The following is a 52345-nucleotide window of genomic DNA, read 5'->3' as shown; positions in this document are numbered from 1 at the left end:
AGTGCTGTCCAGAGTGGTCACAATGGAGCACTCTGGGATAGCTCCCGGAGGCCAATACCGTCTAATTGCGTCCACAGTACCCCAAATTCCACCCAGCAAGGCCGATTTCAGCGCTAATCCCCTTGTCGGGGGTGGAGTAAGGAAATCGATTTTAAGAGCCCTTGAAGTCGAAAAAAAGGGCTTCGTCGTGTGGACGGGTGCAGGGTTAAATCGATTTAATGCTGCTAAATTTGACCTCAACTCCTAGTGTAGACCAGGGCTATGTAAGAAATGACTGTAGTTTCCATAGTGATGACGTGACCATAAATAGGAGGGGAGTTGGGCCATGTGACTATGAGTGAGAGGAGTGATGTTTCATGAGACACTCTATTATGATAATTAATAACATATATTTGAGAATTCCTAATCTAGCTAATTATCACTCTAGTCTGATACAGGGAAGATGGTGTAAAAGAGGAGGAATCCCTGACTGGAAAGGATGATAGCAGGAGAAGAAATTCGGTCTCACTGGAAGCATGATTGTTCTAATTTAGGCCCTAATCCTGCAAATACTTATACACATTTTTAACTTTAACTTTGACTTCAGTGAGACTATTCATGTCCTTAAATTTAAGGATTTGCTCAAATTTGCAGGGCTGAGCCCTTACTGTTTAGATACAAACTTCAACTTAACTATCTTTCTTAACCAGCCTGCCTTAGTCCCCCTGCTGCGACGCTGATCGGGAGCTGCCCGAGATAAGCCTGCGCCCCAACCCCGAACCCAGTGAAAGTGAGTGAGGGTGGAGGAGGGTGAGCGATGGAGGGAGGGAGGCTGGAGGGAGTGGGGGGCTGGGCCTCAGGGAAGGGGCGGGGTAGGGGCAGGGCAAGAGTGTTCAGTTTTGTGCAATTAGAAAGTTGGCAACCCTATGTCCTGCCAGGATGATATTAAATGGATGGTGGTGTGATATATCTTTTTGCAGCTCTGTAAGAAAATCAAGCCAAATATAGGAGAGAGCAGAGATGTGCTTAAAGTGGCTCTTTCCTGCCTCAGTGCCATATACATTAATGGGAATTTTCCATTGATGTGGGACCAGGATTTGGCCTGTAATCTAGTAGAGGGGTTTGCAACCTTTTTCTTTCTGAGGGCCACCCCCCCGACATGCTATAAAAATGTCATGGCCCACCTGTGCCACAACAACTGGTTTTTTGCATATAAAATCCAGGGTTGGCATGAGGGGCAGCAAGCCGGGCAATTGCCTGGGGCCCCATGCCACAGGGGGCACCGCAAAGCTAAGTTGCTCAGGCTTCAGCTTCACTTCAGGGTGGCGGGGTGCAGATCCCTGGCTAAGTTCCCTCTAAGTTGCGCGGCCATGTAGCTGCCTATTAAGCCCCGTGCTGGGGCTTAGGGTTGTGGCCGGGAGAGACACCTCTCCCAGCCTGCTTCAGCATGGACCTGCCGTGGCGGGGAGAGACACCCCTCCCCCGGTGCCAGCCCCAGCATGGAGCTGCCGCGGCTGGGAGAGAGGTGCCCCCCTCACCCCGCTCACCCCAGCACGGAGCTGCCTGCCCTGGACTTGCCGTGGCCGGAGGAGAGGAGCCCCTCCTTTGGCCCAGTCTCACTGGAGCTGCCGCAGCCAGGGAGATGCGCCTCTCCTCCAGCCCCGAGCTCCTATGGTGACAGAGGGCTGGGGAGGAGTCCTCTCTCCCCACTGTAGCCCCTGGGCAGCCTGCACCCCAAACCCCTCATACCCGGCCCCACCCTAGAGCCCACACCCCAACACTCTGCCCCAGCCCTGAGCCCCCTCCTGCACCCCAAACTCCTCATCCCCAGCCCACACACCCATGCACCCCAACCCTCTGCCCCAGTCCTGAGCCCCTCATCCCGCCCCTTCCCACACCTTGAACCTCTCATTCCCACCCCAGAGCCTCCACCCCGAGCCAGAGCCCTCACCCCCACCCCAGCCCTGAGCCACCTCCCGCACCCCGAACTCCTCATCCCCAGACCCACCCCAGAGCCCTCACCCCCCCACTCTCTGCCCCAGCTCCGAGCCCTCTCCCACACACCCAGGGCCGGCCCACAACATTTTGGCACCTGAGGCGGGGAGCTCAAATGACGCCCCCCATGACCCCTCACTTGGGCCAAAACTTTGAAAGGTCTCAATTCTGCGTTCTTCCTGTTCTACTCCTCTCATGGTACTGCTCTGCTACCTACCCCAATAAAGGGGAACTAACAACTTAAAATGCGTTGTTCAAAAATTTTAAGTAACACTTGACTTTCAAACGCCTGAACAGGAAATGTAAATTTTCTTGCCTGCATAGTAAACACTGGCATTTTTATCTGTTTGAATAATCAAAGTGATGCTTTCCTTGCCTTCTTGGTTGCAAAGATTTGAACTGCTTCCTGAACGTCCACAGTCTGGGCCAGCTCATGCTCTATTGAGATGGTTGCAAGGCCGACCAGCCTCTCCTGTGTCATTGTGGAGCGTAGATGTGTTTTTATTAACTTCAGCTTGGAGAAGCTGCGTTCTCCACTGGCAAATGTTACAGGAAGTGTTAGAAGTATGCGTAGAGCAACAAAAGCATTTGGAAAGAGGGCGGTCATCTTATTTGTGCACAGATGCTTATATTCCAGAACAGCCTTGGGAGCTGATCCTGCTGAAATGTATCTTGAAAGGGCTTTCAGTTCATCACCTAAATCACTCGCATCAATATCGCGCATGTCATCATGTGTCAACACTGTCTCTAGTGCCCTGCATTGCTGGTGTAGGTCTTCTTCGGATATAGTGAGGAGTTTTGGAACATCCCAAATATACCCCTGTGTTCCTTAAGCTGCATGAAACATTCTTCAACTGACTGTATTGCACAATCTAGCACCTGGTTAAAGAATTCAACTTTGAATTGTTGTTTGGGGTCTCTCATGGGATTATCCTGTGCCTCTTAATCAAAATGTCTTCTTCGGTGACTCTTTTATTCTTGAATGGGTGGGAAAATTGCTTCAGTGTGAAGTTCCTCTGCCAACTTCTGTGCACTCTTCAGAACGTTTTGAAATCCCTCATCAGACTGGTAAGACTGTAGGTATGACTTTGCTTTGTCCAGTTGTTCCATTGCTCCAGATATATCAAGGTCAACACCTTGGAGTCTCTTGCTTACAACATTTATTTCAAACAGTATGTCATGCCACAACACTAAGCCACACAGAAATTTCAAGTTACGTATGTTTCTGATGATTCCATTTCCCTCTGCCACTGTTCTCCCACGAACAGTTCCTGTCATAGCATTATCCTCCATAATGGCAACTATGGCATCATCTGTCTTCCCAATTTGGTGTTTGATCGGCTTAATCACCTCCACTCAACTTTCCCATCGTGTGGCACTCAGTGGTTTCAGTGTCAGAGAGGATGTTCCCAGATGTTACTTCAAAATTTGCCATCGATGAGTTGATGCAGGGAAAAATACATAGATGCTTTGAATTACATTAAAAAATTCAGCAGCCTCACTCGAAGCTGATGCTGCATCACTGGCCACCAAGTTCAATAAATGAGAACTGCATGGGACAAAAAAAGCTCGAGGGTTTAACTCTCAGACCCGTGTCTGCACTTCTCTGTTCTGTCCTCTCATGTTGGCACCATTATCATAGCCCTGACCTCTTTCATGTCAGCTATCGCAATTCCCGTATCTTCCAGCTTTTTAAGAAGCACATTTGTCATACCAGCTCCTGTACTATCATCAATGTCAATTGTGAAGGGGCAAGGCCAGATGGCTATAGAAAAGTAGTGGGAGATAGATATATTAGCTCCAGGCTAAACAAATCCCTGGTACCAGGATAAGTTAAATGGCAGCTGCTCCAGGTCAATTAAGACACCTGGGGCCAATTAAGAACTTTCCAGAAGGCAGGGAGAACACTAAGTTGATTGGGACACCTGAAGCCAATCAGGGGCTGGCTGAAACTAGTTAAAAGCCTCCCAGTTAGTCAGGTGGGGGTGGATGTCAGGAGCTGTGGGAGGAAGTTGCACTGTTGGAGAGGCTGAGTAGTACACACCATATCAGGCACAAGGAGGGAGGCCCTGAGGTAAGGGTGAAGTGGAGCCTGAGGAAGTGGGAGCTGCTGTGGGGAAATAGCCCAGGGAATTGTATGTGTCATGTTTCTAAAAGGTCAGCTACCATAGCTGATACTATTATGGTCCCTGGGCTGGAGCCCGGAGTAGAGGGCGGGCCCGGGCTCCCTCCTTTGCCCCCCCACAATCAATCACTGAGACTGGGAGACAACAGAGACTGTGCAAGGGAGGGTAGCTTCTTCTCACCTCCCTCGCTGGCTTATGATGAAAATGGCTCAGTAGACTGTGACCCTTGTCTCTAGAGAGAGAAGGGTTACGTGGAGGGTCACAGTGAGCCTCTGAGGCTAGCGAAATCCGCCAGGAAACACGGGACCCACGGAGACAAGGACAGAGCTTTTTCACACAATAAATTCTAGAAAATGCTCTCTGACAGTCACCATTGCAGGGACATGTTCACTAGGTTCTGTTGTTGTTACAAAACACACCATTAAAGTCATTTGTTCCATATGGCTGATGTCAGGTGTGCAGTCCAGAATAACAGAATAATATCTTGCTGACTTCAGATCTGCCACAATCTTCTGTTTGACTTTTGTTGCCAGTAACTGTATGATCTCATTTTGAATTGTTTTTCCAAGGTAATGGTGTGTGTACATTTCTTGGGTGGTGACTCTTCTTAGATGCTTCTGGAGTACAGCATCAAACTCAGCCGTCAGCGCCACAATTTGAAGGAAGTTTCCATTGTCTGGCACATACAGTTGATCTGAAGTGCCACGCAGTGCTAGATTTTGGGTAGCAAGCATTCTCACAATGGCAATGAGCCTTTTCAAAACATTTTGCCAGTAAAGCGACTCTGATGCAATCTTCTCTTGATGCTGATCATCTATGGTGGCCTTTAACCTTAGTCTCATCTCAAGCTCTTTCTACCTCTGGCATGCTCTCTGGTGATTTGCTGCCTTCTCATGACATGCCAGATTTCTAGCCAGATTTTTCCAGTCCTTTGTTTCTGTTTTCTTTTCCAATGTGGCTGGAACATTAGACCTGAAGAGTTTGCAACAAAAACAGTATGCAGCATTCTGGGTTTTTGAGTACATAAGCCATGGCCTCTCCACTTTGTCACCATTGGGGATTTCACGCCAGTAATGTGTTGGATGGAAACTTCTATTTTCATTGTCTTTGGGGAACATGAAGTTTTTCACTTGCTGTGGCCCATGCAGTACAAGGAAGTCCCTCAGGCTACTGCTCAAGTGGGTCCACAGTCCTGGATCATCTGGTCTTAAGGAACTAAACTCAGCAGCAGCTGTTTCTTGCGCCTCCACCACACTCTTCTCTGATCTACACTTTTCTTCAGGAATGTGCATGGTTACATGCATTTGAGATGGAGATATGGATGCTGCAGTAGCTGCCAGGTCACTCTGAATAACTGGAAGATCAGGCATCTCCTCACCACTCACTTCCTCACTGGGGGGTGGAAGGCTCACCACGAACATTTGTGTCTATGTATCTCAGGAGAGCTCCTGCCTGCTTAGATAGGAAAGTTTCCTTTGCTTTTCTTTCTTTTTCTGAATGCTGCCCCAGAGGGGCATTTTCTTCTTTCACTCATGACTGCTGTTCTGTGCCAGCGATAGTGGCTCTCAACACTCAATTGAAGGGGACAAATAAGCAGGCTGGTAGCAGGGCCTGAGTGAGGGAAGATATCAGCGTCTTAAGGGTCTAACTGGCTCCTACTACTTCAGTTGACTGCCTCTTCTCCTCAAGTGGGTTCAGGGAAGCAGCAGGAAACAGGAAGCTCCTTGAGAAGCTGGTGTTAAGCAGTCCAGGCTCCTGGGGGTGCTAGAGAGGTACATAAGAGGCTCCTCCTCCTCTCTCTCCCTGCAGCTCCTGCTGCTTTCTGTTATTCCCTCTCACCTTTTCTCCTGCCTGCCTGTTATGTCTCTTGTCCCCTCCTTCCTCCAGCACAGCACTCCACCATCTCTGTGCATCTAGAGCAGAGAGAATACATGTGCACCAGCAGCAGACACAATTTTCTACACTCTGGGTCCTTTTGACAACTGTATGTGTTTTGCATCTTCCCACCCTCCTGTGTAACTTGTTTTATTTTTCACTTGGACCAACAAAGAAATTTTATGCAACAGGAAAACAACCAAGCTTGCAGTGTTCCCTTCATGCTATAATGTCACAAAATGCCATGTAATAATTCAATCGACAATGCCAAGTAAGAGGTGTGGGCTAAAAATAACACAGTCTCAGCATCCATTCATAACTTGCAGCTAGAACAAATGTATTTACTTTAGATTTAAAGTCCAAAATGTCTCATCTCAATGTAGAATGTCTCATTACATGTAGATTCAGGAACAGTCGCTCACGACAAAAGTCTGGTAACCTTGTGCATTGAGATGTGTGATGTTTGCATTTAGCTGTGAATTTACAACATAGTGATACAAAGTCACAGGATTCTGTTACAGACATTAGCCAAATCAACTTTGCAACGCCCACTTTGGTTTGTCAGACTCAAACAAACAATGCTGCCTCACACAGGTTTGGAGTTTTCCCAAAGCACTAATTAAAGCCTTGTCTGAACATGATCAAGTTCAGAGAGAAGCGGCTACTATGTCTATAACCATAAAACTTGACGCTAACAAGAGAAAGACGAAGCATAACATAGGCCAAGGACATATGGAAAACGTTCACAAATGGCTCGTACATGTACTAGGCTTCAAAACTAATCAAGCAATTTTATAAAGCAATCTAAAATATAACTGAAAACAAGGGAAAGGCCTGTAAGGAAGGATCAGTTAAAAACAACTATTTTCATACGTCTTAAGCAACATTTTCCTTACACTTCCCATTCTGTATTGGACATTAAGGAGAAAAGGGGAAAAAACCTGCTAGAAATACTATGCAGACATTACTGGCCAGTTCCTAATAGGTCAGACAGGAATTTTTGTAAATGAACATAATTTTCTCTAATGTGCCTGTTTACCACTGTACTCCAGGTGCCAAAGCATCCTCTGCATTAGTACTTCAGCCTGACTTTTAAAAATACACAGTTCTGGTATGCATGTTCTTTCTACTCCTTTAAAAACAACAGAAACATGGCAAGACAAACACTGGAGCAGTCGAGTACATATAGTTCAATGTACTCTTCCCCCTGTAGAGCCAAAATAACTACTGTTACCATTTGTAGCATTCATGCAGGGTTCATGCACTTGGCAACATTCAGGGCACATCCGGAGTGTTGTGTAGGAGCCGTGCACACACGGCTCCTCTCAAGGCCATGAACCTTGGAATCTCGCCCAGATGACATGAACCGTGGGAAGCCTCCCAGGACTGGGCTCAAGGCCCGAGAGCAAGGAATGCGGTAGATAGAAATTGGTAAATAAGAATATTAAACAAAGCCAGTGTATTCCTTTTATCTGTTGGAGTATGTAATGCGCAGGAGGAGGGAGAGAAATAAAAGAGAGGGTGGAAAGCTGACAGGACCAGTCCGTTGGCAGACCAGCTCGCTTGCTTGCTTAAAGCTTTGTGCTGTCTTGTCATTGAACCGCAACAACTGGCGCCCAAACATGGGGCCCTCAGCACTCACCTCACCCGGCGATGGTTTCAGACGCGTCACTCATCCGCTTCGCGGATCCCGGTAAGTATTTTTCATTGTGGTAAGTATGGGAAGCTCCCTCTCTGCTTTGCAAGTGCAACACCGCAATGAGCTACAGTATTTGCTGCGTAAGGCTCAGCATGACTGCCCCACTCGAGAACTCACTCTCCTGCTACAGGAGGTGAGTGCCCAATGTCCATGGTACCCTGAAGCCGGAACCCTTAAGCTCGCGGACTGGGAGCAGTTGGGCCAGACATTGCACAAAGAGCCTCGGGCGCCCGTGCAGGCTTTACATGCCTGGCACCTCTGCCGCGACGCGATACAGTGTGTCGCCTCAGAAAGGCCCTTCCCCGTGCCAATAAAGAGGCTGGTGATCTCGCCACTCCCGTCCGCTCCTGCAGCCATCCCCCCTCCTGGCGATGCGATACAGCGTGTCGCCTCGGAAAGACCCTCTCCCGCGCCAATAGAGGGGCTGCCGATCTCGCCACCCCCGTCCGCTCCTGCAGCCATCCCTCCCCCTGCTTCGCCCCCAGTGCCTCAATTACTGCCTCCTCCTTTGTCTTCCCCTCTGGAGCCAGTGAGTGGTCACCATCCCCCCGTGGGGCCCCATACTCTGGGGCCCCCCGGGGGTCATCCGCGTCTGCTCAGGGGCTTTCGCTGGTGCAACAAATGGTTCACGCAGCGAAGACTCGCCCAGATCTTACAGCAGAGGAATTAGCTGATCTGGTCTCAGTTTGCCCGGTGACCTGGCAGGATGATGGCCAGGGAAACCAGGTTGCAGACTGGGTCAGTTTGCCTTACTCGGTGATCAGAGAGGTAAGGAAAGCGATTCGCGAGTTCAGCCTCACTAGCACGTATGTACGTGGTCTCCTTGAAGGGCTAGGTACTGGGTACACCCTGATCCCTGAAGATTGGAAGGCGCTGTTGCGCATGATGCTGACGCCCAGTCAGTATGTTATTTGGCTTAGTGAATATCGGCAGATGGCGGAACGCCAAGCCCAGGTATATGTAGCGCAAGGTGTCACTTATGAGCAGTTAGCAGGGGAGGGCCCATTTGCTACTGTTCAGATGCAGTCTCAACTCCAGCAGGCTGTCTTCCCCATTATTTCTGCCTGTGCCCAGCATGCTTTCCGGAAGGTCCCGGATTCAGGCAAGCCTACCAACCGTCAGGACTCTGATGCATGGATTTTATGGATTTTACCAACAGATTGCAGGAGGCTATCCTCCGACAGGTGGATAACCCTGCGGCAGCTCAGGAGATTCTGTTAAAAATGGTGGTTGAAAATGCGAACGAGGATTGCCGCCGTGCTCTCCAGGCGGCACAAGCCGCTGGCATTCTAGAGCTGTCGGACATGCTGCGGGCGTGCCAAAACATCGGCACACAAGCACATAAAGCTGGGGTTCTGGCCGCCGCCCTGCGGAAAAGCGGGAAGGAGGGGAAGCGTTGTATCACTGTGGTAAGGAGGGTCACTTTCAGCGGGAGTACCGCTCATTGACGGCGCCCGCCCGCCCCTCAAAGAAGTGCCCCAAGTGTCGGAAGGGCTATCACTGGGCTAATCAGTGTCGTAGCGGGTCGGGAAACCGCACGACGGGTCCCCCCCGAACCCAGGGCCAAACGGGGGTGTTCCCCACTCAGACAACTGTTCCTCTGCCTTAAACTCCATAGTCTCCATGAGGGAGGTGACTGCCGGAAGTGCAGGGCTTGATTTGATTATGCAGGAGGACGCTGATTTTCAGTTGCCGGGGGAGGTTTGCGCCATACCTACACAGGTGACAGGACCTCTCCCTGCCGGATTTGTGGGTCTGGTTCTCCCTCGCTCACCCGCTGGGAAACAGGGTTTTTTTGTCATCCCAGGGGTCATTGACGCCGATTACACCGGCATTATTAAGGTTCAGGTGTGGACCCATCTTCTGCAGTCGCTCCCGCGTGGACGGTCAATTGCACAATTGATTTTAGTCCCCTATCAGGTGCCAGCCGCAGAGGATCGAGCCCGGGGCGGAGGCGGCTTTGGATTGACGCTGTCTCACTTGCCGTCTCACAACACGTCCTCTCCACTTGTTGCTCTAACAATGTCGCTCCGCCCCTCGAAACCTCAGTTGACACTTCTTTTAAATAATTTTCCTTTTACAGGGCTGGTGGACACTGGAGCTGACGTTACGGTGATTCGTGATCAGGACTGGCCGGTCAGTTGGCCAACAGTTCCTTCTAAAGAGTTGTGGGGGATCGGGGGTAGCAAACCCGGGAGCCAAAGTTTGTCTTGGGTCACGGTCTCTAAACCAGGAGGCCGTGCCCTTGCTATGATCCGCCCTTTTGTGCTCCCTGTCCACCTCAATATTTGGGGCCGTGACTTACTTGTAAAGCTGGACACCACCCTTGATATTAATATATAATGGCCCCAAACCCTCCCCCACCCACCTTGCCCTCCGCATTACCATTGGTATGGCAATCCTTAGAGCCTGTATGGATTGACCAGTGGCCCCTCCCTCTAGAAAAGCTGAAAGCACTTCATTTACTTGTACAACAATATTTGCATGCACAGCGCTTGGAGAGCTTCACTAGTCCTTGGAACTAGCTGCTGTTATTTTGGCCTTTCAATTTTTTGCTGATTGTCCCTTTAATTTAATCGTGGACACGCATTATGTTTATCAGGTAATTGATCATTTACCCCTTGCCCTCATTACCCCTCAGGTCGATGCGGACCTTCTTCGCCTGTTTTTGTCCTTACAGTATCTCCTCACCACTCGTAATTTCCCTTATTTTGTTGCTCATATTCGCAGTCATACCCCTCTGCCTGGGCCACTCACTGAGGGCAATGCGCGCGCCGATCGCGCGTTACGTGGTCAGGTAAATTCCCTTTTTTCTGACCCCATTGAAAGCCATTCCTTTTTTCATCAGTCTGCCTCTGTTTTGGCCCGACAGTTTCACATTCCTGCTGATCATGCACGTTCTATTGTTTGTTCCTGCCCCCACTGTGCCGCTGCTGCCCCTACCTTTTCTTATGCCATTAACCCTAGAGGTACCGCAGCGAATCAGCTGTGGCAAATGGATGTCACTCACGTGCCACAATTTCGCCCCTATTCGTTTTTATATGTTTCCATTGATACCTATTCTGGATTCCTCTGGGCGACCCCACAGCGTGGGGAAGCCACTCCCAAAGTTATTCACCATTTGCTAGCCTGTTTTGCTGTTATGGGTCGCCCGAGCCAGATAAAAATGGATAATGCCCCAGCCTATTGCTCCACAGCCCTTTCCACCTTTTGTGCCCAATGGGACGTCCGTCTCAAACACAGGATCCCTTATAATTCCACAGGCCAAGCCATTGTTGAACGTGCAAATCGCACGCTAAAAACCTTGCTTGACAAACAATTAAAACAAGGGAAGCTGCGTCTCTGAACCGTAGGAGACATTCAGCAACAATTGCATGTCCTTTTGTTTACTTTAAATAATTTAACGCTGAACGCAGATCAGCAGACCCCCGCGGATTGGCATTTTCATAAGTCCAAGGTACTGGAAAGACCGCGTGTCTATTACCGTCAGCTGCCCGATCCGCAATGGTTGGGCCCAGTACCTTTAATTACTTGGGGTCAGGGATATGCTGCTGTGTCTCTCCCTGCAGGACCGTTGTGGGTTCTGGCCTGGTGTGTGCGACCGGCACTGAAACAGCATGGCGTGGCACCAGGGGCTGTCGAACCCCATACCGGAGTTTCAGCTGACCTTGGAGGAGAACGCGGTGCCTCCCAGGTCGACAACGACGGGACAGAGACGGAGGAGACGTAGCATCCCAAGCCAGCCCGTGACATGGGGAGCAGTGAAAGCATTGGTCGCCGCGGCTCAACGAAGACTGGTAGCAAACCAACAGCCAGAGACTCCTGAGACTCTGTTTGTGGCCATTCTCGCCCAAATCACTGCTAATTCTGTATTCATTGTATGCCTTATGTGACTGCTATTTCCTGTAGGGGTTGACTCGGGAGCGCCTCCTCCGTTACGGGCCCAAATGACATATAACCTATGGGAAAGATTGGCTTCAATAGCAAATGTTACCCACTTTTGTTTATCTGATTTTGTAGCAGCTGAAGAATTGTTAGGTACGTGCCTTATTTCAGTATGTCATCACCCTGAGGAAATAGGGAATGAGACAATGCTCGCTGCTTACGCGAATCTTTCTTCCCAGTACTCTAGCATGGCTAATTGGGGCCCAGCCAACTACACTTTACCTTCTTGGGCTTATTTCTTGCTGTTGCTGTGTGCAATGTATTTCCTTTTTGTGAAGGCTTTGTTGAGAACCGCCCTGGCAGGCTCCACGAGTTATATCTTGTCTGTCCGGGAGTTAATTGGCTTGCAAAAGCAAATTGATGGCTACCATGAGATGGCCAAGCACAAATAAACAAAAAAGGAGGGGATGTAGCATTCATGCAGGGTTCATGCACTTGGCAACATTCAGGGCACACCCGGAGTGTTGTGTAGGAGCAGTGCACACATGGCTCCTCTCAAGGGCATGAACCTTGGAATCTCACCCAGATGACATGAACCGTGGGAAGCCTCCCAGGACTGGGCTCAAGGCCCGAGAGCAAGGAATGCGGTAGATAGAAATTGGTAAATAAGAATATTAAACAAAGCCAGTGTATTCCTTTTATCTGTTGGAGTATGTAATGAGCAGGAGGAGGGAGAGAAATAAAAAAGAGGGTGGAAAGCTGACAGGCAGACCAGCCCATCGGCAGACCAGCCCATCGGCAGACCAGCCTGCTTGCTTGCTTAAAGCCTTGTTCTGTCTTGTATTTGAACCGCAACAACCATTACTATGAATCAAACACTAGTCACAATTTTTCAACATGTATATAAAAGAAAATAGGCCAAAATTTGCAAACCTGGGTGCCTAAGGTTAGGCTCCTAAATCTATATTTAAGCACTTACATAGAAGTAGCCAAATGTTCAGAGGTGCTAAGCAATGCCAGCTGCCACTGAAGTCAATGGGAGCTATAGTTGATGAGCACCTTTGAAAATTAGGGCCCTTCTAGTTAAGTGTCCAAATACGGATTTAGGAGTCAAATTTCAAGCACTCATGTGTGAAATTTTTTGGTCATGCCATTATATTAATAACATTTCAAATGGTGATGTCTTCATCAGGTATCTGGTCTTGCAGCTCCCATACTGATGTTTCAATAAACCAGTCTGTTTAAGGCTCACGGAATTTTAGACAAGGATAGTTTTGCATTATCAGGGATTAAATAGGGAATAAGAACATATCACTGCCAACAGTAGCCCCATAATTGTATTTCAAATGTCACAAAGATCTAGTTTAGAATGAACAATGACTGTCATTAGGGCCCAATCCAATATGCACTAGTGAATGGAAAGACTCCCATTGACCTCAGGGAAACTGGATCAGGCCCTACTGACCAAAGTGATATGCTATTTCACTGGCAATAGCATTCACAGCATTGAAGTTAACACTAATGCCACTGGAGTTGCCGCCACTTGCACCAGGTATGAATTTGACCCATAATACCAACCTCAGGTTTATACAACAGAAAATACCCTGAGATCTGATATGATAATGAGAAAACCTAGTAAGCTTGTATTGCCCATGTTTACATTTTCCAAATAAAGATTAATAAAATCCTGTTGTGACCTAAAAAAACCCAACACCACAACAAACCTTGAAAGAGTTTACATTATTACTGGATAGTTCTCTGCTTGTGAAGTACTAGGGGCGGGGGGGGGGTGTCATACTAACAGCATCAGTATTATACTTCTACACTCTTCTTTCAGACAATACCAAGTCACCACAACATCACAAGAGCTTTCTTCTTTACTCTGTGTTGTCAAAGCACTGCGAATTAAAAGACAATGAAAAACCAGTGTAATATTGCTGGAGTCAGCCAAATCTGAAGTCAGTCAGATTTCAGAATTTGCACAAAAATATTAGCTCCCACAAAGTAAACTGGTGATATGTCAACCAATATTCAAAAGCCACATGATGAAGACTTGTCTTCAAGACTTGTCATCTTCTCTGAGTGTCTCAATAATTGATAGGAGTTGATGAAATGTGGGGCGCTTTTCTGGTAGCTATATGAAAACAAAAGAACTTATGTGGTTACTTAACACTGAAAATATAACATAGTTACTGTAACATATTCATTTTTCTTAGCTCAAACATGCAGAATTATGGAGAGGTAATGGCATTTATGTGGCAAAGCAATTAATGATTCCAACCAATGTATGCTTCAAATCTTTCTTCTATTGCTATTGTTTTCTTTTTTCTTTCTCTTTAAAATTTTTGTTCAAGTAGAACTTATTTTTGTCATGTTTGGTGTGAGTCATATAAAAACTAACAATCACCATTTTATGGTAGCACCAATAATGTGCCAGGCAGTTACTAGACACTCAAGAAGGGACATATCACTGTTTAAAGACAGGTAAACAGAGGCAGGAAGAAGAACAATAAATTGGGAATTTTTTTGTACTGTAGGTGGCATGGCAGCATTGATCTTTAAGAGAAACTTAAATATGGATACAGAATGATCAGTGTTTGACCTACAAACCTTGACAGTGCTCTTACATTTAGAATTTCAGGCATAGAGACGTTATGATGAATCACTCAAACTCTAAATCTGTCATCTAATTTGAGGCATGTTTTAAAGTTATCGTCATAAGTGAATGGTACAGCTTCCTTAAAAGGAAAATCAGCTAGTTCTCCTTCATGCTTAATTTTCCACACATTGTCCTCTTATTAATTATGGGCCCTTCCTCTGGTGTACTGTAGTTGAGGGCTTTATGGAAGCTAGTTTCTCTCTACAATCGATGTTCTTTAACAGAAATGGTTTCCTGTATTGCTTTTTTTCAGCTGACCATCATGAAGCCCATCAATTGTTTTAGGTAACATCTCCAATGCATATGGACCAATGTACGTACCTCATGCCAGCAGCTGTACATTAACTGGTAGATGGTCTCTGAGGCCAGTTGTGGTCGGTAAAGCCGATATCCCTCAGAAACCTTCTCAATCACTTGAACGTTATCATACAGTTCATAGGGTTGCTTTCCCAAAGTGAACACCTCCCACATTAAGATCCCTGCAGAAATTTCCAGGGTTGAAAGACAAGAAATTTAATGAAAAACCATTCCAGATCAAGACACTTAAGCAATACTCATCTATCAGAATGGTAATAACAGATGAAACTTCTAACAAAAATTATTTTTCTAGCAAATGTATGGGGCTATTTGTATACAGGGTATGATGAACGATATTAGTGTTAGTGATGCTGTACTCAATGGCAAACAACATACTGGTGTAGTGGTAGGTGAAGTTGAATGATACAGATGTTTGATGGGGTTGTTCAGTGATAATGCCCAAGACATGGCTATTTAAGAATTGTCCTATGTCAACTTTACAAAATAATATAGAATAAGTACTATGGGCATTTTGTAGATGATTTTCTCACATGATTTTACAGATGTTTTTAAGGGACTGGGACATTTAGTCCTTTAGTGTTAGAAGACTTAAATAAGATTCCCAAAGGACTTACAGTGGTTATCTATAAGGCTGCGAGTCTGTCACAGAGATCACGGATTCCGTGACTTTCTGTGACTTCTGTGACTTCCGCAGCTGCCGGTGCGGCAGACCCCAGGGCTGCCCGAGCAGCTGACCCTGGAGCCAGCTGCTGGGGTGGCCCTGGGGCCAGCCGCACCGGCCACTGCTGGAGGAGCCCCAGGCAGCTGGCCCTGGGGCCGCCAGAGCAGCAGTGGTCACCCCAGAGACCGTCAGAGCAGCAGTCCCCGTGGGCCTTGGAGCAGTGGGGGGCAGTCAGCCCCTGTTACCAGAGTCGGGGCTAGTCATCGGCCCCTCCACCCCCCTCCAGAGCATCAGTGTCCTGGGGGCCCCCAGAGCAGTCTGCCCTGGGGCCCCAGGAGCTGCTAAGTTTTAGCTGGGGTATTTATAGTAAAAGCCATGGACAGGTCACAGGGCCGTGAATATTTGTATATTGCCCATGACCTGTCCATGACTTTTACTAAAAATACCCGTTACTAAATCTTAGTCTTAATTATATACCAGGGGTCGGCAACCTTTCCGAAGTGGTGTGCCGAGTCTTCATTTATTCACTTTAATTTCAGGTTTCGCGTGCCAGTAATACATTTTAACATTTTTTAGAAGGTCTCTCTCTATAAGTCTATATATTATATAACTAAACTATTGTCGTATGTAAAGTAAACAAGGTTTTCAAAATGTTTAAGAAGCTTCATTTAAAATTAAATTAAAATGCTGATCTTACACCGCTGGCCCCCTCAGCCCGCTGCCAGCCTGGGGTTCCGTTCACCTAGGCCGGCAGCAGGCTGAGCGGGGCCTGTGGCCAGGACCCTGGCTGGCAAGGGGCCGGCAGCCAGAACCCCAGACCAGCAGCGGGCTGAGCGGGGCCAGCGGCCAGGACCCCAGACCGACAGTGGGCTGAGCGGGACTGGCAGCCGGGACCCCAGACTGGCAGTGCGCTGAGCGGCTCAGCCTGCTGCCACTCAGCCCGCTGCTGGTCTGGGATCCTGGCCCGGGATCCTGGCCCTGCCCACATAGAGCGGGTACCTACCTTCTCCCTGGTTCTAGCCCATTGTCTTCCTCTTCTCTGCACTGAGCTGAGGGTGGGAGTGCACTGAGCACAGGGCTGGTGTTGAAGGAGCAGGCTGGGTTTGGGGTATAGGGCCTGGCCAAGAGCTAAAATGAGGGAGGGGGCTCAGGGTTGGGGCAGGAGGTTTGAGGGTGGAGTGCTTACCTGGGAAGCTCCCATTTGGTGCAAGGGGTGCAGGTGGGAATGTGGGGGTGTGTGTGCAGAAGCTCCTGTTTGGTGCTCAGGGTGGGGGTAGCAATGTGGGGGATGTAAGAGTCAGGGCATGAGGTATGGGGGGTGCAGGAGTCAGGGCAGAGGGCTGGGGGCATGTGAGGGGGGTGCAGGAGTTAGGGCATGGGGTGTGGGGGGGCTGGGTACGTGGGGGGCTGGAGTCAGGGCTGGGGTTGTGGGGCATGCAGGGGTCAGGACAGAGGGCTAGGAGTGTGTGAGGGGGGTGCAGGGGTCAGGGCAGAGGGCTGGGGTCGTGGGGTTGTTCCCAGCCCCCTGCCCAGAGCGGCTCATGGCAGGGGGCTGGAGGAGATATGCCCTGATTCCACCCCCCTTCCCCAAGGCCCTGTCCCCACCTCTTCTCCGCCTCCTCCCCGAAGCAGCGATTGCGCTGCGGCTCGGCTTCTCCCCCTCCCACGCAAGGGCCATCAGCTGATCGGCGGCCGGGAGGGAGAGGAGGAGGGGCAGGAACCCAGCAGGCTGGGGGAAGAGGCAGGAGCTTGCCTGCCCTGCAGCAGTAGCCGGCAGGACCAAGCTTCTTCATCCTGTCCCCGGGGGGGGCGGAGAAGAGCGGGCCAGGGCGGGCAAGGAGTTGTAATGGCACTCTGCTGCCTGGCGGGGTCCCGGCCTGGGTTCAGCAGCGGGCTGAGTGGGGCCAGCGGCTGGGACCCGGCAGGCAGCAACGTGCCATTAAAAATCGGCACGCGTGCCATAGGTTGCCAACTCCTGCTGTATAACATAATAGTATAGGGCACATGCAAAACATTTTCAGTATTGCAGTCTTTCTTTTAATGGGATAGGGTGACTAGCTGGAGACAGAGCTGAAAGAAAGAAGAATTTGGAAAAACCTCTCTTCTACCTTGTTCACCACAGCTCAGTGCCAGGTTGCCATGAGAAGATCAGCTGTTTGAGCTCTCCTGGCTGGAAACAGGTTTGCATCATGTTCTAAGTTCTGGCAAGAAGCTAGCATGGCACATGTATCCTGTGATTACACAGTATGGCATGCTCTCCCATGCTACAGGCTAGGCTTGAGATTTATGAATCTGCTACAACCTTTGAACTAACTGAACAGGTCTTTTATCTTAGGCACTAGAGGCTGGTGCTTTTAGAGCCGGAGGGCTCAGGTTCGGTCTCTGCTCCAGCGACCTACCCCGGGCATCGGACTACACACATATTGTACAACATACGGGTAGTGGACCAAATTCTAGTCTGTGCACCCACAGAGAAGCCATTAAGATTACATCAGTTTGGTCTATTGTTGTTGCATGGCAATATTAAGCAGAATATACACACTATACGTAGTAAATACCTATCTTAGACTTTTGCATAGTAGTTGTTAAAGTCTGTCAGTCATTTTTTTGGCTTTTCAAATATGCAGTCAAGTTTGCATTTTTTGAGCTTATTAAGCATCTCCAATATGAAAGGTCAAATCCCATACGTACCAAAGGCCCATACATCCGACTTGCTGCTAAACTTAGTATAATGAAAAACTTCTGGTGCCGACCACTTCACTGGAAACTTAGTTCCTAATGAACTTACATACAGGTCATCCAGAACATACCTGCAAGGGAAGAGCCAGTCTTCAGGCTATGACAAATAGCTAGTGAAATATTGCTTCCTGCTTCTGCCTGAAATGCCCCGCAAGAACTCCCCAACAAGCCTGTGAACAAAGCCTGGCCAGAAACCCAGGTCTCCAGAGGTGACCTGATAGAAATGCTAACCTCAAGCTACAGAGGTATGTTGCTGCAATCAAGTTATCAAGGGACTCCTTATCATGTCTTTGCTAGAGGGATCAGAAACCCACGTGAATCTCTCACAAAGGGGGCATTATAAAAACTCTCTTGCACACAGAGAACATTGTTGAGATTTCTTTGACAAGCATGAAACAGTGATGTGCATACATTACATTTGCTCTCTAACCTTTAGAGATGCCAGGAGTCTGCACCTTCTGTTTCTCGTCTCATTGAAAGCCCCAGAATGGGTTACAATCATTAACTCAATGGGACTAAAGAGAACTAGATAGTCCCTGTGGTTTAACTTTATTAATAACAGCTCATTCACTGTTGGTTTCATGGCAGCACTGGCTGACTAACACCAATAAACCATTCAGGATTGACATTATTGCACTACAGAGGTTGAAGATTCAATCTGTAGCTTACCTAGCCATCCCAAAGTCAGACACCTTCACAGTAAGATCACTGTCAACCAAGCAGTTCCTAGCAGCCTTTAGTGGGAAAACAGGAAAACAGACTGAGTGACCGAAATCCAAGTGAAATAAGAGTTTGGTTATTTGGTATTTCTTTCCTGCAGAATTGCTTTGTAAGGGTCCCTGGGCTAGAACCTGGGTCTGTAGAGCCTGGGACAGTTACAGTCAGGGGGAACTGTGGAGAGTAGGTGCTACAGGAAGTACCACCCAAGTACCTGCCGCCCTCTGATTGGCCAAGTGCCCCTGTTTAGCCTCAGGGGTTGCCCCAGGAAGTTGTCTGGACAACCACACACAGACTTTGGCTTGCTGCAACTCCAGACTTTGCCTTGTCTCCTGATCTCTTATCCAGCCTGACTCTGACCCTGATTCCTGCCCCCTGATTCCAGCCTGGTGCTATCTTGACTTCCGCTCTCTGACCCCGGCCTGACTCTGACCCCAACTCTTGCTTACTGAACCTGGCTCTTGTGATTCATGCAACTCCTGCTCAGTGACCACTGTTCCTCACATGCAGACCACGGCGTAAATGTGACTACTAGACCACATTGCCTATGCCCTCATCGCGTATATCCATGAAGTTCTTTGATTTAAAAAATGATGCACTATTTTTAATTTGTAACGATAATAATACCTAGCTCTTCTATAGCACTTGTCATCCATAGATCTCAAAGTGCTTTACAAAGGAAATCAGTATCTCCAGGAGCTAGGGAGAGTTCTCTTTCAGTGATCTCACACCATAACCAATCTGATTCCACCTGACCCTGTCTGCCAGTGTTCTTGCATACACACTCCTGCACAAACGGTGGGCCTGGATACAAGGTCCTGATTCTGCTCTCAGTTACACTAGTGTAAAGTAGAGCTAGATCACTATAAAACCAGGGTGAATAATAGAAGGAACAGGACACAAGTGGGTAAAATAATGGCTTATTACAACAAAATCTGAACGGTCCAAGTTTTTGACACAGCAGCTGTTCTTATAATAGTAACAAAACACCACTAAACAGAACCTTCTATTCCAGTGGCCTACGTGTCCACACTGTTACCCTTGTTTTATGCCAGTGTGAGTTACACTGGTATAAAATAGGAGTAACAGAACACAGAGTCAGGTTCTAACTCTCCTCCTCCTACCCATCCTACGTGGTTAGAGCTTACCAAGTCTCGATGAATGAACTGCTGGCTCTCTAAGAAAGTCATAGCTTCACAAATGCTATGACATATTTCCAGCAGCTGAAAGGGTTGCAGTTCCTTTCCGTGACTCCTCAAGTAGTTAAGCAAGCAGCCATTAGCCATATATTCTGCCACTATATAGAAGGGATATGTCTCTGTGCAAACCCCATAGAGCTTAACAAGTTTGGGATGATTAAGTTTCCTGAAACAAAAAATTAAGAAATAAATATGTTACTCTATGTTGTGAGCTTTTATTCCTTATCATTACCTTGACATTTGTAAAGTAACTTTTGGAGCAATACAAATAAATAATAATTAATAAGAGTTCTAGCCTAGTTAGTAAAGTTTGGGTTTGAGCAATGAAATCTCAGACTTAAAAATTTCTCTTTCAAGCAGAGGTTAATTTCGTTCTCCGTGCTAGCATGAAACAATTGCACAAATAATCACGAATGGTGAAACTGACTATTTTAGGTTCCAGTAGTGCAGACTTCTGAGCCTGTGCACCGCCCCACTGGCACACACGGAGAAAGCTGAGTTAGCGTATTGGCACCTGAGATTTAAGGATTCCATGCCACAGAATGGACTAGGCCCTTGAAGAGGGAACTAGTCCAGCCCACCTGTGCCTTATTAACAGCCTCTCAATATGGGCCAGATAAAGCGCAGCTGATCTCTATAAAGAGCCGGAGGAAGGCAGGAAACAAGAAGGGAAAGCTGTGGCAGAGAGTGAGAAAGATTCCTGCAGGGAAGATCATGCAATCAGGGGAGTTGCTCCAGCTACAAAGGGCTGGGATTGGCCTGCTGAAGCAGGGAAGATCCTGAGACACTAGGAGAGTTTTGAGACAGTACCTGGGGAGGATGGGTTGTCCCCAGCTTAAGTCTGGGGAAGCCTCATTTTGAACTTTTTGCTAGTAAAACCAGCCTCCATGGAGGGGTACCACTGAACAAAGAGATGCCTTTTTTGACTTCTTGAGGAGTCCAAGAGGGGAAACTGAAGCACGGCACGACAGAGTCATCCCAGGCCACTAGAAGGCATTCAAAAAGTGGCTATGTTCCTACTAAGAGAATGTAGCAAAGTAGAATCAGCTATTATAACCATTTCAGCTAGCCAACTGACAGGAGCACAGCACATTTCCTTATGTTGTGACATACCTGAAATGCCCTGAATAAAACTACTTGCAAACTGGTATCTGACTGTGGAGATTGGGGCGGTTACCTCCCCATTGCCAATGTGAAATATATTGCAGATGCATTCATTGGTCTGATACGTCCCATCTACTCATGCATAGGTCATTCCCACCTGCTTCTGATGACAGAAATAGATAATTCCATACATGCCTGTTGAAGGAGGCGTTTCAATAATAAAGTACATGTTTAAATCACACATGCAGACGCTCAGCAGTCAGTGAAGCTGAAGAGCAGTATAATACTGGTTACTGGTAACCCCAGCAATCTCTCTACTATTCTGTTGATGCCTCTCTAAATGTGATGCCCTAGGTGGTCACCTACTCAGCCTATGTCTAAAGTTGCCTGTGGTACTTATGGTTTTATTTTGAGGAGGAACTTCTTTTTCGATGACTTTTTTCGGTAAAAGAAGCAGTGAGAGATAAAAAGGCATCTTTTAAAAAGTGGAAGTCAAATCCTAGTGAGGTAAATAGAAAGGAGCATAAACATTGCCAAATTAAATATAAAAATGTAATAAGAAAAGCCAAAAAGGAGTTTGAAGAACAGCTAGCCAAAAACTCAAAAGGTAATAACAAAATGTTTTTTAAATACATCAGAAGCAGGAAGCCTGCTAAACAACCAGTGGGCCCCTGGACAATCGAGATACAAAAGGAGCACTTAAAGACAATAAAGTCTTTGCAGATAAACTAAATGAATTTTTTGCTTCAGTCTTCACGCCTGAGGATGTTAGGGACATTCCCAAACCTCTGCCGTCTTTTGTAGGTGACAAATCTGAGGAATTGTCACAGATTGAAGTGTCACTAGAGGAGGTTTTGGAATTAATTGAGAAACTTAACAGTAACAAGTCACCAGGACCAGATGGCATTCACCCAAGAGTTCTGAAAGAACTGAAATGTGAAATTGCAGAACTATTAACTACGGTTTGTAACCTGTCCTTTAAATCAGCTACTGTATCCAGTGACTGGAAGATAGCTAATGTAACGCCAATATTTAAGAAGGGCTCTAGAGGTGATCCTGGCAATTACAGACTGGTAAGTCTAACGTCGGTACTGGGCAAATTAGTTGAAACAATAGTAAGAATAAAATTGTCAGACACACAGAAGTACATAAATTGTTGCGCAAAAGTCAACATGGTTTCTGTAAAGGGAGATCATGTCTTACTAATCTATTAGAGTTCTTTGAGGGGGTCAACAAACATGTGGACAAGGGGGATCCAGTGGACATAGTGTACTTAGATTTCCAGAAAGCCTTTGACAAGGTCCCTCACCAAAGGCTCTTACGTAAATTAAGTTGTCATGGGATAAGAGGGAAGATCTTTTCATGGATTGAGAACTAGTTAAAAGACAGGGAACAAAGGGTAGGAATAAATGGTAAATTTTCAGAATGGAGAGGGGTAACTAGTGGTGTTCCCCAAGGGTCAGTCCTAGGACCAATCCTATTCAACTTATTCATAAATGATCTGGAGAAAGGGGTAAACAGTGAGGTGGCAAAGTTTGCAGATGATACTAAAGTGCTCAAGATAGTTAAGACCAAGGCAGACTGTGAAGAACTTCAAAAAGATCTCACAAAACTAAGTGATTGGGCAACAAAATGGCAAATGAAATTTAATGTGGACAAATGTAAAGTAATGCACATTGGAAAAAATAACCCCAGCTATACATACAATATGATGGGGGCTAATTTAGCTACAACTAATCAGGAGAAAGATCTTGGAGTCATCGTGGATAGTTCTCTGAAGACATCCATGCAGTGTGCAGTCAAAAAAGCAAACGGGATGTTAGGAATCATTAAAAAAGGGATAGAGAATAAGATGGAGATATCTTATTGACCTTATATAAATCCATGGTGTGCCCACATCTTGAATACTGCATACAGATGTGGTCCCCTCATCTCAAAAAAGCTATAGTGGCATTAGAAAAGGTTCAGAAAAGGGCAACTAAAATGATTAGGGGTTTGGAACAGGTCCCATAGGAGGAGAGATTAAAGAGGCTAGGACTTTTCAGCTTGGAAAAGAGGAGACTAAGGGGGGATATGATCGAGATATATAAAATCATGAGTGGTGTGGAGAAAGTGAATAAGGAAAAGTCATTTACTTGTTCCTATAATATAAGAACTAGGGGCCACCAAATGAAATTAATGGGCAGCAGATTTAAAACAAATAAAAGGAAGTTCTTCTTCACACAGCGCACAGCCAACCTGTGGAACTCCTTGCCTGAGGAGGTTGTGAAGGCTAGGACTATAACAGGGGTTAAAAGAGAACTGGATAAATTCATGGAGGTTAAGTCCATTAATGGCTATTAGCCAGGATGGGTAAGGAATGGTGTCCCTAGCCTCTGTTTGTTAGAGGGTGGAGATGGATGGCAGGAGAGAGATCATTTGATCATTACCCGTTAGGTTCACTCCCTCTGGGACACCTGGCATTGACCATTGTCGGTAGACAGGATACTCGGCTGGATGGACCTTTGGTCTGACCCAGTATGGCCATTCTTATGTTCTTATGACTATTCTATATTACTGAGATGACTTGTGGAAGAGCCTTATTTGCAATGTTATTTCATTAAGCAAAGTGCAGCTTACATCATGGTGTGAGCTTCCTCTATGAATTCATCTTCTGACATTGATCCTTCTTTAATCATCTTAATGGCAACATCGTACTTTCCCTTCCATTTTCCCCGCTGCACCACTCCAAACTGGCCACTTCCTAATTCCTTGAGCAGGACGATTTCCTCTCGTTTCAGCTCCCAGATCCCTAGAGGGACAGAAGCAATCCCCTTTAGCTACCAGATTGACATATGCAGTCCTGGGGTCCTAAAGGTGTCCATTTGTTTCTTTTGCAATGCATGAAAGTGTGCCACATGAAGTCTATGGGTTTTGTCTGCAAGTGGCAGCAGAAATGGGTACCCTGCAGCACAACCCCAGAGTGCCATTTGATACCACAGCTGAGGTATGTTAGTTCACAAAACCAGACAAAGTGTGTGTGACTTATGAAGGACTTTTGGGCCAAACAATTAAAGTATCGTCAGGCTGTTTTTCAGTTGGCTTTACAAACAAATGCAATCCCACCACATAATGTGCTAGAACATAATAAGAAAGGGCCAGATTGAGATGGCTGTGGCATGGGTGTGCAGATGGAGGGAGTGCACAAGGAGCCGGTCACTTGACCCCAGAGGGAGTTGTGGAATGTGGTCCCACGGCCTCCCAACATCCACACACATAGCTGCCTTGGGAGTAGGCTGCATGCGCTGGTGGGTGGTGACTACACTAGCATTAAGAATAATGCACCTGTGCACTCCCCATACAAGGGAGGGACTGATCACCAAAGAACAATCCCTCTCTAAACTCTATGTGCTGCAGGGAGGTTCTGCATTACCTCTGACACAGAGATGAATCTAAGTGACTGCCAACCAGAGAGTTTAAAGCTTCTGCAGCCTTCTATAAGGCCAAGATTGGAAGTAAGGAAAATCATAATGGTTTCTTTTTATTGACAAATTATGGTGGTGTGACGATGTGTGGGATCTATCTGTACAACCTAAGGAATTCTGGGTGAGATTATGAACTCTCTCTCTGTGTCTTTATCAAACTCTATTTGGAATGTGCAGCCCTTTGTCTTCTCTGTTGTCCTTTTACCTCATCTTGGACAGAAATTCCCTGGGGGTGACGCAGGACTGGCAATAGAGGGCTGTGAAATCTGGGTGGTCCTCTATTCAAATACAAGTGCCTTAAGCAATAGGCAGCCTCCTACCCAGGAAAAAATAGTCTGTCAGGGGAGAGGTAACCTGGCCACAGAGTCATCTGGTAGGGGTCTGGGATCACCTGTGGAGGCTGATCCAGGAGTCACAGGACAGAAGGACTAGAAGGTTATAAAAGGGCAGGAGCAGTTTTCCTGGGGGTCTTTGGCCATTTTCACCAGCTCAAGCAGAGGGAAGCTGCTTCAGGAGCCTGATGGGGAAGTGGGGACCCCAGCTGACCTGAACTCTGATGGACCCCAAGGGAGAGGTGAGTTAGTGGGGCATTGCATTCGGGGTGTTCAATGTTTTCTAAATGATCTGTACCCTCTTGTCCTTTCTCTCTTAAGCAAAGAGCAATGGTAGTTTAGAATCTTGTGCAAAATCTGTCTGTGTAAGTTATGTACAACACCTACCACATGTCCCTGAGGGGTTAACCTGTTTACCCAGAGTGCCTACAAGGCTGGAGTTCTGGGAAGGGCTCTGCATAAACTGGGGGGGGGGAGGGGAATTGGGAGGGTCACTCCTGGTTGCAGAGGCTCGGCAGTTGGACCACAAGGTCTCAGCTCTCAGAAGCGAGTGCTAAACAGAGAATCTTCATCCCAAGAGGGTGCCTAGAGCCCCCAAGGCCAGGGGAAATCCCTGGACTCCATTTAGACTCTAGAGTACTGGTTCTCAACCTATTTACCATTGTGGGCCACATATGCAGCTCTCTCTGTGTCATGTGGTCTGCATTCACACAATATATATCCTACCTGTATGGCCCTGAGGATGATACATGGGCCGCAGCTGTGTTCTGCGCCCCGCAGATTGAGTACCACTACTCTAGAGGATTAGAGGATTTGAGGATTCAGCATTTGGATTCCCTCACAGCAGTTTGGTGAGTGTCCAGCAGGGGGAGCTCAACCAGCGCTGTGACAGGTGGCAAACAGTGACAATAGTTTTAAAAGGGAAAATCATCTCCATACCATTTCCTAAGGATGATGTCGATGGGACCTTATTTGCTTTTGTAGTCACAGCATGTCGAAGCCTTGTAATCATACCTACAAAGAAAGCCAGTTAATGATCACAATACATGCAGCTCTCTTAAATAATAATAATAAAAATCCTAGGCAACTAACACCCCCCCCCCCATGAACAAACTCTCAAGATCAACACCTAAAAGGGGGGTAAATTTATTCTTAGTATTTAGACCATTCAGTATAGCAAGAGATTCACCATAAATACTAGAAACCCAACAACCTGAGTCTCTCTAAATCTATCTACGGTAGGAGAAAAACATATGATAGGAGAAAAACACATTCAGAGTCACCAGAAGGGGCAAGGAGAGACAGAAGTGGTTTACCTGCTGAGTTATGCTGATGATAGTGAATAAGCTGGGGAACTGAATTAAAACAGTAATTTTCAGCCAGATAATATTTGTTTTCGTAGTTTGTGTGCACATGGTAATGTTTGACAGTTCCATTTTTATCTCTGAAAAATAGCACAAAGTATTCTTTATGTAAGAGCCTTGTTAAGTGGACTCAATAAAGTCCAAGCCTTATTTAGTTAATTAGACAGGTAGTCACCAGACTCATGATGCACCAGTTACAATTTTGATAATATTTTTTCTTTGATGCTATCAGCTGTCATTTAGTTAAGGGGACTCTTTGCTTAATAAGTGGTATCTAAATACTTACTCTAGTAAAGGGTTATGATAAAGTTAATTGGGCCACCCAGAGTATGATGTATCACTCCAGCCCTCCTCCAGAGCATCACTCCAGCCCTCCTTTACTTTCTGTTCTGTGTGTTCCCACTCTATTGTGGTGCAGTTGAATAAAGCAGCAAGTCCCCCAGCCTGCAGTCCTGTGAGTGAAGTGTTATTTTTGTTGCACTGAGTGGTCCCTTTACAAAACTACGTGTTACAAATTCTCCATATTTCTGTAGCTTCCAATATGTAGTATTCAAAATGCTGGTCATATTTATAAGGGATATCGGCTGTCCCACTGCAGGACACTAACTGCCTAGGAATAGGAAAAAACTTTTCCCTTGAAAATCATAGAACCATAGCGTTAGGGTCATCTAGTCTAACTCCCTGCCAAGATACAGGATTTATTGTGTCTAAATGTTATTTAATGCAAACAATGGTGGTGAGGAATCAGGGTATTATATCTTCCTCTGTTGCATCTGGTACTGGCCACCTCTGATTACAGGACATTTGACTAGAAGGACCAGTGGTTTGATCCACTAAGGCAATTTTTCTGAATGTTTACAGTTCCATTTCTAACCACTCCTTCCTTTTTCCTACCTCTCCCAAGCTTGATCTTCCCCCTCTTCCCCATTTCTCTCTCTGTCTCTCTCTCTCTTCAGTTTCCCCTCTCCTTCCAGCCATTACATTCATCTCCCATACAACCTATCCTTGGAGATGCTCCATGTTCAGCTGGCAATGAAATAATAATATATCTACCAGCTCTCCCCACTCTCTCTCTCCCCAGCAATGAGCACACATCTTTGTAGTGCTTTCTGTCACTATAGCACTGGACTCAGCAAAAGGGACCAGAAGGTTAAGGCATGGATGGATTTAGAGGGATAATACTGTTTAAAAGCCTGTTTCCAAACTTGCCCAAAGTTCAGCCCAGATCTGGTGAAGTAACTTTGGAATGGAATGACTCCCCAGATGAACAAACCCGACTCCCCAAAGGAACAAACCCATGGAGTGGACAATGGAAATGAAGGCAATCCTTTGAATACTCACTCAAGAGCCTTGCTGAATACAGACACGGTGTGCTTGCCCACTCGGCTTGAATTTCGAACCATAAAAGAACCTTCTTTCCCCTAATAATAATAATTAAAAAGGAAGGAAAACAGCACAAGAAACACCCACTGTTGGAGAAATATTTTGTAACTTTGCCTTGATGCATTTACATAATGCCTTAAACTCACATCAGTTTTCCACTGCCTCAGTATATCTGGGTGATTAAACAGCTAGAGAGATTTTCAGTACATATTCATTTTTAGGCTATTTTTAATGTGAGCGGCAGCTAAATCCTACTTCTTCCCTCTTTCCCATCCCCCAATTTGGCACTATAGATTTCTGCTTTTGAGGATGGTTTCCCAGGTAGGTGCTGAGATTCTGGTTCCCAATAGGACTTTCCTAGCAGTACATGTAGGAGCGACATTGGTCTTGTGCTGGAATTTGGTTGGTGTGTGGCTGGAACAAGACACTTACAAGTCCAGCTGTAGTCTAAGATTCAATGCTGCAAGATGCTGCACAACCTCATGTCCCATTCAGATCGATGGGATTTGGGACTGTTCAGCCCCTGATCGGACCATAGGTGACTAGTCCTTCTACTGGTGCCCCTTTCCTCCTAGAAATACACAGTGATTTGCCAGGATTATACTTCCTTTCTGAACTTCTGGTGCAGGCAGCTGGAAGGAAAGTTGGGCCATGGCTCCGTCGAGCATGGTGTGAGCTGCAAGTGGCTGAGCACCAATGGGAGGCAGTACACAAGGAGTGAGTGTCATGGGAGCTCGGAGGTGTAAGAGGTAAGTGTACTAGCGGCTAACATGCCATGTCTCCGATGGAACGGAATATGGCAATGCCATTGTCCAGTCGTCTGCATTTGTGCACGTCATAGAATCCCCCCACAGTATTCTCTGATTGGCAGTCTGTGCTCCAAAAAGACCAACATTTGAAATAGCAACATAGAGTATTGTATGTCGGGAATGAAAGCCATTGGCAGAGCTTTGGGGGAGGGCGCTGCCTGCCCTTTGCCTAGTTTAGATTAGTGCCATTACTTATCCACCTCTAGGGACCTTACATTCACCCACAACCTAATTACTCCTATATCTTCAAACTACATTAATACCTATTTCAGTTTCTGCCACTCTCACTGTAATACTAAAGTTATTTAAAGAGCATTCGCACCCTCTAGAGGCAAGGAGCAGCACTGATAACAATAGATTTAGAGAGGGGTTTAAACGCAGTTAATAAAGATATTTCCAGTACCTTCTGTCGCAGCAGTTCCTCTGCCTGGGCCCTGGAGATATCACCAGCGTACCAGCTACAACAAGAAATATTGTTTACAGCATGATTTCCGAATAATGGTTTGGCAAAGTAGACCAATGAAAAACCCTTACAAGATGCCTCATTTTCAAATTTGCTTTTAAAAAGCTTTCGAAGTATCTATCTTGCATAGCCCCCAGTAGTAGCAGCAGCATGTTAAGAATGGTCCATTTTCAGACACAAAGTTCCTCACCAGTGTTTTTAATAAAATCTCGGATCATTAAAATTAAGCATCTGGGGTGGCCGCTGCCTCTCCATGTTCCCTGTTCAGGGGCTTCGGGTCACTGAATCCATGTAAATAGCCCTACTCCTCTGGCCCTCTTCACCCGGCTCTATTTGGGGCCAGCATGGCACCCTGCTCTGCAGCCTTCAGAGAGTGAGGATACTTTCTTTTTTGGCAACTCTGCCATGGAGAGCCCTGCATGCACCCCCACCCTAGGGGGACTTTCAACTGAAAAGCATAACTCATACAACGTTCAAACCTCTTTGTGATAGGCAGGCTTTACCTTACATAATATGCTCATGAGCGGCAAGCTCCCAAACGCAGGAGACAGCTACTTCATACATGTTTTCAAGTGAAACTCCCCTCAGCCTCATCACAGGGGTCAGTTTTTTGTGAACACCCCCTTTTATCGGGATATCAGACAGGCTTTTCTAAAAGCCTCCCCATCTGCTGCTTTGTTGGGTGAAAACATATTCATTCCATTGGAAGCCTATGGAAGATTATTTATAATAAGGATGATTTGTATCACAGAAGGGTTGAGAGGGGGATAAAGGCTCCACTGTGCTAGGCACTGTGCAGACATCTAATGGAAAGATGGTCCTTGTCCCAAAGAGCTTAAGATTTACACATGAAAACACTCCACATACTCACTCATGCTTAGCAATGCTCTCCTCTTCTTCTGATGAATGGTCACTTCCACTGGAGTTTCTCCTACAAAGATGAAACACCCCATTGAAATCATGATTAAATTCGCAGACCTTCCTCAAGTCAAAACCCAAATTAAATGTATTCACACTGAACTAAGGCTAGGCTCAGCCCAAAGTGGATTTTTCCCCCTTTAGGCAAATTTGAGGATATATTTCATTTTCTTTCCATTTCTCTTTTGGTTTGGTGAGGGTGAAAAAAGTACACACTTTCCCATGGTAAAATACTCTAACCTCAGTTTTAGAGCTGCAGCTGAATGTTGCAAATGAACATGTTGCAGGTAGAAATTCCTTTATAAGTAGTGATGCCTTGGCTAGCTGTGGGAGGAAATTTTAACTTGAGTTTTAAAAATTATCATTTGAAAAATCAGGAGCCTGCTCAGAGGGCATTCACAAGACTTCTGAGCAGAGCCTAAAGCGGCTTCGCCCCCTTTGTGATAATACCTAGTGTGCTGCGAGACTTAAACACTCTCTCGGCCTGTCCTGCTAGGCAGAGGGGCTGAACCTCTCTGCTGCAGTTGTTATGAGGAGATTGTAATTGCCTCATTGAAGCTTACACAGAAATCCTCCAAAACCCCACAAGCTCAAAATCCTCCAATAAATGTTTTTAACATCAGGGACAGAATTAAAATAGCACATGCCAAAACAAGTTACAACATAACAAATACCTCCCCTCTCCTCTCCCTAACCCCAACAACAAACCAGTAATTTAGGATTCTAATTTTTACTGCATTCTACGGCATTCAGGAAATTATAGGAAATTATATGATCACATTTTACAAAAAAGTTGTGGACCTGATCCAGCTCCGCTTACTCAGACAAACCTCTTTACAGTCTATGGGATTACTCAAATGCTCCCTGCAAACACTCAGGCAAGTGCTTAATTTTATGCACAACGTAAGTGTTTGCAAGATCAAGGCCAAAGACACTTAAAAAAATGGGTCTGATCTGGCAGGCTTCATTTAAACAAAATCATGTTACTTTCTATGGGACTACTCACATGCATAATGTTACTTACATATGTAAATGTTTGCAAGGTTGGGGCCTTAATAGTGAAGTAAGAATATGTAGGGTGAAATCCTGGCCCTATTGAAGTCAATGGCAAAACTTCCATTGATATCAGTGGGGCCGGTATTTCACCGATAATTTTTTTCATTAAATATGTATACAGCAAGGAGATGAAGATATAGTCTAGCTGATATCATTCATGACACTTTATACAGGGTACTCAGAAAGCCACAGAACGATCATAAACCAGTGAAACATTCTGGAAATGTGGCCTGGTCTTTCCTAAAATGGTGAGGTGAAAATTTAAGCACTGAGTGGCTGGATGTTGATTTACCCAGGTTCATCATCATCCCAGGAGATCTCTTTCAGATAGGGACTTGGTGCGAAGCCTTCATTCCTGCAAATTAAACAGTTCACGATTCAGTTATCTTGTATAATTCCATCTTAAATTTGACCTTTTCAAATAGGAAATGGGATTAAACAAACTCACTCACTAACTTTTTTTAGTGTCAGAGAGATTTTCATGTTTAAAATATTTTAAACTAGTCCTGGTGTTTATAGGCCACATAGAGGAAGGCATGGGGAATTTTGTTGTTGTAGGAAATTACTTTTTAATACATTAAAATTTGTAACAGCCATTGAAATAACTTCCATCTTAGCGATCGGCTTTCTCAGCAGGAGGAGTGGAGCAGGCAGTTTGTAGGTAGGGCTGCTCAATCATGTTTTGATGTACTAATGGCTGCCAGCAGAGGGTTCTCTGATCCAAAAACAATTCCCAGACATCAAAAAGTCAATGGCTGTACCAAGCACTCTCTTTCAGGTTCAACTCAGTCAAGCATCTTTATGAAGCAAAGCAGCTTGGGCTGTGAGGAGACCACCTGAGGCACTAGGCAGCATGGCAGGGCAGAGCTAAACTGTGTGGACTGAGGCGGTTTTCTGGTTGGAAACACAGGGCAACCGTATCAGTTGCAAGCTGTGTCTGTTGGAGGGACAGAAAGACAGGACAGTAGCAGTGAATGTGACCGTGACTGAAGCAGAGAGACTGGGCATCTCGGGCAGAGAACTCAATGGAGTGGAAGACTTGAAGATTGCTGAGTAAGGGAACTGCCTGCTGTTTGTTTCCTCCTGTGTTAACGGAAAGAGGACAATGTGGGTCATTTGTTTCGGTAAATAAAAGAGATTACACCAAAAATATACCTGACTTTCAATTTCTCATCCTAATAGCAACGGCCCGCCAAGGCCCTGACTCCAATTAGTCACAAAGGTCAAAGGGAAACACTATGAATAATTCTCTTTCTCTTTCTCTGCTCCTTCTCTTCAGCTCAGGATGCTGTGTTTGAGCTGTGAGAGCCTGGAGCTGATTGGATCAGGTGTATACATACACCACTTAGCCATCAACCAAGCAGTCATGCACTCTGCACTCTGTGCATTAAACTGGGTAGCCCCTCACACATACTAATTTGTTGCTGGCCTTCTGCTTTCTTTGATTCCATGGGACTTTTTACAGTGTGATGAATATCAAGCTGGGTATTGTGTGTTAGAAGCTAATGTTTCTTTATTTGTTTCTTTCTTTATTTACAAATTGTACTTGAATCAATGAGTTATTAGTCGACCAGCCAAAACTCCACTCAGTCCAAACTCTCTTCAGTCTGTCTGGGACCTCTCTCAGCTGAACATAGGTATCGCTCCCAGCTGGAGATTAATGAGAAAATACCTTCCTTTAATTTGCTGAAGGAGGTTCCTCCCTTTGTGGACCACAAAGGAAATAACCAAGAAAATCTATAGAAAGGGGTGCCTAGTCATTGCGGTAAAACATTAAGGGCTTGTCTATATGGGGGTTTTAATCCAGACCAAATCAAGTTAATCTGGTTTGAAAACACTTGTGTTTATATGACGCAACCAATCACTGTGTATTAATTCCACATCTATCAGGTGTTCTGGAGTTGTCCTGCCCAGTGGACTAGGTTCACTTCAAATTGTATTAGTTTGGTCTTTTGTTTGTGTGCATGCAGTTGCTGTGCACCACTTCTTGTATGCTTCCACTGGCAATCCCATAGTGCTTTGCAGGTTGACCATTACTGACCTGTCTGTTTACTTGTGTGCACACCCTGCCCTGGGATCAAGTTTGCAGGATGTCCCTTCCCCCTTTTAAAAGCTGGTGCTATTTGCTCCTGGATCCCAGTGTATCATTCTGGTGATACCACTGCGATAGCACTCCAGAAGCCCACATCATGCCTTGTGCAGCGCCTTGGATCTCAGCTGAGACCCTGGATCTCATCACCATCTAGGGGAGCAGCGTTGGTTCAGGAAGCTCTTTCCGGCCAGCTACAGGAATGAGGAGTTTTTTGTGGACACTGCAAAGCAGCTGTCTGTGAGGAGCCATGAGTGGGTTGCCACCCAGTGCTGGATAGAGCAAGCAGCTCAGGAGAAAATACATTGAAATGAGGGATAAAAGGAGACAATCTGGCAGGGGACGTGTGACCTGTCCATTTTTTGATGAACTGGACAGGCTTCTACATGATTATAGTACGACCCTTCCCAGGCACTATTTGGAGCCTGCTGCCTGTGTTCTGCCCTCCACCCATGATGACTGGCTCAACCAGTTGGAAAATGAGAAGGAGGATGCCGGAGAGGAGCTGCCCTGGAAAACCGGGATCTTTTTGGGACTAAGGATGCTGACGATGGCCAGCTGGAAAGCCCGCCCCAATCCTGACCTGCTACAATGGACCCCGATTCCTGCCTTGTCTTGTCGGAGCCAGAGTCCCAGCCAGAAAACCAGGCTGGGACCAAAGAATCAGATCCCTTGGAGGGAACTTCAGCAGGTTGGAAACCTGTCCTTACAATTTATTATTATTGTTGGCAGATGTGAATTAGAACCCTCCCACTCCCTACCCCCTTTTGCTATTTCAAAATGGCACATATCCCGACCCTCTGTGCCCCGTCCCGTGGCAGAGTTGAATACCGAAAGCATTCATTTGTGCAAAATCCCACAGTTTGTTGAGACACTGGTTTCAGGAAAATAATTGGGGTTACTTTTCATAGTTCGCGTGAGGTATGAGTGCACATTGCATGGGCAGACCAGGCTGAGGTACAAATGCCATGTAACAAGCAGTTTAGCGGATAACCATAGCAGCCCCCCAACCTGAAGCAAATACTCACCAGCAACTACACACCACACAACAAAAACACTAACCCAGGAACCAAACCCTGCAACAAACCTTGCCTGCATATCTATTCAAGGGACACCATCATAGGACCTAACCGCGTCAGCCACACTATCAGAGGCTCATTCACCTGCACATCTATCAATGTGATATATGCCATCATGTGCCAGCAATGCCCCCCTGCCATGTACATTGGCCAAACCGGACAGTCTCTGTACAAAAGAATAAATGGATACAAATCTGACATCAGGAATTACAACATTAAGAAACCAACAGGAGAACACTTCAACCTCCCTGGTTGCTCAATAACGGACTTAAAAGTGGCAATTCTTCAACAAAAAAACTTCAGAAACAGACTCCAAGGTGAAACTGAAGAACTGGAATTAATTTGCAAACTGGACACCATCAAATTAGGCCTGAATAAAGACTGGGAGTGGTTGAGTCATTACAAAACCTAATTTTACCATAGCAATTTCCCCCTACTGTTACTCACACCTTCTTGTCAACTGTTTGAAATGGGCCACCCTCATTACCACTACAAAAGTGATTTTTTTCCCCTTGATATTCTACTGATAATTACATTAGACTGACCCCCCAACCTGGTAAGGCAACTCCCATCTTTTCGTGTACTATGTATAAATATACCTTCTACTGTATTTTCCACTTCATGCATCTGATGAAGTGGGTTCTAGATCACAATAGCTTATGCCCAAATAAATTTTTAGTCTCTGAGGTGCCACAAGGACTTCTCATTGTTTTTGCTGATACAGACTAACATGGCTACCACTCTGAAACCTGTAACCATAGCAGGGCCTTTCTGGTTTTCTCTGTGCTGTCTCCATGTCTGCAGGGGAGGTATAGCAGAACTTAAAACTGAGAAATTGCTGAATTTTGTTTAGCACGTTATACAGAATGGTTGCATGCCCAGTCCCCACCCCCCAGCATAGCTTGCAAGCCCCTTCCACTCCTGCAGCACTTCTGGGGGGCAATCCTGGTGAATAACTTCACACCATATGTCGCTGGTCTGCCTTTTGCCTTTAAGAATAAGGCCATTATGTGCCTCCTCGTCACCCTCCTCAGCATAATGTCACTGAGAGTCAGGACAGCCTAAAGGGGATGTAGAGAGGATTACAATCTAGCTCGCCCCCTGATGCTCCCCATAGCCCTCTCTTTGCACCTCAGACACCACAGAAATGCCTCCAGTGCCCAAACAAATCTGCAAAAGCAAACCTGGAACATAGCTCTGACCACCCCCACCCCTACCAACAGCCTGAAAGCAGATACAGGACACTGAAATCCAAATGCAGCCAGCACCTTCTCTCCATGCAAACCATTGACCATCTTTGAGGTTCCCCCAAGAATGGGAAGAGACTCAGGGAGGAAAAGTCACATATACAAAGAAGCTATTAGGATTTGTCTGGCATATAAACAGTACACAACTGTTTTTTCCCCTTACTGCCACAACCCCTGCAACAGCCAGACCATCAAGGCCTCTATATACTGCTGACAGGCTGGTCAACCTGAAGGGGAGAAAAAGGAAGACTCGCAATGAGACATTTGCAGAACGCATGGCTGAGTCACAAAGGAAAACCAGTCTGGCTGAGAGGTGGAGGCAGTACATGAGGACTGAGTGGGAGAAAGAAATGCAGCTCTCCCCGGAGATAGTGACAGTGGCCAAGAACAGAGACCAGAGAAAGCATGGCTGTGGCTAAGGTCAACATCGCCATGGCCAAGGAGCACACGGAAAAACACAGAAAGATGCAGAGGCAGCTCATGGATGCTGTCCTGAGCCAGAATGCCATTCACTTCTCAGATCCAACCTCTGGGCACCGAGAACACTGAGTCCTGGGACCCCTGCGGCACCTTTGACAACTTTGGGCCATGGCAATCAACCCCAGAATCTAGAGGCAAGGTGTATTCTCGCCTGTGACTTTATGCAAACCCCCCACCCCCGAGTGTTGTATTTGAAATGTTCACACTGTTGCATTAATGAAATGTTTGTGTACAGTTGGTTAGCTAGTAGATTGGTTAGTTAAATGCATTTCCAAATACAAATACATTATTTTTTCCTTTGGCTTCATTAAAACCTTATTATTGGTTTCTGTTGTTGTTTCATAATAAAAACAGTTCACAGTGCATCCATTATGAGTCATCATTGCATTTAACACAGAAAATCCTTTAAATAAAGCTGAAATAATTCATAGGGTTTTACATAAGTACACACTTCAATCACCTACACACAATCCCCCAGTGCTCGCAATGTCTGTATCCCAGCACAAGCCCCCCGGGCTGCCACATTCAGGCACAAGACTCAAAATATGAAAACAGGCATCCCTGGCAGCATTCTCCCAGCTGTTAGTGTTCTCTAGGGGATACTCTGCTGGCTGCTCGAACCTCCAAGCAAGTCTCTCTTAACACCAGCCTCCCACCCATCAGCAAGGTTCCTTCCCCCCTTGCTCTCACAAATATTGCACAGAAGCATGATGTGCAGCTAAAATGCTTGGAAAAAAAATTTCTGCAGCTTCCAACCTATTCCATGAACAGCACCATCTGCCTTTCAAATGACCTAATATACACTTGACAATTCTGCAATTACTGAGGCAATGGTTAAAATGTCCCCTCCTTCTGTCCCAGAGCAAGCGTATGGCTTCATTAGCCAGGGCATCGGGGGTAAGCTAGGTCTCCCTGAATAACCAGCCCAACCTCCACACTATTAATGTCCACAGTGCTTCTGAGGGGGAACAGTCTTTTCTCCATTAATCTAAATGGAACTGAGTTCCAAAAGATCCTAGCATTGTGGATGCTTCCAGAGCACCCTGCATTTATGTCTGTCATGCTGCCATGGGAGTCCACTTGTCCTTGGTGAAGCTTGGAGAAATACCCTCTTCTGTTTATAAATTCTGCAGCCTGGTGGGAGAGGGGGGCAAAAGATAGGCATATGGGTCCCATCACTTGCCCCTATACAGTTTGGGAACCCCATGCATGCAAAGCCATCAGTAATCTCCTGAGCATTATACAGCTTCATGACCCAATTAGACAGCACCTGATCAATGACCTAGTAGAGAATGGTCCCAACGATTGATCTCCCTGCACTGGATTGGTTGGCTACAGACTGGTAACATTCTGGGGTGGCCAACTTCTGGATGGTAGCTATGACCTGCTTCTCCACCGGTGCGGGGCACAGCATGTTGGCACGCTGTTGCTGCAGCTCTAGGGTCAGTTTCATGCAGATCTCAAAAAAGGTTTCCCATCTGGTAGTTCTATGGCCACTGCTGGTCACCCCGGCTCTGCAGAACGATCCTCTCCCACCAATCCACACTGGTTTCCTGAGCCCAGAAGTGGCACTGAATGCTGTGTAGGTGATCCAGGAACTCGCCCTCTTGTTCCAATGGCATCCTCCTGTTCTTCTACCTTGTCCTGCTGCCACCGCTGTAGAGTATCCCCCTGATGCTGGAGGAGCTGTTGCAGATGCCATAGGATATTCTCCGGCTCCCATGTCGTTCTCTTGGGCGGTGCAATGGGCATTCGGCCAGCTCTGAGTGCTGTAATACAGCCCAAGCAGCCTGTGCATACTCATGCTTATCACCATAGCAGTGTGCAGCATTGTGGGGTCCATGCTGGACGACAGTATTTTAGAAATGTTGCGAGCCCACCCAGAAAGGAAGTATGGGGCGGAGACGGTGAAAACGTGATTTTTTAAATACAATTGAACCTGCCTGCCTTTCCACACTTCACAGCGAAAGCAATCCCAGGATTCACGCCGCTCAGCAGGGAAGCCCAGACGTATCCCTTGGAAATACATTCCATGGGACACCTCTGGAGAATGCTGTGCCCTCAGTTCGCAGCAAACTGCTGTCATGTGTTCACATGATGTGAACCGAAAATGGAACAGCTGTTCCATATGCACACTGTTGGTGCAACTCACATCCTGCCAGTTATGTGATGTGCAACACAAATCTTCGGGTTAACTCCCTTTCCCAGCCCTCCGCCCCAGGTGGATACCCCAAAGGTGAAAAGTGCTTCTTTCCTAATAGTCTCCATTGACTCTAAAGTTGCCACTGCTATTGCAGGTACATTCCAAAATAAAAACCACTAGAGACTGTTCAGATAATAGGCTACCCAGCGATTATTGTCACTCTTGCCTGATCTGGTAGCTAAAATTCTAGTTATTTCACAGGGAGAAGTGGAAGTAGGTGAGATGGAAGCAAAGAAGGGGCAGGACAGGTTTTTGAACAGCCTTAAGGAATGCAACCCCCCTTCTTTGTACATATTGTTATATGGTTTGCAAGTAGTGGACTTTTTGTGAGCCTTTGAAATGAAAATGATAAATCCTGAGGAGGCTTGACTTGCCTCTAAATTCCACAATACACATGCATCAGAGACACTGTACGTGTCATGTATATAAGACTGTGGCAAGGGTCAAAGAGGGCAAGGTAAAAGGAGAAAAGAATGGAAGTTGTAGAGAAAATTAAGGCTCATGAGATCAGCTGGAGCAAGTTTAAAAAGCCACCAGGGTAGTTCTTAACTGGATCCTGGAACGCACCAGTGCCAGCAGGGTTGTTTAAGGATGGGTGTGATGTGGAATGAGGGTCATTGCTGAACAAATATTCTCTATTAAGTGTGCAAAGTAAACTTACCCTTCCAGGTCCCTTACTTGCCACCAGTCAGGATCCTCTTCTTTCAGAACATAATACTTGTTGTTCCTGACGAGCTGGATATCAGAGTTTCCTTTGGGTTCATAGTCATACTCTGCCACAGTGATCTTCAGCGAGGGTTTACCAGGTGCTAGAACTGGAGGCAGACTGTCATGCTTCAGCTTTTGAAGGCAGAGGAAATAAAACTACAATGAAGTGCATCGCAGTAGAAAATCATTTTTAGCATTTATATTGCAGTTTGCATCTTCAATGAGCTCTGTGACTGCGAAGAAATTAATGCAAGCTAACAAGAAATGCATCGTGTGCTGAAGTATTTTTTCCTTCATCTGTTTTAAAACACATTCCAACAGCTGTAGTCCAATATAAATAATGAACTACAAACCAAACTCTATTACAATAATATTCAAGGCTTGGTCCTGCTTTAATATATGTGGAGTTGTGTATTTTGTAAAATTAGCAACAGCACAGACTTTATGTTACAAGACCCAAGGAGCATGGTTTTGTATTATAGCTGAGAACAGGATTCAGCCCAGTGGGTTAAAATTACACCAGAAGAGGTAAGGACATTCTCAATTGAAGCGAACAATTTGTGAGCTCACAATGAGTCGAACTGCAACATGTTGCAGGTGGCTCAGCACAGAGCATGAATTTACATAACCTGGACTGGTGATAGGATCAACTGATACTTATACCTGGGGTATATCTACACTGCAAAAAAAGGTGTGTTCCTAACTCAGGTTAGCTAACTTGGGTTAAAATAGCAGTGAAGACATGGCAAGTTGGCATTTAGCTTGGGTTAGCAGCTCAAGTTCAAGCCTATAAGTTACCCTGGGGTTGAACTCAAAGTACTAACCCAAGTTAAAAACACATCTTTTTTTGCAGTGTAGACGTACTTGTAGTGTACATTGTGAGTCATGAAGCGTAAGTACCTTCCACTGTATGGAAGTATGCTGATAGCAGACCGGACCAAAAGACTCTGCTGTAATATGATACGATAGCATGTTGCATTTTTTAAAAATGTGCCTTAGGTCAATAACAAGTATAATAGTCACCGTTAAAAATGAAATCAGCATTAGCCAACTGTTACTGCACAGTGGGGCCTATTATTTCCTTTTCTAAACACGGTATGGAAGAAATTGATATTTCAGATAATCAAGGCTGATTATTTGTCATGGAATAAAATGGGAAGAGTCAGGGCTTTGCTGCAGCAGGAAATGCAAATGTTAGTTTAAAAGAGGACAGTCATGGCACACAACTTATTTTGCTTAATATTAAGTTGTCTGTCATACAGAATTATGAGAAAGTCAAATAATTGTTTAAAACTGGGTAATAACAAGCAGCTTAAAATAATTAAAAACTCGTAGTCAAATACAGTGGGCCTATGTAGATCTAAGCTTGCAAAAATTCCCAGAGGAGTCCTGGTTTAGTGGTGAGCTGGCTGGGATTATAAAAACCCTGAATTTTTGTTGAAAAAAAATCCTGTAAGTGGCCATTCCAGTCTTGGAAGGCATGGCCATCACAAACATATAGATTTGCAGGTAATATACCACCCTAAGCCCTAGTCGCCTTTCAGTGACGTCAGTAGGAGTTTTGCTGTTGACTTTAATAGCAGTAGGAATGAGGCCTAAAGATAACATTTTCAGAAGTGCCCAAGTCACTTAGGAGCCTAAGTCCCATTGACTTTCAACGAGACTTAGGTGCCTACGTGCCTGCCACTTTTAGTTACCAGCTTGGATAAGTTCAATTTTCCCCAGAGGGGTGTGTGTGTGTGTGTGTGTGTGTGTGTGTGTGTGTGTGTGTGAGAGAGAGAGAGAGAGAAGAGCAGGCTAGAATCCTCACACTAAGGCCATAGAGTAATTAATAGTGGAACTCCTCAATGGCTCTGGCTGCAACCTCAGGGATGCAGGAAGGGGGTAAGGGAATGACTGGAGTGAGGGCTAGGACTGGCCAGTTGATCTGCCCTTGCCCACTGGCTAGGAGGCGTGAGGGGGCAGGAGAGAAACAGCAAGGGCTACAAATGAGGTGCAGAGGACTAACAGACGTGAAATGCTGCCTCTCATGGCAGGAAACAACTGCTGCTCCCAATGAGTCGGGAAACTGTCTGGTGGCTCCTGTGAAGGCACGTTCATGCCCATTAACCTGGCTGATGGTCCCCAACTCCCATAATTGCTCCTGGAGTAGCCTCTTCTGTCAGGCCCCAGCATAAGAGGGCAGAGGTATGATGTTGGTCTGAGGAAAAGGGACACCAGAGACCCAGGGATGTGGGGAGAAGGACAGCACCAAGAACAACCTGGACAGGGAAGAGGGGGACAGAGTCCCCAGAGATTTGGAGGAAGGGTGAGGGGAGGGGCATAAGCCAACAGAGACTTGGAAGGAGTGTTAGGAGATTATGGTGTTTGGTATGTTGAGCAATTTGAATGGGTGGTAAAAAGGGCAAGGGAAAAAAGGAGAAAGTTATTCAAAGTTTTATTGGGGGCTTGCACTAGTAGTTGCTGGACTAAGTAGATGCTGCTCCCTGTCATTTGACAACTTTTGTAGTCCTGACCTGTGCCATGTGACTGGGGCCAGGAAATAAAGTTGCTTTGTCTCTGACAAGCACTGGAAGGTATTTGAGCTTTATTATAGGGCCCACTTTGAATTTGTATTTGGGGACCCATCTGAGCATTGTTATGCCCCTGCTTTTTAAATTTCCCTTTCAAAACATCTCCTTGATAATGAGCTGGGAAGTCCTAATATGAGTCAACCTGTTCAGTGGCTGATATCCATGACTGATAATCTCTTTAGATAAACAAAATCCTTCGACAGGAGTCAGGGAGGATGGCCCATGGCATTTGAAATGTCTTTATTCACAGTCTCAGTATCCTCAAACTTCATTATCAGAACCAGCATCAAAAGCCCATTTGCTCAGTTATAAATGCTTTCCAAGTCCCTACTCACACAAAAATACTTAAAGCAGCATTGCCAATTCTTAGGATTTTATCATGAGTCATGTGATATTTGGTACGTTTCTTAAATCCCCTGCTGCTGGAGTCAAGTTATTACGTGAGAATCTCAGCTTTCATTTTAAAAAAAAGTTTCTAGTGCTGGTGGTTGCAGAGAAAAGCTGGAAACTGTGACTTGAGTGTATCCTAGATCAGGGATCGGCAACCTTTGGCACGCGGCCCGTCAGGAAAATCTGCTGGCAGGCCAGGATGGTTTGTTTACCTGCAGCGTCTGCAGGTTCGGCCAATCGCAGCTTCCACTGGCCACGGTTTGCTGTTCCAGGCCAATGGGGGCTGCGGGGAGCGGCGCGGGCCAAGGGATGTTCTGGCTGCCACTTCCCGCAGCCCCCATTGGTCTGGAACGGCAAACTGCAGCCAGTGGGAGCTGCGATCAGCCGAACCTGTGGACGCTGCAGGTAAACAAACCGTCCCGGCCTTCCAGGGGCTTTCCCTGACGGGCCACGTGCCAAAAGTTGCCAATCCCGTCTTAGATGTATGACATATAATTGAGCTCTTAGTCACAAGCCCTCTCCCCAGTTCCAAGCCTGAGTGACTTGTCTGGACACGGATGCATTTGGTGGAGATAACCCCAATCCCTGGCCATGGAACAACAGTGAAGCGGCACTCCAGTCACTACCTGGGCCTAAGTGCTGGAGTGACCTTCACGGATCTTGTGCTCTACAGGGAGGAAAGGACCAGAGAATCAGTGTAGTAGCTGATCCTCCAGTGTATTTTTTCATGCTTTGTGTGTATAAAAAGATCTTCTACACTTTCCACAGTATGCATCCGATGAAGTGAGCTGTAGCTCACGAAAGCTTATGCTGAAATAAATTGGTTAGTCTCTAAGGTGCCACAAGTACTCCTTTTCTTTTCATCCTGACTCTTGTCTCTGACAACCACCACCCTTCCTTCTAACAGGCCTCTTCATGACTATAACAGGAGCCTCCATGGAGCTGGACTCTGTGGCTGGCAGAGGCTGCACATTTCCTGTATAGACACAAGTAATCCTGCCCTCCCCCCAGTACAGGGGAACTGCAGCATTTCCACTCAGTAGGAGGCCCTCTGCAACTTCTGGAATGGGAAGGATTTGGGCTCTAGAGAAACAATTTTGGGCCCAGGCCTGCTCTCACTGAATCCTGTGGGATAAAATTCCCATTGACTTTAATGGAAACAGGCACATAAAAGCAAATCTGTTCAGACAACTTCACAAGAAGCAGAGGTTTGCTATGGCCCAAACTGACATACGCATACTGCAATGCATTGAAACTCTCTGAGACTTTCCCAGCTTTGCAGGCACTCCTGCGTGACAGCCCAGAGGGGAGTGTGGGCAGGGTGAGGAATGAGTGGAGAAAGGGTAGAGCTGGAGGACTGCTAAGTGCACCCTCCTGTCCTTCCCCGGGTTGTGCTGGTGGCCACTAAGGACATTGGTGCTACTCAGTGATTAGATTGGAGTAGCCTCTATTCAATAGCTGTCTGGGGGAGAAGGTTCCTTATTCCTTCCCCAATGGAACTCTCCAGCATTTATGTGGGCTGGATGCTAGAGACTGGATTTGCCCGCATAAGCAGAGTTCATTGTAGGCAGATACTAAAAGTTTGTCACCTACCGGTTTCCCAGGGACAGGAGGCAGCGGTTTCACAGAGCTGGTTGTGCTAGGTAGACTCATATCTATAACTGGGGGGAAAGTAAAAATAACACAAGCCATTTACTGCATGACTCCAGGGCCTTGCGTGCAATAGGCTTTTCCACTTATGTAGCCCCACTAGTGGCAGCAGTGGTGGGAACTGCTAGAGGAGACACACAGAACTGGTGATCACCAATGTTTTACCTCCACGTTGGGTTAACGTGCTTTAGGGAATGTGATAGTTAATATGTTGGAGGCTGCCTGAGATTTTCCCTCCACTAGCCCTCTCACACTGTTGCTATCACAAGTGCAGCTGCATCATCAACAATAGCTGGTTTTCTGAAGCAAATTTAGAGTAGACACAACACCCTCTTGCATTCTGTAGTATTTCAGACAGAGACAAGGTATTTGATACATGCTGACCCTACTTTTTGGAAGGTTTCCTTTTCTACCTACTACTTTGTGTAGAAGTCCAGTGGCAACCAAATAGTTACTTGTGGCAGTGTGTGGGTTTTATAGCATTATTTGCATATATCGTGTTTGGTTTGGAAGTTACAGAAGGCCATTCAAATGACAAAAAACCAACAACTGGCAACTCTTTAAAATAGTAGGGCATTGTTTAGGGTTCCTCCACTGTGTCCATACATAGGACACCGATGTTAATTCTGAATAGTGCAGCTACATTTTCAAAAGGGGCCTCTTATATTTTCACTTGCAATCTCTCACATACAAATTGGGCTCTTAGGTGTTTTGGCTTTCATTTTCAAATATGTCCCTTAAATATGGGTTGCCTGTCATTTTGAGTACCCATCTTGAAACAACTGGGACCTGATTATCAGAGGGGCTGAGCACTCTCAATGTCAATGGAAACTGCAAGAGTTCAGCACCTCTGAAAAATCAGTATTTCAATATCAAGCTAGGCTCCCAAACCAGAGGCACCCAAAACAAGTGTCCACTTTCAAAAAAATGTAAGCCTCAACTATCCAATGTGCATGCAATAATGTGTGTGTGTGTGTGTGGGGGGGGAGGCAGGGTGCTTACGAATATGTAGATCCTGGCATGCACCCATTTTGAAAATTTACTTCTCAGGTTCTTTATGGTGACTAATAAATGAGCTAACTAATTGTGATGAATTTCCAGTCAAGTATTTTAAAAATGTATATTTAAATAAAATACATAAAATACTCCTTCATTCAGTAAATACATTGTTCCAACATACTGCAGCTCAGATATACCATGTTTGGTTTTAAATGGTGCACAGGAGGGAAATGCACAAATGTTCTATGAGGTTCTGGAATGTGCCTTATTTGAAACAACTGCTCCCTAGAACCATTTTGTGGAATAATTTGACTGGCAATTTTTCCTAACTAAACTTGCTCCTCAGCACAGTACATTTTATAAAGGTAAAATGATTTTTCAGCTATTCTTTTGATCCCCCTATGCTTATTGTAATCCTATTTCTTGTAACGCACATTCCACAGAGTACCAGAAATAGGCTTGTGGGGGAGAATGTTGCATTGCTTAGAAAAGCCGCCCCCATAAATATAGATATAATGAGAAAATTCAGTTTTACTTTGGATTAATTATGAAGTTAAATTCTTTATAACTGACACACCAATGTTGTTAGTAGATAATTTGGCTGTTAGGAGTCAGCCATAAAGACAAGTTCTGATATTTTTTTCTCCCAGTCCCATAACAACAGCAACAACAACTCAGGATACTAAGTCAAAGAAGGAAAGAGAAAGAATTTCTTTTTGGTGCATTTTGGAGGTACAGTAAAAAATAGTTATGATCTCAGCATGGGTATTTCACATACTATGTTATTTCCCCCTAGCCATATTATCAAACTGCACAGTACAATTGCGATGCTGTTAAAAGACGTTAAGAACAAACATCAAGAGGAATAATTGACCAGATCTTTAGATTTACCACCATTGACTACAATTATCCTTGTAGATTTACCAATATCATGAAAAGCACCATTAAGACTAACAACATATCAAAAAGCAAAATGGCTCATTACATTTCTTCCAGATGGTACATCCAAGGGCTGCTTTACATGTCTGGTTGCAGCAGAGAAACTTCCCATTGGTGAAGAATTCTTTGTGATACTTGTTTAGTAAATTAGGATTGTCTTTAATCTCTGGAGAGCACAGGAGGGGAAGAAGAAAAAAAAAAGAACTTCAAAAGGTTTGCTGGTAGGATGTTCTCAGTAAAGTAAGACAAACTGATACAATAAAGGAATTCAGTAACTGTGAATCAAGATCATGGAGGAGACTTGCATTTTATAAAGACTTAAAGATGTTTCTAGACTGTCCTAAAGCCCATTTAACTGTGTTGAAAAACCTAATAAAATATTTTATGTATCAAAAATATGAAGAGTGATTTCATTTCTAATTCATATCTTAGAAATAAACTAGACAAACTATTCAATACCCCAATGTTCAATACCCCAAATGGTGTTCAATACCCCAAATGGCAAATTTCAGTACAAAACTGACCTGTTAAAGGAATGTCCCGTTAAAATGTAACACTTTCTATTTATCAAACCTCTTAAATAAACATTTGTTACTTGTATATAAAAATAATACTCCAGTGTTCTATAGAAATGGCCCAAAACAGTATAACTGGCAATAGGGACACTAGTTTTTTTAATCAGTTTTGTAGTATTTGTTTTAAAAGATAATGAAACAAATAATTTTAAAAGTGAAGGGCAAGGGTTTATAAATGATTGCTTAAAGTTAAGCTCCTAAATCCCTGGTTAGGCACCTGAATTTACAGCCTGGTTTTCAAAAATGCTGCACACGCAGAAGCATGGGTGTTGCTGCATGATTGTTCAAAATCTTGGCCACAGAATTTTGTTACTAGTTTTTATAGCTAAACTTGATTTTAAAAGTTCCTTAGAAAATTGCAATCACTTTGGTATAATGCACGTCACAAGATTTATGCAATATTTCACTGAACAAATGGTATTCCTCACATACTCTCTTTAAAAAACATATCTTGTTTGAATAGCACGCTTATTAATATGTTCAGCTGAGAATACTGGACCAAATCCTGAGGTCCTAAGGTCAGATCTTTCTCCCATCAGGAAAAAGACAATTTATGGGACAATAAGCCCCATGAAGAGAGAAATCCTGGAGTTTCCAGCACATAATTCTGGTGGGTGAATGGAATGAACAGAGGATTCAGCTACCAAAAACTCAATCTGCCAGACGTCAGGGCCATGAGTGGGGAAGTCTTTATGCCTCCAAACTGTCTACTGGTTTCCTGTGGTTCTTCCCTATTCCCTTGCCAGTCTGGATCCCTGCTGGCACCTGCCTCCAGGATCCCCTCCCCACAGTGGCTTTCAAAACCAAATTTTTCTTCAGAAGACTTACTCAAAATAATCTGCCCCTGGTTTCTAGAAGAAATAATGCATGTAGCCTATTGGAGCCTCCCACTTCTGCCCAGATTGTCCAGGGACAATGTTGCAGCGGTAGTTAATATATCTTCACTTCCATGTAGGCAAGGAGAGAGCCACACCCTCAGAGTCACCTCCACCCATCGGCCCACAAGGGAGAACTGGAGGATAAACAGGGCCTGACCCAAAGTCCTTTAAAGTAAACGGAAAGACTCCTATTGACTTTAATGGGTGCTCCTGCAATGTGTAGTATGTGGATTGACTGCCCTCCCCTGAGGAGTCCTATTGACTTCACTGTGGTTTACTGGGCCCAGCACTCTGCCTACACACTACTTATTGCATGGACTTGCTCAGTTAAAGACCACGGAAAGAATCAGAACAAACTAAGTAAAGACTAGAGCTGGTGGGGAAATGCCACAGGGAAATTTTGTGAATTTTTTCCTCCCCCCATTTTTCATTGACATTTTTTAAATATTCTCATCCACTGCAGTCCTGTTGCATGGCAGAGCGAGATTGAGGCTGAAAAATGGCTGACAAAACCGTTGCATTAAAATGAGAAACTAGATTCATCTGCTCCCCTTAGTCAGACGATTTCTCTGAACACACAAGCCCCGCTCCCCCCGCCCCCCGCAGGTTAAAAAAGAGTTGCTTCACAAGATGGTAAAAACAAATGTTACCTGTGTGCAAAGCTTTCAGCCACTGATTTCGGCTCTCTTCGTTTGCTGCATAGACATAGAGAAGGCCATCCTTGTATACAATCTAAAAGAGGCAGGAAAACAATTCATTCTAGTTATCCTGGGCTTCACATCTGACTCAAAGTTCATTAGCTTTTTTTTTTAAATAAAGACCTAGAGTAATGGAAACAAAGAAGTAAAGGACTTAGGAACCCAAGGATCAAGCTCTGCAGGATTGTTCACACCAAAATGCATGCAGCCCAGGCAGGGTTGCCAATTTTGGTTGGATGTATTCCTGGAGATTTCATCACATGACATAATCTTTAATTAAAGATTAATCTTTAATTCCTGGAGACTCCAGCCTAATCCTGGAGGGTTGGCAACCCTAAGCCCAGGACGGTGAAGAGCCAGAGCAGAGTTATATAGTTATACTCCTATTTCACATGAATGTGAGCTTGCATTTTGGGCCTGAACCAATCTTGCTCCCAATGGCAAAACTCCCTTTGGCATTAGTAGGCAAACAATAAGACCCTACATTCAGTAACTTGCACATTCTCATTAGAACCGGGAAGTACAGTATGTACCTTTCGTTCCTCCCCCACACCTCCCGCCACAGATCTGAGTGTATTAGGTGCTCATGAGAGTAACAAACTAATTTAATATAAAAATACTATTTAATGAGGGTTGGGGGGTATCCAATCTGAGATAAGTCAGACAGTGATAACACTGCTGCCCTCTCTTGGGGTTACCCCCGGGGTAGCAATTATTGGGTGTTAATTAATGAACTCCTCTGCTGCCCAGGTCATGCACCCCTTCCAAGCCACGGCTGCCAATTTTAGACTCTAGCACCCCACCCTTGTCACAAAGGGAAGTTGCAGCTGCTTTGCACTGCTGTATATTCTTCTCCTCATGGACTCTCTGCCCCCAAAACTCTCTGCTCCAGCATAGGTCTTGGAATGAACCTATCTCTGAGAATTAACACATACAAATGACAGCAAAGTCAAAGTTATGGCTTTTGCAGCAGATATGACTTTGCTTCCATGCACGTATGTAGTGTTTGGTATTACTGTATATGTTTATAAAGATAAGGTTTAATGGAGATGTGCAATTTGGATGAGGTACAATTGCTGAGGAACTGTAACTTTGAATTTCTGGAGTCTGGTACATTTAAATGGTCAACCTATAGTTTCAATATCAAAAGGCCAAGTTCTGCACTTCTTTTTGCCACTAAAGTGAAAGGAGGTGAGGTGGGGAAGGTTAAAAAGAGAAAATGAATTGTGATCAGTATTGCACAACAAAATAAACATATTCAGTATTCAAATAAATGCACCATTCTTGTGTGTGTATAGGATCACACCAAAATAAATAAACTATTATACACACATGAATGCAGAGACAGGTCCTGATCCAAATTCTACTGAAGTCAGTGAAAAGACTCCCGTTGATTTTGATGGTCGTTGGGTCAGGTTTATAGTAAAAAGGATTCATTTCCAACCTGCTGTAAGTTTTTGTAACAGTCAGCAATGACACAAGTCCTTATTTGTCCTAGAAATAATGGTTCACCACAGTAAAGATCAGTTTTGTATTTCTTGATCTTACCTGAAATGGATATTGTCTCTCCAAAGGTGCCTCTTCCTCATGATTCACTGTCTCAACACATCGAATTTTCTTAATGTCAATTGATCCTTTTTTGCTTCCTTTTTTCTAAGAATAAAAGCCGAAGCAGGACTACTCATCATTCTAAACACAAGACTGTCGTCCTCAAATCAAAAATACTTTATGGTCACGACAAGTTTTATAAAACCACACTTAATCAAGCTGTGTGTAATTGCACACTTCAGATTGGGTAAGGTAGAGTTCCACTTTTGTTAAACTGTTTGGGAAAGACATCGAGAACCCTCCCTTATATCTTATCCTGCAATCCATACACTGACAAAACTCCCTTTGAAGTCAAGGTATAAAGACAACAGGATGGTCCCTACATCTGGTACATGAACTTTGGTATTACAGTGCAAAAGCAGAGATGGAGGATGGAAAATGCAAAAGTCTCTAGTGGGAAATGGGAGTCTGATTTTGTATTACATTATTTTGTTAAGATACTGGCACCAATCCTGCAACTCTTATTCACACAAGGAGTTGTAACTCACAGGAGTAATCCAAATGTGCTATCAGGAGTGCAGATGGTAACAATGTATTTTAGTCGCTTCAGAGCTACATTTGAATGCACAAAAGAGGCCACTGTGCTGAAAGTACCGACCATTTTTTGGATACATAATCACTTTTTAAAATACAATCACACTTTAGCCTTTTATTTTATATCAGTTATGGGCCAAATTCTGCACTGAGCTATCTCCTGTATAAATGATTTCCAAACCAATGCCAGATATATAACTCACCACAGAGAACCTGATTCAGGAAAACATTCCTATTCAAGGCATGTGCTTAACTTTAGGCATGTGCTTAAGTCCCATTGACTTTGATGAGAGTTAAGCATATGCCTAAGATTAAGCATGATTAAGTTCTGTCCTGAATAGGGATGGACTTAAACACATTCTTAAGTGCTATCCTGAATCAAGGCCAGATTTTGGTCCCATACCATTTTTAAATGCCACTTGGAACAAAATATATCACTACCCCTACTATATGATATCTAATCAAAGCACACTGAGGAAGAAAATCCAGAGGCATAAACTTACTTTAGAAAAATATGTACCTCTGTAGTTAAGAAAATGATTTCTCACCTCTTTGTCATATTCATAGTAAGAGAGATTTGTTTTTGTGAGAACAAACAGTCGTTCTTTGTAATTAACTGGTGAAATTTTTTTCTTCTGTTGTGACTTCTTTAAAAGAAGCTCCTCTAGAATTGATTTCTGCTCCATTTTATTGCCCTAAAAATTGGAAATAGTCATTTTAATAATAATAGTTGTGAAAAGATTAACAAAGACAACTATGTCCTTTACTAAGGGATTGTAAAGCATGTTACAAAATGAATTTAAAATATATTTATTGCATGTTCTAACAAGCTGTTATGAAGAGTGTATTTCATATTTTATAAACAGCTATGAGTGTTTAGTTTTTTTACTCAGACAAAAATAAACATGGTTATAGGAAATTAAAAACTTAAGATAAAAGTGTAGCTCCAACTGAGACATTTTCAGTTCTTTTGTTGCCTGAGAATTTCTCCCTTTAAAGTCTTGCACTGTTTGGCGAGGAATTGAAGCTATTTTAAGCACAAATGTATCATATCTGAGACACAGGAAGAAAGTAATTATAGCAACAAACACACAATCCTTCATATCACAGATGAGAAAAAGCATAATTGATCACAGTGTTTCCTAGACCGGTAATTTCTAATTTCTTTCTTTGCATTGAAAGAAACATATGGATATGAAACAGAACCATTCAGGTAAAGAAATGTAAAAAAGTGAAAATATTATTATATGATTATTAATATGCATTAATCTTGTTATTAATTATGTAATAGCAAGTGAAAAGAGGAGCGAGACCCTTTGGTTTTTAAAACTATTTGGGTTTAAGGTTACTTACATGGATGTTGCACTTACAAGAGGAACTGTGTCCTTTGTCTTTTGTTTGCTTGCCGCTCCAAAGGGAAGTGTCCTGTTGACTTACTGTCCATCACGTCCTTATCAAACCTGGAGTGTCTATCAGAAGAGAGACATTTGCATGCCACTCATCACACCCATTTTGTCAGAACACATGTAGGTGTGTTTTCTGGGTTAGCATATATTTTGCACAATTCCATTTTTAGCCTTGATACATTCAAGTCAAGGGGGTTTATGGCCTCTGAACAATTCCTCGTAGTGTCTGCAATCAAGATACTGAAACATTATGCTAGTGCATTATAAAAGGAAGAGCAGCTAGTCTGTTTTCACTATCTATTTTCATGAAAAGGGTTGGAAGTTGGGTGGGGGGGAGCATGGGATAAGGGGAGACAAGAAAGAACATAGAGGGGAAATCAAATCGGTATATTTTATGTCTGTATACTAATGTGAGAAGTGTGGAGAATAAGCAGGAAGAACTTGAAATGCTAGTTAATAAACAGAGCTATGACACAGCTGGCATCACAGAGACTTGGTGGGATAATACACATGACTGGAATATTGGTATAAAAGGGTACAGCTTGTTCAGGAAGGACAGGGCAGGGAGAAAAGGAGGAAGTGTTGCCTTATATGTTAAAAATGTACACACTTGGACTGAGGCTGAGATGGAAATAGGAGACAGACTTGTTTAAAGGCTCTGGGTAGGATAAAAGAGTAAAAACCAAGGGCGATGTCATGGTAGGGGGTCTATTACAGACCACCTAACCAGGAAGACGAGGTGGATGAGGCTTTTTTTAAACAACTAACAAAATTATCCAAAGCACAGGACTTGGTGGTGATGGGGACTTCAACTACCCAGACATCAGCTGGGACAATAACCTAGCAGGGTACTGATTATCCAACAAGTTCTTGGAATGTACTGGAGACATTTTATTTCAGAAAGTGGAGAAAGCTACTAGAGGAGAGGCTGTTCTAGATTTATTTTGAGAAATAGGGAGAATTTGAAAGTGGAAGGCAGCTTAGGTGACAGTGATCATGAAATGGTAGAGTTTATGATTCTAAAGAATGGTAGGAGGGAAAACCGCACAAAAAAGATAATGGATTTCAAGAAGGCAGACTTAAGCAAATGCAGGGAGTTAGTATATAAGATCCCATGGGAAGCAAGTCTAAGAGAAAAAACAGTTCGAAAGAGTTGGCAGTTTTTCCAAAGAGACATTATTAAGGGCACAAGAACAAACTATCCCACTGCGTAGGAAAGGTAGAAGTATGGCAAGAGAACACCCTGGCTTAACAAGGAGTTCTTCAATGATCTGAACTCAAAAAAAGTCCTACAAGAAGTGGAAACTAGTTCAAATTATAAATGATGAACATAAACAAATAACACAAGTATGTAGGGACAAAATTAGAAAGGCCAAAGCACAAAATGAGATTAAACTAGCTAGAGACATAAAGAGTAACAAGAAAACATTCTACAAATACATTAGAAGCAAGAGAAAGAACAAGGACAGGGTAGGCCTATTACTAAATGAGGAGGGAAAAACAATAACAGAAAATGTGGAAACTGAAAAAGTGTTAAATGACAT

General features: G+C 44.8%; 2 protein-coding genes across 2 annotated transcripts; one reads left to right on the top strand and one right to left on the bottom strand.

Moving 5' to 3' along the window:
• The first annotated feature begins 8270 nt into the window (after positions 1 to 8270).
• LOC141983183 (endogenous retrovirus group K member 5 Gag polyprotein-like) lies at positions 8271 to 12355 on the top strand. The gene is made up of 3 exons (XM_074946010.1): positions 8271 to 9083; positions 9758 to 9810; positions 11244 to 12355. The coding sequence occupies exons 1-2, from the start codon at positions 8808 to 8810 to the stop codon at positions 9788 to 9790; spliced, it is 309 nt and encodes a 102-aa protein (XP_074802111.1). The 5' UTR covers positions 8271 to 8807; the 3' UTR covers positions 9791 to 9810; positions 11244 to 12355.
• A 1026-nt stretch (positions 12356 to 13381) lies between these two features.
• On the bottom strand, positions 13382 to 50816 carry BMX (BMX non-receptor tyrosine kinase). The gene is made up of 19 exons (XM_074945996.1): positions 50749 to 50816; positions 49944 to 50090; positions 48802 to 48906; positions 47206 to 47287; positions 45149 to 45268; positions 43108 to 43175; positions 38505 to 38683; positions 31038 to 31100; positions 29643 to 29702; positions 28712 to 28766; positions 27458 to 27537; positions 26069 to 26196; positions 25692 to 25766; positions 23576 to 23747; positions 19802 to 20018; positions 18606 to 18670; positions 17889 to 18007; positions 14540 to 14697; positions 13382 to 13693 (listed from the first exon to the last, which is right to left on the bottom strand). The coding sequence occupies exons 2-19, from the start codon at positions 50079 to 50081 to the stop codon at positions 13619 to 13621; spliced, it is 1959 nt and encodes a 652-aa protein (XP_074802097.1). The 5' UTR covers positions 50082 to 50090; positions 50749 to 50816; the 3' UTR covers positions 13382 to 13618.
• Between the last annotated feature and the right edge of the window lie 1529 nt (positions 50817 to 52345).

This window comes from Natator depressus, chromosome 1, assembly GCF_965152275.1.
Source record: "Natator depressus isolate rNatDep1 chromosome 1, rNatDep2.hap1, whole genome shotgun sequence".
NCBI lineage: Eukaryota > Metazoa > Chordata > Testudines > Cheloniidae > Natator > Natator depressus.
The sequence above is the reverse complement of the archived record's forward strand: the minus strand, read 5'-3'. Positions and strand labels throughout refer to the sequence as shown.

Bases quoted from the DNA above. Each gene is read 5' to 3' on its own strand.
- LOC141983183 (XM_074946010.1), top strand. From the start codon at position 8,808: ATGGATTTTATGGATTTTACCAACAGATTGCAGGAGGCTATCCTCCGA. The intron at 9,084-9,757 runs GTAAGGAGGGTC...TTCCTTTTACAG, and splicing joins GGAAGCGTTGTATCACTGTG to GGCTGGTGGACACTGGAGCT.
- BMX (XM_074945996.1), bottom strand. From the start codon at position 50,081: ATGGAGCAGAAATCAATTCTAGAGGAGCTTCTTTTAAAGAAGTCACAA. The intron at 38,684-43,107 runs GTAGGTGACAAA...TGCCTTCAAAAG, and splicing joins CTCCTGTCCCTGGGAAACCG to CTGAAGCATGACAGTCTGCC. The intron at 18,008-18,605 runs GTAAGCTACAGA...CTTCCCTTGCAG, and splicing joins TCTGACTTTGGGATGGCTAG to GTATGTTCTGGATGACCTGT.